We start from the raw sequence: 72,089 nt of genomic DNA, 5'->3' as shown, positions 1-72,089 counted from the left end.
CTCCCGGTGGGGCAAACTGATAGGTGCTACAAGATGGGAGGGTGAAGGTCACTTCCTAGGCAGTAGACTTCAGTGTTAGAGGCAGAGTCCTCATGTTGCTGATCTGGCACCAACGGACTGGCTCTCTGATTTCTAGAAAATTTACTTAACCTCTCTAGGCCTCAGTTCCCCTGATCAGTGAAACATAGACAGTGATGTAAGTCATATAGGGATGTTGTGAGTATTAAATGAGGTAGTACATAAAAATTGCTTAATATAGTCCCTGGCATAGAGAAAGTGAATAATAGTGCTGGCCAGCAGTATACTACTATAGTGGGAGAATAAAGAAGATAGAGCCAGATATCCAAGGATCAGGGAATAATTGAAATTAAAATGCAAGGGACGCTGTGACCAAGAGGCAAATAAAGAAATAAGGGAAATCACAAAATCTTATATAACTTTTACCCGCAGCCATGCCCATTCACAAGGCCTATTTCCCCCTCTTAATGGTAATACCAACTCTCTAACTTGGTGCCCGTAACTAAAACATCTCAGCAACCTTAGAAGAATTTCTTTCATGAATTTGCTCCTTTTTCTGACCTGCTTTAGTTCTTCCAGCTGCCATTTTAACACAGATGGACCAACTGGTGGTGTTCTAGCAAGGGCAGTGCCAAACAGATATTGTCATACACACTTGTTAAAGCAAATCAAAGCTCTGATCTCTGCAAGAGCACAGGAGAAATGGTTTACCAAATAGGATTGAGAAATCAAGAGGAAAAATATTACGTTGATCTCAATAATTAAAAGCCATTAGGTAAATACCCACTGACCAGAGACTTTTCACTTCATCTGCTTAAAATTAATACGCAATTATGTGTTGGATAACCTTAGTCTCTGGGTCCATAAAATGTATCATTTTTACCTTGAAAAGCTATTTTAAAATATTTTTATATTATTATTGAAGCCAAACCCAAAGTAGATGAGGTCATCCCCTGTGCAATTGTCAGTGTTTGAGAATATTTGCTAAACCAATGGAAAGGCATGAAATTGCAGAAGATGAGGTCCTAAACTATTGTGAATGTCTACCTATTTTAATATTGCATTTGTTTGTTAGCTTTCTTTTCATGGTTAATTCTCTAATCTGTGGGTGAGGAACCATATTGTTATAAATGTTAAGGAGCAAATATTATTGTCTTAATCATATTATTTGATATAATATTGATACTAATATTTTCTATTTTTGATTTAAAATTACACTCTATTATAATTTACCAAGCATACAAACAAAAGAACTGAAAGTCTTCTTTGAAAATTTTGGACAATTTCCTATATTTTCCATATTACTGGTCATTCTCTTTCCATATGGGATTGACCAGCATGGCCACCTCTGCCTCCCTTCCTGGAATTGAGCTTTACATCTCCTCAGGTACCACTGAGTTGAAGATTCCAGAAGTCAATATTATTTGGCAACTTTTTTATTTGTTTGTTTTTGGAGACAGGCTCTTGCTCTGTCACCCAGGTTGGAGTGCAGTGGTGTGATCATCGCTTGCTGCAATCTCATCTCCTAGGCTCAAGTCATCTTCCCGCCTCAACCTCTTGCATAGCTGGTACAAAAGGTGTATGCCACTATGCCTATTTTTTTTTAATTTTTAGTAGAGATAAAAATAAATTTTGCTATGTTGCCCAAACTGGTCTCAAACTGCTGAGCTCAAGAGATCCTCCTCGCTTGGCCTCCCAAAGTGCTAGGATTCCAGGTGTTAGCCACCACACCAAGTCTATTTGGAAAATTTTAAGATCAAGTGGATATAAATGAGACTTAGGAGAAAAATAAACTTAATTAGAAGGGGTGCCTCATTGTGATAAGCCTGTGTTAGGGTGAGTTAGACATAGTCTCTCCAAAGTAGCTACATTATTTGATAAACTGAAGTGTTTTCCACATGGAGTGATGTGTGCCACAGGTAGTCCAGCAATGAAAGGCGTTGAACCATTGAAGAAGAAAGCTATGCCTTTTAAATTATTTTTCAGTTCTTCTGATTATGTCAGTGAGATAGCCTTACGTTAGTGAAAATTGTCTTTTCTTTCTAATGCTTGCTAATTTTCTCTTTTAATACATAAGGAACAAGACTCAGGCTTATTGCTTTTTGTAGATAATACATCAAGAACATCAATCACAGCAATAATAATTGCTAATAGAGTTTAGAGCTTATCACATGCCAGGTGCAGTTCTAAGAACATCACATATGCAATCCCATTTTAGAAACTTTTTAGAGAGGTTTAATATATAAAAGATGTTTTGTACATACACACAAAAAAGTGTACAATTCATATCTTTACAGTAATAAATTTTTAAAACCTTATCCACCCTTTTAATCAGCACTCATATCAAAAAACAGAAGGTTGCAAGCACCCCTCTGTGATCCTTCCAATTCCTACCTACCCAAGGATAATAGTATCCTGACTTCTAACAACACAGATTAATTTTGCCAATTTACTCTATAAATGGACATATTGGGTACACTCTTCTTTTGATCAACATTATATTTGTGAGAAACCCATATTATTTTGTATAATTATGGTCTTTTTTATTGCTGAATAGTATTTTATTATATAAAGATAGCACCATATATTTATCCATTCCATTATTGATGAGGATTTGGATAGTTTCCAATTTGGGGCTATTACAAGTAGTGCTGCTGTGACTGTTCATGCACATCTCTTTTGATGAACACCTTTCTATGGTGTATATGCCGATGAGTGTAATTGTTGGGCATAACAATTAATTTATGTGTCAACTTGACTGGGCTAAGTGATGCCCAGGTAGATGGTAAAAACACTCTTTCTAGGTGTGTCTGTAAAGCTCTTCCAGGAGAGATTGGCATTAGAATCAGTAGACTAAGTGAAGAAGATTATCCTCACCAATGCAGGTGGGTATCCTCTAATCTGTTAATGGCCTAAACAGAACAAAAAGGTGGAGGAAGGGCAAATTTGTTCTATGCTTGAGCTGAACATCATTTTCTCCTGCCCTCAGACATGGACACTCTTGGTTCTTGAGCCTTTGGATTCAGAGCTAGACTTACACCATTGGACACAGTTCTCAGGCCTTCAAACTCAGACTGGGACCTACACCATCAGTTCTCCTGGATCAGGCCTTTGGATTTGCACTGGAACAACCCCATTGGCTTTCCTGGGTCTCCAGCTTGGAGATGGCAGACTGTGAGACTTCTCAGCCTCCATAATCACATAAGCCAATCCTTCATAATAAATATATTTTAATATATCCATCTATATCTATATCTACACCTATCCATTTGTTCTGTTTCTCTGGAGAACCCTGACTAATATATTGGGTGATAGGTTCATACATGATCAACTTTAGTAGAAGAGTTTTCTAAAGTGGTTATACCAATTTACATTTCCACTCATAGTTTATAAGCATTCTAGTTGCTCCATATCCTCCTTGATACTTGGTATTTTCCAGGTTTTTTCATTTAACAATTCCTGAAGAGCTGAAGAAACATGCAACATACTCTAGGCTGAGATTCCAAGAATGACTTCTGTAGTCACACTGGAAAACTGGATTGCCTAGGGAACTGTGTCTGTCTTGTGATCCATGTCAGAAAAATTGCTTCCCTTTTCCTATTTCTTTTTTCAGCTTTTAAAAAATTGTGAACTACAATATAGCATACACACACACACGTGTGTGTGTGTGTGTATGGTATATAGTTATATGGTATATAGTTTAATAAATAATTTCAAAGTAAATGCCATGCAGCAGCATCTAGGGTAAAAAAGAGCAATTGCCTTCAGCCCCAGAAAATACTGTCTATCCTTCTGATTTCAAATTTCTACCTCCAAGGGATAACCACCATTCTGACTTTTGTGATGACAGTTCTGTAACAATTTCCTTATTTTTCTTAAAAGTTTTACCACATATCTATAAACATGTTAGTTTATTTTCTTTTTTGTTTTTGAGGAAAATCATGTTGCTGTTTATTTCAGGCTTCTTTGTGAAGTTCTTACATGCTACACGTAGTGTAGTCCATTTGTGTTTATTGCTATATGGTATTCCATATATAAATATACTAAAAATTATTTATTTACTCTACTATCGAAGTACATTTTGGTGGTTGCCCATTGTAAGCCATCATAAACAAGCTGCTATGAAAAGTCATGAGTGTTCTGTGCACATGTGGATTGGTTTATAGTATATGCCTGGGGTACTGAGTAGTCATAGCATTACATATGAGCCAATCCCTCACCTTTAACAGATAATACCTAAATGTTTTTGGAAGCGCTTACACTAATTTACACTGTCCCTGACAATTTACCAGAATAAACAGTTTACATGTTATTCCAAATACTTACCGACATTTGCTATTATCAGACTTTGATTATGCAATCTGGACATTATGTAATAGTTTCTGACTGTTTATCTCCATAATGATTAAAGAAGTTGAACGCCTTTTTATGTTTATTAGCTTTTTGAATTTCTTCCTTTGTAAAAGACCTGTCCATATCTTCTGCCTATTTTTCTATGGGGTAGTTTGTCTTACTGATTTGATTTTCAGAAATACCCTATATAGCCTGAATATTAATTCTTTGTAATGCATTCATATTACAAACATATCATCTTCCTTGATAGGTGTTTTAATTTTCTTTTCCCTGATGGCTCATGAAGTTAAGCACCTCTTCATAAGTTTACTGACCTTTTGGACATTCTCTTTTGAGAAGGGCTCAAGTCTTTTTGGCCAGTTTTCCATTGGATTGTCAAACTTGCAAGTGATTATTTATTTGTGGGAGTTTTAAAATATGTTATGAGTACTAGTCCTTTGTCAGATAAATGTATCATGAATATTTTTCTCTGTGTGTGGCTTTTAGACTTTATTAGCAGTGTCTTTTAATAACCAGAAATTCTTAATTTTAATATAATTACATTTAAATTTAAAAATATCTACTTAGTACTTTTTGTTTTCTGACTAAGAAACCTTTTCCTATGACAAGGTCATGAAGATAGATGGTCTTCTGTCAGCTTTGTTTCCCTTTCACATTTACATCATTAATTCACCTGGAATTGAATTTTTATGTATGTGTACAGTAGGGGTCAAGATACATGTTATTTTCCAAATAGATATCCAATTGATGAAGCACTATTGAATGAGATCATTTCTTTACCACTACACTGTACTGCCATCTTCATTATATCTCAGGTAACTGAATATATGTGAGTTTGTTTCTGGAACTGCATTTTATTGCATTTATCAGTTTGTCTATCATTGCTCCAATATACCAATGTCTTATTGATATAGCATTACAGTAGTCAGTGAAAAGCTCCCAAATCTGTTCAGCTTCTTCAAAATTGCCTTGGCTAGTTTCCAAAAATTAAATTGCCTTGCCTTCCCATATAAACTTTAAAATTTGATTGTCGATTTTATCAAAAGAAGAAACCAGGCTGGGAAAGGTGGCTTATGCCTGTAATCCCAGCACTTTGGGAGGCTGAGGCGTGGATCACCTGAGGTCGGGAGTTCGAGACCAGCCTGACCAACATGGAGAAACCCTGTCTCTACTGAAAATACAAAATTAGCCGGGCTAATGCCTGTAATCTCAGCTACTCGGGAGGCTGAGGCAGGAGAATAGCGTGAACCCGGGAGGCGGAGGTTGTGGTCAGCCGAGATCACACCATTGCACTCCAGCCTGGGCAGCAAGAGTGAAACTCTGTCTCAAAAAATAAATAAATAAATACAAGAAAAGAAAAAACCTGTGGCGATTTCGGCTTAAAAAAAATAGAATCTGTAGATCAATTTGAGAAGAATTGACATCTTTATCTCATTTAATTTTCACTAAAATTCTCTGAATTATGAATTTGTTATCTACACTTTATTGATGAGATAACTAAAGAAAAGAACAGTAAAGAAACATATCTTATATCATCTCAATAATTAGTACTCACTTCTGGATCCTTATCCAGAGTGTACAGGGAAGGATGCAGCTAAAGTACAATTGACAATGTTTTGCTTTCATATTTAATTTTACAATTACTTTCTATTTATAGCTTACTTATTGCAGATATATAGTAATGGTAACTTTATATTTGAAATTAAAAACGAGACTATCTAACAAACATTGTAACAAGTAGTTTAAATCCTAGGCAGATTGTAGAAATAGCGTGTATGAAAGTTTGACTGTGTTTGAGGAAACTCTAACTAATTAAAAGTGTTTGCTTAGTGATCACTAAATTAATATTAATCTTGTTTGGAACAATAACTAGTTAAAAGTATCTAGTTAACGTCATTGACATTGATGTAGGTAGTTTCTTTGGTTTTACTCCTGCTAACTGGATGACATGTAACTTTAAAACCTATATTGCAGGCCGGGCATGGTGGCTCACGCCTGTAATCCCAGCACTTTGGGAGGCCAAGGCGGGTGGATCACAAGGTCAGGAGATCTTGACCATCCTGGCTAACACGGTGAAACCCCATCTCTACTAAAAAATACAAAATTTAGCCGGGCATGGTGGCGGGCGCCTGTAGTCCCAGCTACTCGGGAGGCTGAGGCAGGAGAATGGCGTGAACCCGGGAGGCAGAGCTTGCAGTGAGCCGAGATCGCGCCACTGCACTCCAGCCTGAGCGAGAGTGTGAGACTCTGTCTCAAAAAAAACAAAAACCTATGTTCCAAACTATTTAGGAAATAAGAAGTGAAACTAAGACACAGCTCCTTTCCAAACTGTTTAGAATGGATGTCATCAATCAAAAACCTATTTTCAATTACTCTCATTCTGGTAATAATACTAACTTTTGAAAGGCAAGATTAACCTGGGACCCACAATAACATTATTTTGCCTGGGAAACGAGACATTTAGTTACAAGGGAACTGAGCATATAATCCTAAAGTTTTCTCCAAGGTATAAAATTCTATTATTCTATGAAATCAAAGAGCTATAAAAGGTTATTGAACACTGCGAAAAAAAAAGTTATCCTATACTCCTTAATTGGCAAGAATGAAACAGGGACCATTCCATGGTAGCTGTGAGTTTCACATGAATAGTCTACAAATAGCTACTGAGCTGCTTGCTATTGTGTGTATACCATTGAGCCAAACACACACAGCTTCTGTCTATACAAAGCTTGCAGTTTAAGGAACTAGTCTCCATGGAATATTGCAATGAGAAGCAAGTCCTAAAATTTGTTAAAACGCTTAGAAAATGATTTAACCCTCTCATGCCTCATGTTCTAGTTTTTAAAAAGGGGGCAACATAGAACACTAATTTTTTTCCCTAGAATCAAACATAGCTTGTATTGGCAGTTGGTATCAAATTTTACAGATTAGTAGGTTTACAATTAGAACATACAAAGGAGTTTTTTTTCTTTTTCTTTTTTTTTGAAGAGGGAGGAGAGTTCATACCTGTATGGATAGAACTATGCTTAATGTATTAAGATATATAGTAACAATTTGCATGTACCATTAAGGATAAATTTCAAAGTACTCCTAATGTAGTAACTCCACTAGTGGATCTTTTAAACTTGTATGTTACTGATATTATCTTGGAAAATAAATATAGTTACCTGGTGCCTAATATATGCAATGTTATCATTTATGAAATGAAGAAGAAATTGGGGTAAACATCCTATGTGGTCATCAAAAGAGGTTTGTGCTTTTACAATTTCTTTTCACAGAAGTTATGCATAGGTAACAATTTTGTATTGCCTAATCTTAATTTTATATTGACCTTTATATCAGAGCGAACGTTTCCTTTGGTTTCTAATGAAGTCATTTATTAAATAATAATATATTAATTCTAATTTTATCTGAAATTATTTCTTATGTCTAGTTTCACAAATTTATTTCTGTTTTATTTTCTTTTTGGTGTTTATTTGAGCCTTTTGTTGTCTACCTATTGCTCTATTCTATTGTTACATTGATATGTATTTAGAGGGGAAAAAGCTCTCTTTGAAGAGTTCTCAGCAGTGTTAGACCTGTTTTTTAACTTCCTGAGGCAACTCATACAATTGTAAAGAGCCTCATCTTACTTTCACTGTTCCAGTTATGTGCATTATCAGATCAGATAAAATATTGAAGTCAGAGTAAATTTAAGGTAGCAATGATGACTCTTACCTGAATCCAAAGTATCTTCTTTAAGGAAGGAGAAAAACAAAGTGTTGATTATTAAATAATCAAGTATATTTCTCCCTTAATGTGAAATGTAAGTAAAATTCCCTGTAAGCTTTACCAGAAGCCTAGTTAGCACTTGAAGATTGTAATTTTACAAAAGTGTAACCAAGACGTTTTAAGAAATTATTAATGTAGTATTAATGTAGTTATAGTATTCCTATTATAGTAGCCAGTAGGAGACAATTTTTCCAAATGAGATTTTCAATGTAAAAATCCTTTTCAGAATCACTCCCAGTTCTATCATGTTGATCTCCTAATACCATGATGTCAACTAAGACTATGTTTGGTTCAGAAAATCTGTGCACATATTAGCATCAGGGCTTGTATGTATTAAAATATCTGAGGCCAGCCTTGTCAGAAAGCTTGATATCAAGGTGGAACATATTTTTGTTATAAGAATTAACTATCTCAAAAGGTGATACTTAGAAGCTTTGAAGACAAATGCCTCGAAATGATACAGACAATCTTGTCTCTATCCAAATTACTTTGTTGGAAGGCGGATTAAGAAAAGAGGCCAAAATCTCCTTTTCTAAAAGTCAGGTATTTTGTATTCATAAGAGGTAATTGAACACCAAGGAAGTATCCAGAAGGAAAGAAAAAAAATCACCAGGATAAAGGGAACATTCAACTAGTCACCTCCCCCTTTTTTTTTTTTGTCTTGTTTATGCTTTCAATGCCCAGAAGGGACAACACAGATCACAACAAGTTGGAGGTAATTCTGGTGGAAAAAGAACTGAATCTCAAGATAAGTGGGTTGCTTATAATAGCACATAATTTTGAAATGTTTGTCTCCTGACATAGTCAAATTGTAACCCAGTTTACCAAGAAACACTATAGATTATTTATACTCTGTTAGTTTTTGAATAACAACAAGTAATGAATGTGAAATCAGAAGACTGGAGGTAAAGTTAGTATCCTGATTTTTTTTTAAGAAAAAGAATATTATGGGAACCAAGTGTAGGTTTTATATGTCAGATTTCAGAAAAGGAATGGGCTACACATTATTAGATTAGCAAATGATGACCGTCTTCTTTGTTTAGACTGCCATAACAAAAATGTCATCGACTAGGTAGCTTATAAGCGACTTTTATTTGTTTCTCAGTTCTGAAGGCTGAGAAGTCCAAGATGAAGGCACCAGCAATTCCTGGGCTGGTAAAGGTCACTTCTTGGTTCACAGAAGGCAGTGTCACTGAGTTCACATTGGAGAAGGGATCCCTCTGAGAGTCTGTTTTGTAAGTGCAGTGATCCCATTCATGAAGGCAGAACCCTCATGACTAATCACTTCCCAAAGGCCCCACTTCCAAATGCCCTAACATTAGGGATTAGATTTTATTTTATTTTATTTTGAGACGGGGTCTCGCTCTGTCGCCCAGGCTGGGGTACAGTGGCGCGATCTCGGCTCACTGCAAGCTCCGCCTCCCGGGTTCACGCCATTGTCCTGCCTCAGCCTCCCGAGTAGCTGGGACTACAGGCGCCCGCCACCACACCGGGCTAATTTTTTGTATTTTTAGTAGAGACGGGGTTTCACCATGTTAGGATGGTCTCAATCTCCTGACCCTGTGATCCGCCCGCCTCGGCCTCCCAAAGTGCTGAGATTACAGGCATGAGCCACCACGCCCGGCCAGGAATTAGGTTTTAACATATGAATTTTGAGAAGACACAAACATTCAGTCTATAGCCATGATCCTAAGAGCAAACATACTCATTTTTCTTTTACATGTGTTTACTAATCTGGCAGAGGGGGAAAATACTGTGATAATCTTCATCTTATTTTCAATATGGCCATTTATTTCTTATCCAGGCAGAAATAAGTTATTCCACTCTTCAGTCCATGGCAATATAGTTGTATAGTAGATTCTGTAGAGTTCTTGATCAATAATTTATTTAACAAATCTAATTCTAACATATACTTCCATAACTTGCTCAATATAATCAAAGAATATTTCAGAACAACGTTTTAACTTTGGTTTTCACAGTAAGAGATGTATGAAAAATCAAATTACTTAATTCTCAATTAGTATTTTTCTTAGCATTTCCTCTAAATAATTTCGTTGATGTTCCCTCTGGGACATATGAGGGTCTTAGTGGCCAGATTTGGCAGGTAAGACATTCCGAGTTTCTCTCTCTTTCTACCTCTAAAGGATTGGGGAAGCATCTCAGTTTGCCCTAAAATTAAACTCAACAATCACAGCTTGAGCTTTTCATTTAGCTAATTAGTACTTATTCTTTCAATTGTATTGTCACCCATATGGGAGAAGGACAGCAGATTGCCTGTCTCCTGTCTGTTTCTTTTGATTTTCCTATTAAGCTATTGATAAAAGAAAAACTTCAGACAAATTAAATTTAAAGGAGTTTCATTGAGCAATGAACAGGCAGCCACCAGAATCACAGCAGATTCACAGAGACTCCAGGGCTGCCTAGTGGTCAGAACAAATTTATAGACAAAAAAAAGGTAAAGTGATGGCCAGGTGCGGTGGCTCACTCCTGTAATCCCAGCACTTTGGGAGGCGGAGGCGGGCAGATCAGGAGGTCAGGAGATCGAGACCATCCTGGCTAACATGGTGAAACCCCGTCTCTACTAAAAAATACAAAGAATTAGCCAGGCATGGTGGCGGACGCTTGTAGTCCCAGCTGCTTGGGAGGCTGAGGCAGGAGAATGGCGTGAACCTGGGAGGCGGAGCTTGCAGTGAGCTGAGATCCAGCCACTGCACTCCAGTCTGGGCTACAGAGGGAGACTCCATCTCAGAAAATAAAAAAAAAAAAATTAAAGTGACGTACAGGAATCGGAAGTGAAATACAGGAACAGTGAGATTGGTTACAGCTTGGCATTTGCCTTATTTGAAAGCAGTTTGAACATTCAGCAGTCTATGAGTGGCTGAAGTGTGGCCACTGGGATTGGCCAACACTCAGCTCTTGTTATAGGTGCATGCTACTAAGTTAGGTTTTCAATTTTGTCTGACTATTAAGCTAGGTTCCAGTTCATCCACAAGGACTCAAATATAGAATTAGGGAGTCCTTCTCAGGCCATATTTAGTTTGCTTTAACACTATAAAACATAATGGTTTTTTCTTTTTTTTTTTTTTTCTGGTTTCTTGTTACTATTCCATATAATCAAGAGAAATTGTGAGGCAAGGAGTAGGAGGAGTAAAGCAATCTCTTACGGAAAAAGCCTCAATTTTCCTTTGTAGATATGTCCGAGCATGCAGGGCTCACGTATACAAAACAACATGTAAGTTTAAAAAATTTCAGGGCGATAAAAGCTAGCAAGCAAATCCATTGCCTGAGAGTCACTGATGACCAAAAGCCCTATCTATAGATCCCTAGAAATGTGTATATAAATATGAATTAAAACAATAGCTAAGTAGATTCTCCTCAAGATGCTCAGTAGGAAAAGTGTACCTTTTGAAATATTAAAACTGTTTTAGGTAGTTTTTGTTGTCATTTTTGTTATATTGTTAACAAATAAATTCTTAGCTCTATAGGTGTGGTTATTTGACTATATAGCTACATGTATCTATCAGTGGATGTCCTGGCAGGAGAAAAAAGGTTCACACTGATAGTATTTTGAAGAAAATATAATAAAGAATTCTCTACAAAGGAGAGGGGAGAAGTAAGGAAACCAGTGAAAGGGGTAGAGTAGAGAGGCAGTCATGGACTATGAACAGGGGAAAGGGGTTACCACCTCTAAGCCTAAAGGAGCAAGGAGAGAAAGCGCACCTGAGCCAAGTGAGTGTAAGAAGGGGCATGATGGTCTTCCATGTAGGATGGGAGCAGAAATACCCTGGCCTCTTTGTTCCTGCCCTCCAATTTCCTACCATCACCTGGGACAGAGAAAAGCAGAGGTTGCATGGGGCCGGGAGGTGGGGTTGTGGCACAAAACAAGAAGAAATAAACTTATTAAATTTAAAAAAAATCACAAATGGAGTATTATTATTCCACACTGTAAAATTCCATTTTACTTCATTAGCCTTTTATTTTTCAGTCCAAGTCTATGACCCATTGTTGGAGATGAAGATGATGTAAATTTTAAGTACATAGAACATAGAAAGCACTAAATAAATGTCTATTGAATGAATACATGAACAAGTGAATGAGAAATTTGATTGATTATCTATATGGAATTTCTCAGGCTCAGATTAATAAATGTCTTAGTTCTATTTTTATGATATAATAATTTTTATATTTCCAAAGCTATTCTTCAAACATTCACTTTTTATTCCACTGACCCATTCTAATTCTAAAGCTTATCAATCTATTTTTCTAAATTCACTGAGATACATGAGCCTCATATTTTCTGCTCTCAATCCAGAGTCCAAAATTTACATCAGCCAGGTGTGCCTCAGTAGAGGCAAAAGGAATCCAGTCCCCAGTCCTTGAACCCTAAAATAGGAGGATGAAATGGTATTAATGGTTCTGCCTGATTCCTAAATCAAGCATTATACATTATGTCTTCTCTCTCTTCTATTCCAACAAGGGACCAAAAACTTTAAATTAGAAAACAACCTTATGTCAAGGTAAAGACAGTTATTTTCTTTGCTTGAAATATAGTTAAATGTAAGGGCAAGAGAGAATTTTAATGCAGTGAGGACGAAAGTGGCCTTATTTAATAGATTCTAAGCTGCTTCTTAGGCTGTTCTGCAAATAGCAGCATTTCAGAACAATAATAATATATTGATTAAGTGCTTTAAGTAAGTTCTTTCTGGTTGAACCTTGCAGTTATTGACCATTTTTAATGATGATAATAATATCAATAAAAATAACAGCCACCATCTATTAGGTGCCTGTTACGCACAATCCTCATTTGCATTCTCCAACTCAATTCTGCAAACAATTTTACAAAGCTGAAATGAGAGTTTAACATTTAGCTGATCAGATAACCTTGCCCAAAGCCTCACAGAGAGGGCAGTGGACACATCATGAGTAAGTGGCAGAGGTAGTTGGAGCCCAGTTTTTCTGAGCAATACCTTTGCTTTTAAACTATACAGTGACAACCCTCTTTTGACTCCCATTTGAATTAATATACTTTTGGCTGACATTGGAAAAGCTCATGTCTCCTAGTTGGATCTGCAGGGTGCTATTAAACTGCCTCTGAGAAAAGAAAGACAGAAATTTTATTTCTACCATGTGTGGTATAGGGGAGGAAAGTTTAGGTGACTTTAATGAGAGTGACTATGATGAGATAAGAAAGATAAAAAACATGTACAGTGAGAAGAGTGAGTTTTTGAAGGAAAAATGGTGCCAGTTGACTAAAGGAGAGTGCATTGTCATTCTGCTCCATGTTCTCTTTCCACTCATACATATTTTCCAAATGGAGCCACAGACATTCAACTTGACCTATGACTGCCCTTTAAATAGGCAGCTCTCCCAGACGACTCTCAGAGGCAGCCTTCACCAGAAAGCAGGGGCAGCAGCACTGACTGGTCCGCTAATTCCTCTCGACCTTGGCTGCTGCTTCCTGCTAACTACCATGACACTGGACTCTCAATTTCCATGTTAGTTTTTGATCTCCAGTCTGGTGGTCTACTAGGCTTTCCTTCTCTGCCTTAGTGGAGTGAGCCTCCCTCTTATTCTTTGGCCCCTGCCTCATCTTTGAATGCCATCACTGGCCATGGCTTTGAGGGCAAAGACTCTCTAAATCAAGTCTTGATCCATTTCCAACCCACCCCCCAGTATACCTGGCCAGAGAAGAAAAGTTGAGCCTAAATTTTTTACAAAAGAAAAAATAACCTTTACAGAATTAGACGATTAAGTATGGCAATTTCTACCTACTCTTATCAAGTAGTTTAATATTTATTTTGTGCATTTACTTCTATAATAAGTAATTCATTCCCTAAGTTTCTATCTAGGGTTCTGTCTTACATGTATAAGACAGAAAGACATTTATAGAGGGCTCTGTGCTAAAAACGCTTTTTTGAAATCAATTTTCAATGCTGCTTAAAAATGGTTTTTAAATGTTTTTAATATAAGCAAAGTGAAGCGGATCTTGAAAGAAAATCTAATCTGCATACTCATTATTCAGAAAATAAACAGATGCGGGATTTGCAATAGAGGCAGGATAGTACAATGGTTAAACATATGGGCTCTACAGGCAAATCTCTTAGGCTCAAATCTTAACTAATACCTATTAGCAGTACAAACTTAGACAAATTTCTTAACCTTTCTCTGCCTCAGTTTTCTTATCTATAAAATTGGAATTATTATGATAGCAACTGATACACAGGGTTTTATGATAATTGAATGATAAGGTAGTAAAACACGAGAAGTACTTAGAATAGTGCCTGGCATAGAAAGTGCTTGATAAATGGCAACTATTACTATAGCTAGCAACTAGCTCTATGATCAACGCAATTCACAGACTTTATCAGCAACTCACTATCTTCCTCCTTAAACAGCCTTGGCCTGGAATGTAGAAGTTCCTTCTGTCTCTGGCAATATATTCTCTCACTAGAAATAAGCTCCCCTGACCAAATGGCAATTGGTTAAATTCTGACTGTTGGCATCTCACACATATTAATATTTCTAAGCTCTAGTATAAATCCCCTCCCACACAATATGTCACACAAAAGAAGAGGACAGTAAGAACAGAAATCTCATCACTGTTATTATTCCCCATGCATGATTTAAAATGTACTACTGTTTGTCTGGTAACTGCAATAACTCCCAAGAAACCTCATTCTGCCACCAGAGTTACAGTCTTCAAGGATTTGCCTGTGCCATTTGTCAACCTTTGCAACCTTCACTTTATTCTTTCAGTGTTCTAAAGAAAGGTCATCCCAAAGACTATACTGGTAACTTATTTTCCTCTCTTCTGCACTCTCCTTTATGGCTCCCTTTCTGTTTAGGATAAGAGGCAAGAATCAGAGACAGGATTCATTCAAAACCCATTTCATGCCCTGCCCGCTCTCAGTATCAGGAGAATTTAATATTTGAGTTTACCTTTGGGGACAGACAGATTCAATATCCTGACTCCATCACTTATTAGTTGTGTGATGCAAGACAAATTTCTTGGTATCTCTGATATCAAGTAAATAAGTGTTATTGTGAGATTAGATTAAATGAGATGATCCATTTAATTGCATATAGTAACCGTTCAACAGTGGTATCAATTATTACTGTACTTCCCAAACTCTAACATCTGATGTATTATTCCATGTTTCCTCTCTGAAACCATGTCCAGATCTTGATGCTTCATATCAGTCTATCCTCCTTTCCCCTCCCTCTCCAAAATCATATTCTCTAAATTATCTCCTCTGAATCCTTATTCGCCACCTGATCAAAACACTCCTGGTTCAGTGATCTTCCATATTCCTTTCAAAACAGTTATTTTCATTCCTCTGTTTAATTATCTGCAGCATCCCACAATAGAAGCCATTACCATTCCACTCTGCCTAATGTATGAGGGTAAAGCTTAGATAATTCCCCTCACTTTCTATTAAGGGCACTTTTCTGAAACCCTAGAGCACTCTGGAGGAGAGCGCATAGGGCCACTGGTGATACTGATACTGGGACCAATTGGAAACTGGCTGCGGTTGCCTCAAGTATGTGCCTGGCACACCCGCTGTCTCCTAAGTCACTGCAAAGCCTGAGGGTTCAGAAGCTGAAAGGAATCATTGGTGCCAGTGCAGAGGGGTAGAATCTAGACTCATCCTCTGGATTAGGTGGCAAACACAAAATAATGCTGAAAGTAAGGACTTTAGAATTAAGCCAAATATAAGGTTAGGTTCCAGTAACACTACTTTCTACCTGTGTGATCTTTAGCAAGTTATTTTAACTTTTCTGATTTTTGTTTTACAGATTTAAAAACATAAGGGTAAATAAAGCTGTATCTACCACATATATATGTGTGTGTATATGCGTATAAATATTCATTCATCTCCTTCTTTACTGCCATAAGGCGTCCTTAAGCTACTGTTATATCCTCCCTGGAATAATAAAATGCTCTTAACTGGTCATCCTGTTCTGCTTTGCATCTCTCTACTCCATCATCCACAAAGCTGTCAAACTGTTTTTTAAATCATGTAGATTCAACTGTGTAACTCTTCTATTAAAAACAACTTTTCATTGCATTTAGGAAAAAAAACTCCAACTTTTAACAAGTAGTTGGATCAGGCCCCTGTCTGTCTACTTCTCTCTCTTCATATCATATCACTTCTCCCCGCTCTGCATTGAAATTTCAGCCATACTAGTCTTCTGGCAGTGGCTCAAGTGCACATATTTCTTCCCTACTCAAAGGCCTTTGCACATGCAAAGCCTGGAGGGCTCCTTGTCTATTTATTTGCCTATTATCTCATTCTATTTCTTCAGGTCTCAGCAGTAGATCCTCAGAGAGGCTATTCTACACATTTCAGCTAAATTTCATTTCCCTTTTATATTCTCCATTAGAGAATATAACTGTGAATTTTCCATTAGAGAGCTTATCCGTATTTGCATTTCTATATTTATGTTTATGTCTCAATTTAATATTCAACTGGTCCCTAAGCACAATGAACACAGGAGTCATGCCTCTTTTGTTTATTCCTTAACACAAGAAGTCTAACTCTGTGTTGGACACATGGTAGACACTTCATGAATATTGGCAGAATCATTGCTGAGTGGATATGACAAATATAGGAAGGAGGCTCTTTCTACTCTTGCCATAGCATACTTTGCACTGTCAGCAGCAGCAGCAAGAATCTTCACAACAGCAGTAGCTATGATTTATCTAATGGCTGCTGTGTGCTGGGCCCTGAGCTAAACTTTTTCTATTCTCATTTAATTCTATCATCCTAACATACTTAGCAGAAAAGGGAAAAAGAAGCATACCCAAGGTCATACAGCTTTGGTGGAGCTCAAAATTTAATACAAATCTAACTGATTTAAAATCTATGACCATGGCTTGGAACAGTGGCTCATGCCTATGATCCCAGCACTTTGGGAGACTTGAGGCAGAAGTATTGCCTGAGCCCCAGGAGTTTGAGACCAGCTGAGGCAACATGGCAAAACACCATCTCTACAAAAATGCAAAATTAGCTGGGTGTGGTGGTGCATGCCTGTAGTCCTAGTTACTTGGGAAGCTGAGCTGGGAGGATTGTTTGAGCCCAGTAGGCCAAGGCTGCAGTGAGCTGCACTCCATTGTGCCACTGCACTCCATCCAGCCTGGGCAACAGAACAAGACCCTGTCCAAAAAAAGAAAACAACAACAACAACAACAACAACAACAACAACAACAACAACAAAAAACCTATGACCTTGCCATAAAAAGAGAGAATTGAGCAGATTGCAATTTATCCAGAAAAATGGATTGGGGCTTTTCTTTTTTTTTTTTTTTCCAGTGGTGATTTTATTTTGCCAGGCCTGTCCCTTAACAGCACTCTAGAAGGAGAATGACAGCAAAGAAAAGCTAAAAATTAATTTTCAAAATCTCCTTCAAAAGGTACATTCCAGTGCTTAAACTTTTCAAATGACCAGGAAATCAGGCTTGAATCTAAATTGCCTTCTCCCAGTGTTAACTGGAGATGAATAATACATTGCCTGTGTTGTAATAGAAGCATAATGTTTCTATTCTTTTAGTCTGTTTCAAAGGTAAGAGGTAGAGAACTAGAAAGTAACATTTCTTGGACATCAGTGACTTCTACATTAATTCTGAAAAGGTCATTTTCCCTGTCACTCCAAGTGGCTACCTCATCACCAAGTGCCCTTTTAAACTAGTAAATAAAGACAATGAGTCTATCTTAATTTATATATAAAAAAGAAGCATTGAACTATAATAGGATTCTATGTATGACTTCCCACAGCAGAAGTATTCTATCACCTTAAATGATCATAGGTAATGTGTCCTAGTTATTTAATCTTTTTGGACTTGAATCAGAGACCATTGATTTCAATAGACTTGTTTAAAACAACTACAACAACAATAATAAAAGACGTTGACAAAACTGGTCATGCATGAATGTCGTCACAGGGAGATATGGATTCTTAAAAATAATTCCAGGACTTTGTGTGGGCAATATATCTAGACCACAGAGAAGAAAATCTACCTTTTTCTAGCTAGCCTTTTAGATGTCATCTTAGTTACCCCAGGGTAATAGATAGCCAACTGTATCAATATTAAACTGACTTTGAATAACAAGGTCCTCAGTACCCAGAAATTTTCTTTACAATTCTTATTCAGCTTCTATGTGATTGTCTGCAAACATTATGAATAAATTTCTAGTTTTATGCTTGTGGTATTGTATACATCTGTTCCTATTCAACCCTATACCTATACCTCTAACCAAGAAAAAAGTTCATTATTTTGATGTAACTATTATGACCTATTTCCTTAGCTTGGAGTACAAATATGGTCACTATATTAGTCTGCTTATGCTGCCATAACAAAATATCATAGACTGAATGGCTTAAGTAACAGAAATGTATTTGTTCAGAATTATCCAGGCTAGAAGTCCAAGATAAAGGTTTTGGCCAATTCAGTTTCTGGTAAGGGCCCTTTTCCTGGCTTGCAGATTGCCAATTTTTGTTGTATCCTCACTTGGTAGAGAAAGGGAGGGAGATATTAAGAAAATGAGAGAGAGAGAGCAGAGAGAATGCTTTAATGTCTAGTCTCTTCTTTCAAGGAAGGACATTAATCATATCAGATCAGGGTCCCACCCTTATGATCTCATTTAACCATAATTACTTCCTTAGAGTAATACTCCCATGAAGTCAGGGGAGATACAAACTTTCATTCCATAACAGTCACATGTATTTTATTTTTAAATTAATTAATCCAGTACCTCTATAATCAAATAGGGCTTGTTGCAAAAAGGTCAGTTCTGCTTTCCAACACTAGGCATAGAAAAATTAAAAATCAGATGGTTTCTTAGTAGAGCCCAGCTTTCTGCCTACCTTGCTTCAATCTCTGCCACAATGATGGAGTTGAACACTGGTTCTGCAGAGTCCTATGCTTCAGTGATTCCCTAATTGGTCTCAGTTCTGAACAGATTGCAGTGGCAACCATGTTCTGGATCACAAGGTGACTGTTCAACCAGTGGAACATTGAACTGAATGCAGCTCTTGCCATGAACACTTGAGTCCAGGCATTGAGCCTAGGTTACTAGGCTCTTAAATTTCCCCCTCTTGAGTGTTGACTTTTCTTTTGGGACCTTGATTTCCTTTCCAGCTATTAAAGGTGAGTGAGACCATCTCCATCTATCAGAGCAGTGCTTAAACTTTGAAGGAAAAGTGTCCTTTGTCCTTATGCACATCTGTTTATTTCTGCCCTCGCAATCAGAGCCACATTTCCAGAGCTATTATTCACAAGCACATACTTTCCCAAGCCCATAAATATCCTGTAATATCATTTCCATGGGACAATGGGTGCCCAGTACTTTTACACCTGCAAAACTGGAAAGGGTCATTAGAATAATTCTTCTGAAGAAAGAATTAGATGGACAAAGAAGTGAACATTAAATGCACCTTCATTCTTCACTCACCATCTTTATTTGCATTTTCATCTGTAAATCCTCAGAACAATCAAAAGAATCTTACTTAGGACCCAAACAACTGAGAAAGTTAGGGATTTGGGAATTATAAATATTCATAGTTTATTTTCTTCAGCCAATTAATGTTTCCTCTAATCTTGAAAGAAATAGAAATCACAGGAGAATGTAGGCAATGACACATAAAAAAGTGGGCAAATAGAAGTAATAGACAGATTTAGTGTAACCTACTTGAACAAGAGGATGAAGACATCAGGATGATGTCCCCTACAAATGTCCTCAGGTGATATGAAGGAGTTTTGTGCACAGTCAGGCTCCATGGGAGAACAGGTAAATATGCTGCACATAAACTATTATGCATGGCTGTGTATATTCAGAAATATGGATGAGTTGAAGGCGCTCTGAATAGCCAGCATATCAAGAAGGAATTTGCCAAGATTAGGAACATGGGCCTTTTATTCTGAATACACTAAAATTAGAATTAAACTTGTCTCCTGGCTCCCAAAGAGGAAGCTCTGGTTTTCAGAGCAGGAAATACTTTCTAAGTAGTACTATTGGAAACATAGATTCTTAGATATACTTAAAAATAGAGATTAAGATCTTTTATTATGTTTTCTACAATAATCAATGACATTAGGGATACTCTGTGATTGGCCTCAATAGTATTACTTTGTATTCACACAATGGTCTTGTTTTAAATTTGCACCCAAGCACTCTTGTCCATGTTTCTTTAGCTAAGGAGACTAGTTAGATAAAATATTATGAAAAAACTAGCCTCATGTGGTTAGTAATAAGAATGAGGCTAAGCCCTCCAGATTCCCCTTTGTATTAGTCCATTCTTGTACTGCTATAAAAAAAACTGAGACTGGGTAATTTATAAAGAAAAGAGGTCTAATTGGCTCACAGTGCCACAGACTTTATAGAAAGCAAGGCAGCATTTCCTTGGTTTCTGAGGAGGCCTCAGGAAACTTACAATTATGGTAGAAGGTGAAAGGGGATCTGGTACTTCACATGGCCAAAAACAGGAAGAAAAGAGAGAGAGATGCTACACAACTAAAGAAACATCTCGTAAGAACTCACTGTTACCATGACAGCACCAAAAGGGATGTTAAACCATGAGAAACCACCCCCATGATCCAATCACCTCCCACGAGGTTCCACCTACAGCATTGGGGATTACATTTCAACATGAGATTTGGGTGGAGACACAGATCCAAACCATATCATTATGCACCCGGACCCTCCCAAATCTCATGTCCTTTTTACATTTCAAAATACAATCATGCCTTCCCAAAAGTCTCCCAAAGACTTAACTCATCCAGCATTAAAAGTCCACAGTCCAAAGTCTCATCTGAGACAAAGCAAGTCCCTTTCACCTATGAGCCTATAAAATCAAAAACATGTTAGTTACTCCCAAGATGCAATGGGGGTACAGGAATTGGGTAAATACTCTCATTAGAAAAGGGATAATTCAGCCAAACGAAAGGGGCTATTGGCACCATTGGAAGTCTGAAACCGAGAAATGCAGTCATTAAACCTTAAAGTTCCAAATTAATCTCTTTTGACACTATGTCCTACATCCATGGCATGCTGGTGCAAGATGAGGGTTCCCAAAGCTTGGGCAGCTCTGCCCCTGTGACTTTGCAGGGTTCAGCCTCCACAACTGCTCTCATGGGCTGATGTTGAGGGCCTAAAGCTCCTCCAGGTTCAGGGTGCAAGCTGCCAGTGGATCTACTATTCTGGGGTCTGGAGGATGGTGACCCACTTCTCACAGCTCCACTAGGCACTGCCCCAGTGGGGCCTCCATGTAATGGCTTCAACCCCACATTTCCCCTCTGCACTGCCCTAGTAGAGGTCTCCATGAGGGCTCCACCCCTGCAGCACACTTCTGCCTGGACATCCAGGCATTTCCATACATCCTCTGAAATCTAGGCAGAGGCTTCCAAGCCTCAAGTCTTGCCCTCTGTACACCCACAGTCTTAACACTATGTGGAAGCCACCAAGGCTTATGGCTTGCACCCTCTGAAGACGTGGCCTGAGCTATACATGGGCCTGTTTGAGCTACAGCTGGAGCTGGAGCAGCTAGGATGCAGGGAGAAGTGTCTCAAGGCTGTGTAGGGCAGTAGGGCCCTGGGCCTAGCCCACAAAACCATTCTTCCCTCCAAGGCCTCTGGGCCTGTGATGGGAGGGGCTGCCACAAAGGTCTCTGAAATGCCTTGGAGGCCTTTTCCCCATTGTCTTGGCTATCAGCATTTGCCCTACTTTCAGTTGTGCAGATTTTTGCAGCTGGCTAGAGGTGCTCCCCTGAAAATGGGGTTTTCTTTTCTACCACATGGCCAGGCTGCAAATCTTCCAAACTTTTACACTGTGCTTTCCTTTTAAATGTAAGTTCCAGTTTTAGATAATTTATTTGCTCATGCATATGAGCGTAGGTTGTTAGAAGCAGGCAGGCTGCATCTTGAACACTTTGCTACTTAGAAATTTCTTCTGCCAGATACCCTAAATCACCACCCTCAAGTTCAGAGTTCCACAGGGGCACAATGCAGCCATTCTCTTTGCTTCTGCATAACAAAAGTTACTTTTGCTCCAGTTCCCAATAAGTTCCGCATCTCCATCTGAGACCTCCTCATCCTGGACTTCATTGTCCATATCACTATCAGCATTTTTGACACAACCATTTAACATGTCTCTAGGAAGTTCCAAACTTTCCCTCATCTTCCTGTCTTCTACTGAGCCCTCTATACTCTTCCAACCTCTGCCCGTTACCCAGTTCCAAAGCTGCTTTCATGTTTTCAGGTATCTTTATAGCAATGACACACTCCTCAGTACCAATTTTCTGAATTAGTTCATTCTTGCAGTATTATAAAGAAATAACTGAGACTTGGTAATTTATTAAGAAAAGAGATTTAATTTGCTCATGGTTCTGCAGGCTGTTCATAGCATGGCAGCATCTCCTCAGTTTCTGAAGAGGCCTCAGGAAACTTACAATCATGGAAGAAGGCAAAAGGGTAGCTGGAACTTCACATGGTCAAGAGCAGGAGGAAGAGAGAGAGAGGGAGGTGCTACACACTTTAAAAAAAACATATCTTGTGAGAACTCACTGTTGGCATGACAGCACCAAGGGGGATGGTGCTAAGCCATGAGAAATTGCCCCCATGATCCAATCAGCTCCCACCAATCCCCACTAGCATTGGTGGTTACATTTCAACATGAGATTTGGATGGGATTTGGATACAGATGCAAAATATATCACCCTTCATTTTGGCTGCCCTTTATAAAGGGCTGTCAGAGACTACTGTCAGCCTTTTCAGAGATTGCCTTAGTTAAAGAGAATTGCTTCACCCAAGATCATATATTTCCTAGAGGGATCCACACTTAGTGATTGATAGACACAGGAATATAAAGGCCCATCTACTTAGGCCCCAAGTGGAACATCCCTGATGAGCTATTTTAGCTCCAACCTTCCCATGGAACTGGTTTAGGCTGTCATCCAGCCTATATCACAGTGTGACTTTTCCCTCTGCCCATTCTTGATACCTTCCTGTTTCTCCCAATGAAGCTGATTATGGCAGATGTGGTAGCTGACTCTCAATACCCATTATAGGCATTGTACTTAGTAATATAATTTCAAATTTTAGATGGAAATATTTCAGTTCAGGTAAAATAACTTATTTATAAACTTCCTCACAAGTTGAGACAACCAAGGAACTATTTTGGCTAAAGAAATATAAGAAAAGTACTTTTAAAAGATGAGATTTACTTTTTTTCACCCTTTCTTCTCAATATTGGTTGGAATGAAGACATGATGGATGGAGATTGAGCAACTCTCTTGGCGCATGAGGCAACATGATAGGTATGGCAGAGAAGCAAAATAGAAGCCTAGGTGCCTGATACTTGTGAAACTACAGTACTAGCCCAAGTTATCTACTTTTTATATGATTATTTTTATATAAAAAGAAATAAACTTTCATTATTTAGTGTCTGGGGAGTTTTGCTTTTATTTACAGTTGAATCATAATTAAAATAATATACAAGAGATTCAGGGAAAGATAATCAACAAAAGATATAAATAAAGACAATTCCTGAAATAAAACTAAACAATTCCCAGAAAAAACAAGACATGTTTATCTGACATAGAGAGCAACCTGTTCAGATAAGAGCATAAAAGCTGTTTCCAGGAAAAACACTTGGAATTAATAACTGATCTCTTATGTTTGACTGTCAAAAAAATTATACTGAGAGACATTTAAAGAACTATTAGAAAACATTAAAAAATAATTAGATGTTCAAAGAAAACTAAGTGAAAAGCAAACAAATAACATGAGGGCTTCTGTAAACTACAGAGAAAATACACAACAATTTTTAAAAACCATAGCATTCTTCCTGGTTCAGCATGAACAATATTTATGTAGTCAAAATAGTGAAAATATTGAGTAATCTTTTAACTAAAATTGAGATATACTGAGAGGATGTGAAGGATCAGGAAGGAGAAGAGGAATTGTGAGTTAAATCCTTACATACCATGTGAAAAGAAAAATATTAGACATATTAAATTTGACTGACTTTATTTGAGCCAAGAGCAATTCCTAGATAGGTCAGCACTCAGGAACAGAAGAGGTTCAGAGAGCGCCACTCAGCAGCATGAGCAGGAAAACGTGAAACAAAGTAGAGGAATCACCTAATTGGCTACAGCTAGGTACCTGCCTTATTTGGGCATGCTGTGATGAGGTATTTGTCTTACATGGTATAGTCTGATGGGAGGTCCCTGGTTGCACAACTGGTTGACTTGTTGGATGTTTGAGATTTGCTGAATCTCATTTTGTTGTTGTTTTATTTTTTAAGTCAGTTACAAGAAATATTTCCAAGTTAATTCTGGTATGCATACACACAAATTCTGGATTCAGAAACTCCAGGTTAATGCCCACCTGCTTATTTTGCCTTGACAACCATAATAGAAAATATTCATTAATAAGGATAGAAAATGAAATATATGCATATTGTTTAAAATCATGCAGAAAAATACTTAGAAAACAGCTGAATGAGTTAAAACTTGTCTCTAAGGATCAGGACAAAGGGATAAAGTAAATATCATTTTTATATATTTTAATACTATTTACATTTAATTTCTTTCAAATATTTTTGTATGTAATACTTTTATTAAAACAACATTTTATTTTTAAAAATCAAGGAACAAAATTGAAAAGCATTCAGAGAGAAGGCCCAAATAAATGTAAGAACTGGATAGCAAGAAAAACTGAAGCAAAAGCCTGAGCAACTGAGAGTGCTTTAAATAGCTTTGCAATGTCATTGCTTACAACACAATATATATAAAACCTAAGCTATGACAATTACAATTATTGCCCATATTCTAAAATTTCCCCAGAGAACATTAGTTTTCTGCCGATTCACATAAGCCGAATATCCTAAACTTTCATTTTCAGAATTAATGCTCTACCCAGAAGGAAAGATCTATGCAACATTCATTCCTAGACTTTGCCATATTGTGAGCTGCTTGAAACTTCAACAGACATTTAAAAATCCAGATTGCCAAGGGAAGGATTTTTCAATATCTGTTGATTACCACAAACGTCATATTAAACTGCTATACAATTAAAAAAAACCTTCAGCCATTTTTAAGACAACTTAAAGACTTTGTAGGGCTTAAAAATATTCCTTTAGAATCTTTTTTTGATTAATTTTTTTTCTTTGTTTCTGACCATATGTTACCTAGGTTAAAATATCTATCTCAGAATTATACCTCAGCAGTGATCTTGAGGAGTCCCTGTATGATGTTACTCATATAATCTGTGCTTGATGGATAAGGTGGCATTTTTACTAAGTTTTGTCTAACATGTTACCTGCTTTATTATGCAAGATTTTTCCATTTTTCGCCTTGTTTATCCATCACACATATCTCAACTGTAACTGATATTACAAGCCATACAAATGTTTAAAGATGTTTTTGCTAGTTGAGCTAGCCAAAGATTATTCAGATTTGTTTCCTAAATCAAGAAATTCTGTGTCAAAAGCTGAACTATTTTAAATATTTTAAATGATGTAGTTATGACCACTGTTCTCCTTTATATAGCTATTCTTCCTCACTTGTAAAAAAACAATGGATTCATTTTTTTCAAAAAAAAAAATGGAGAGGGCTGATGTGCAGCTCCCACTTGGACAGACATAACAACGTGAAGACACACACTGTGGACTTTTTCTCCAGGAACCACTGCAGGAGCATATGAGGAAAGCTAAAAGAAATCACAGATCCTTTGAAAGAAGTGGCAGGCCACTGCAAATTCCACAAGACAGGTGAAAAACTCTGGTGCTCTCTTGAAAGTGCCACCTCCTAGCTGGAGGTCTACCAACTAGGAAATTACAGCATCTCATGACAGAACAACCTTGCTCTAAGGAAGGAGAAAACAAAAGCTAATTCCATTGCCTGCAACATCCTGGCTAACCAGTGGTCCTGAGTCTGTCCACGTGACAACTTCACTGCTCCCATAACCAGCATTCAAGAAAGCCAGCACCCTAAACTTATCTACAACCAATGACTTTCACTGAGTCTACTTCACTCTCCTGAAATCTCCCACAGAGCAGGTGCTGGTATCCATGGGTGGGGGACCTGAAGATGGATCACATCATAGGACTCTTTTCAGACATTCTCCAGCACCATCCCAGAGCCTGGGAGCCCCTGTGGGTGGTGAGACCCAGAAGAGCAATAACAATCACTGCAGTCTGGCTTGCAGGAAGCCCCATCTCTAGGGAAAGGGGGACGGCATCACATCAAGGGATCGCCTTATAGGACAAAAGAATAAACAGCAGCCCTTGAGATTCAGATTTTTTCACTGAAATAGCCTACCAAAATGAGAAGGAATCAGAAAAGTAATTCTGGCAATATGAAAAAAAAAAAAGGTTATATAACATCTCCAAAGGACCACAGTAGCTCCACAGCAATGGATCTAAGCCAAAAAGAAATTTCTGAGTTGCCAGATAAAGAATTCAGAAGGTTGATTATTAAGCTACTCAAGGAGATACCAGTGAGAACCAACTTAAACAAATTAAAAAACAAAACAATGTAGGATATAGATGAAAAATGCTACAGAGAAAGAGATATCATAATGAAAAATCAATCACAAATTCTGGAAATGAAAGAATGTCTTAAATACAAAATGTGCTGGAAAGTTTCAACAATGGACTAGAAGAAAGAACTGCAGAGCTTGAAAACAAGGCTTCTGAATTAACCCAATCAAACAAAGACAAAGGAAAAAGAACCAGAAAAAATGAACAAAGCCTCCAAGAAATCTGGGATTATGTTAAACAGCCAAACCTAAGAATAACTAGTGTTCCTAAAGAAGAAGAGAAACCTCAAAGTTAGGAAAACATATTTGAAGAAATAATCAAGGAAAACTTCCCTGGCCTCACTAGAGATCTAGACATCCAAAAAAAAGAAGCTCACAGAACACCTCGGAAATTCATCACAAAATTATCATCACCCAGGAACATAGTCATCAGGTTATCTAAAGTCAAGGCAAAGGAAAGAATCTTAAGAGCTGTGAGGCAAAAACATCGGTTAACCTATAAAGGAAAATCTATCAGATTAACAGCAGATTTCTCACCAGAAATTCTACAAGCCAGAAAGGATTGGTGTCCAATCTTTAGCCTCCTAAAAATAATTGCCAGTCAAGAATTTTGTATCCAGCAAAACTAAGCTTCATAAATGAAGGAAAGATAAAGTTTTGTTCAGATAAACAAATGCTGAGAGAATTCACCACTACCAAGCCAGCACTACAAGAAATACTAAAAGGTGTTCTAAATCTTAAAAAAAAAACCTTGAAATATATGAAAATAAAATCTCCTTAAAGCATAAATCTCACAGGGATTATAAAATGATAACACAATGAAAAAACCCAACATATTCAGGCAATGACTAGCATGATGAATAAAACAGCACCTTGCATCTCAATACTAACATTGAATGTAAATGGCCTAAATGCTCCACTTAAACAATACAGAATGGCAGAATGGATTAAAAAAAATCCACCAACCAAGTGTCTGCTGTCTTCATGAGACTCACCTAATGCATAACGACTCACATAAACTTAAGGTGAAAGGGTGGAAAAAGATATTCCATGCAAATGGAAACCAAAAGAAAGCAGGAGTAGCTATTCTTACATCAGACAAAACAGATTTTAAAGCAACAACAGTTAAAAACAAAAGACAAAGAGGGACATTATATATGCACCATATCTGGGAGCTCCAAAATTTATAAAACAACTATTACTAGAACTAAGAAATGAGATAGATGGCAACGCAATAATAGTGGGGGACTTCAATACTACACTGACAGCACTAGACATGTCATCAAGACAGAAAGTCAACAAAGAAAAAAATAAACAACTATACTCTAGAACAAATTGACTTAAAAGATATTTACAGGACATTCTACCCAACAACTGCAAAATATGCATTCTTTTCATTAGCATATGGAACATTCTCCAAAACAGACAAATATGATAGGCTACAAAGCAAGTCTCAATACATTTAAGAAAAATCAAAATTTTATCAAGTACCCTCTCAGACCATAGTGGAATAAAATTGGAAATTAACTCCCAAGGGAACCCTGAATACTATGGAAATTAAATAATCTCCTGAATGATCACTGGGTGGACAATGAAATCAAGATAGAAATTTTAAAATTCCTTGAACCGAATGATAATAGTGACACAACTTATCAAAACCTCTGGGATACAGCAAAAGCAGTGTTAAGAGGAAAGTTCATAGCATTAAATGCCTACATCAAAAAGTCTGAAAGAGTTCAAAAAGAGAAAATCTAAGTAACTGTAGAAACAAGAACAAATCAAACCTAAACCAAGCAGAAGAAATGAAATAAAAAAGATTGAAGAACTAAATGAAATTGAAAAAAAAATACAAATGATAAGTGAAATAAAAAGCTGGTTCTTTGAAAAGAAAAGCAAAATTGTTAGACCATTAGTGATGATTAACCAACAAAAGAAGAGAGAAGATCCAAATAAGCTCAGTTAGAAATAAAATGGGTGATATTATAACAGATACCACAAAAATACAAAAGATCATTCAAGGCTACTACGAACACCTTTATTCACACAAACTGGAAAACCTAAAGGATTTGGATGAATGCCTGGAAACATACAACCCTCCTAGATTAAATCAGGAAAAAATAGAAACTCTGAATAGGCCATTAAAAAGTAGCAAGGTTGAAACAGTAATTTTAAAAAAATGTCAACAACAAAAACATGCAAGACCAGATAGATTCACAACTGAATGCTCTCAGGCATTCAAAGAAGAATTGGCACCAATACTATTAAAACTATTCTAAAAGATAGAGAAAGAGGGAATCCTCCTTAAATCATTCTGTGAAGCCAGTATCATTCTAATGCCAAAGCCAGGAAAGGACATAACAAAAAAGGGAAACTACAGACCAATATCCCTGATGAACATAGATGCAAAAATTCTAAACAAAATACTAGCTTACTGAATCCAACAGCATATCAAAAGATAATCCCCTATGATCAAGTGGGTTTCATTTCAGGGATGCAGAGATGATTTAACATACACAAGTCAATAAATGTGATACATCAGATACACAGAATTAAAAACAAATTCATACAATCGTCTCAATAGTTGAAGAAAAAACATTTGACAAAATCCAGCACTTCATGATTAAAACCCTCAGCAAAGGCGACATAGAAGGGACATACCACAAGTTAATAAAAGCTATCTATGACAGACTCACAACCAACATTATACTGAATGAACAAAAGCTGAAAGCATTCCCCCTTGAGATCTGGAACAAAAGAAGGATGCCCACTTTCACCACTTCTATTCAACATACTATCGGAAGTCCTAGCCAGAGCAACCAGAAAAGATAAATAAAGGGCATCCAAATTGGTAAAGAGGAAGTCAAGCTGTCACTGTTCACTGATGATATGATTGTATACCTAGAAAACCCTAAAGACTCATCCAAAAAGCTCCTAGATCTGATAAATGAATTCAGTAGTTTCCGGATACAAAATCAATGTATACACATCAATAGCACTGCTATACACCAATAATGACCAAGCTGAGAATCAAATAATCAAATCAAAAACTCAATTCCTTTTACAACAACTGCAAAAAAATAAAAATACTTAGGAATATACCTAACCAAGGAGGTGAAAGATTTCTACAAGGAAAACACTGCTGAAAGAAATCATAGACAACACAAACAGAAACACATCCCATGCTCATGTATGAGTAGAATCAACATTGTGAAAATGACCATGCTGCCAAAAGCAATCTACAAATTCAATGCAATTTCCATCAAAAGACCATCATCATTTTTCACAGAACTAGAAAAACCAATCCTAAAATTCACATGAAACAACAACAAAAAAGAGACCACATAGCCATAGCAAGACTAAGCAAAAAGAACAAATATGGAGGCATCACATTATCTGACTTCAAACTATACTACAAGGCTTTATTTACCAAAACAGCATGGTACTGTTATAAAAATAGGCATGTAGACCAATGGACCAGAATAAAGAACCCAGAAATAAAGCAAAATACTTTGAGCCAACTCATCTTCAACAAAGCAAACAAAAAGATGAAATGTTTTTGATATGTGAGCCATTCAGATAGTTTACTGAAACATTCAATGTCATAACGAGAGTCATTCAAAATGCAAACTCACATGAGAAGCTGATGACTGATCTTCAACAAAGCAAACAAAACATAAAAACATAAAATGGGGAAGACACCCTATTCAACAAATGTTGTGGAGATAATTGGCAAGCCACATGTAGAAGAATGAATCTGGATCCTAATCTCTCACTTTATACAAAAATCAACTCAAGATGAATCAAAGGCTTAAATCTAAGACCTGAAACCATAAAAATAATAGAGGATAACATCAAACAAACTCTTTTAGACATTGGCTTAGGCAAAGAGTTCATGACCAAAAATCCAAAAGTAAATGCAACAAAAACACAGATAAATAGATGGGACTTAATTCAACTAAAAAGCTTCTGCACAGCAAAAGAAACAATCAGCAGAGTAAACAGACAATCCACAGAGTAGGAGAAAATTATTGCAAACTATGCATCCAACAAAGAACTAATATCCAGAATCCACAAGGAAATCAAACAAATTAGCAAGAAAAAAACAAATAATCCCATCAAAAAGTGGACTAAGGACGTGAATGGACAATTCTCAATAGAAGATATACAAGTGGCCATCGAGCATATGAAAAAATGCTCAGCATCACTAATTATCAGGGAAATACAAATGAAAACCACAATGAGATACCACATTACTCCTGCAAGAATGGCTATAATTTAAAAATAAAAAAATAATATATATTGGCATGTATGTGGTAAAAAGGGAGCAACTTTACGCTGCTGGTAGGAATGTAAACTAGTACAACCACTATGAAAAACAGTATGGATATTCCTTAAAGAACTAAAAGTAGAAGTACTGTTTGATCCAGTAATCTCACTATTGGGTATTTACCCAGAGGGAAAGAAGTCATTATATGAAAATGACACATGCACACACGTTTATAGCAGCACAATTCGCAACTGCAAAAATATAGAACCAGCCATTATGAATATTAGAAGAGTAATACCACGTGTTTGAAGTATGCCCCTTACCAAGGATCCCAATGAACCAAACCAACTAAAATTAAATGCATCAAAGAATGAGCCATATGAGGAATCTACCCATTTTAACCAAGTAGCCTGCTAATTAATTTTTTGCAACCATAATACCCAACATATTTTTCCATGTGTAATAAGAAGCATTGGCAACTGCACATATTTTTCTTTCCTGTTCAGCCAGTCGGTAGCAATACTATTATATAGTATTCCATGACTGGGTTAAATTAAAACAAAGAATGAGAACAAGTGGGTCTAGAGGTCTGACACTATAAAAGGGACCACAGTACAATTTCAACAACAGTTGCATTAGGGATGTTGCTAAAGTTACTCACTAGGTGGACTAAAGGATCTCTTAGGTCATGTAAAGATTTGGGTTCGGCATGACAAATCTCACACTTTGTCAAGTTATATCCAGAAGCTACTGACTCTGAAATTTTAATTCTAGCATTATCCTGCCAAGTGAAGGAGGTAGACATAAGCAAGGACAAAAATAAGAAGGGAAGAATCCTCATTATGATGAGGAATATTGTTCCAACATCTTGGGTAAAGCTGTCCACAGTGTGATGTCATCAGCTTCTCATGAGAGTTTGCATTTTGAATGACTCTGGTTATGACATTGAACGTTTCAGTGAACTATCCAAATGGCTCACGTATCAAGCACAAGGTTTGTCCCTTGAAATTTACATCAGATTGTCCAGTCTCAGCATATAGGGCTTCAGAAACTGAAGTCTTATTCTTAGTTGAAGAGTTGCCACCAGATATCCATGGAAACTAAAAGAATTCAGGATCCAGTCCAGTCTACAGGTAGATAATATTATCTTCAGGTAGATAATGAAAACTCAAAAACAATGAACAGGGATACAATCTAATAACAGATACACTATAGTTTTTCTTCTGAGACATAATTTTTCTCTCTATAGTCACCCCCATTTCTACCAATGATAATTAGAGTAAGACTAATTTGGTCTCATTAAACTTTGGCTGATTATTTACATAAGTGCAGCAAGAATAGCAATTAACCATATAGGCTCCTTTTAAGTTTGCTTTGCTGGCACTTTTTATAAAGAATCTCAGATTGGACTTTTAAAATAGTCTCAAGGCTATGGGTTCAAACCAAGGCAGACATCAGACTTCACCTCCAGTACATACAGATTTAGGTAAATTTCCCTCTTATTTAGGTCTCTAAAATATCTTGAGATTCTTGGGTCTGCCAGGAAGTGACATTTTTTTCTCACTCACTATAAGGCTTGGAACCTCTGAAGCGAGGCATACTATGTACATTCTCAATGATCACATTCCAGTCAAAATCTTGGTAAAATAACAGTATTTCCAATTATATCCTGTTATAAAGACAGGACATTCTTATTGAACTTGTACAAATGATATTATTGCCATAAAAATAAGAATATTTACAAAAGTTTCCAAATTTTGGAAGGATCAAGTAGGGAGAAAAAAAGTTTCCATTTTTGTTCATGAAAGCATACTTACCAAATTGCTTATAACTTATAGATGGCTTAAAAGAAAAACATAGTTTCTTTAAATCTGGAAAGCAAACAAACTAAAAGAAGCAGCAAATTCTGGAAATAAAAATTCATAAAACATTATCTTCATCAGTTTGTTTGTGTCATGCAATTAATTTTTATTCGCTTGATTTTGGAATAGTAGTTTCATAAAGTCATCACTTTCATTAGAGTTCTGGAAATTCTTACCCAGTCCAATGGTATAATCTCAAAGTTATAAGAAACCTGTACTTGTTAGAGTCCTTCCCATGAGTCCTCTTAATGCTGAAGCACTTTTGTATTATAGTTGCTTGCAAATGCTTTCAGAAAACAATTAGCTGTCTGTGGATGATAAGACAAAATGGTCACGGCTAAAAGTATGATGAGAATTCATGATAATAATGATACAAATAACAAAGAAATTTTGTTATTTCTGTGGCATACAATATTTTAACATAACCAAGGTCATGACTGATAACATATCAGCTTTCTAAAAATTTCCCATAGTTCCTGGAACATATATTAATAATATATTGATACAAATATAACTCAAAGTTAAACATCATTTCTTATTTGAAAATGCTTTCCATATAATTTAACATACAAAATAAATGTAATTACATTCACACATATTTTCAGATGTCTCAGGGGCTCTCTGAAATGTCCAAAGTTAGTTCAAGGTCAAAAAGACTTACTTATAACTTGATTTTAGGAATTTTGTCAAAAATGTCAAAGGATTTAAAACACTTAATTTAATAAGATTATCAGATATTGTGAAACAGTTTAAGACAAATATAGAAAAGTTACATATTTGCCAACAAAAATTTAGCTGTTTTAATACTGAGAAGTTTCTGTTTTCTTAAGTAATCAAAAGACTATGACAACATGAAACACAATAAATTATCTTGATAAAACATAAAGTCTTTGTTTCCTAGGCCAATTACCTAAAGGGAAAAAACACTTTACACTCTCAAATCAATAACCCCAAGAAAACTGTCATTTTAACACAGAGAAAAACCAACTTCTAGTTTCATACCAGTGTACTTTTGATTTTAAGGCTCATTTTTAAAACCCTTATAACAAATCCATTCAATGATTGAAAATTCATGAAATGGTCTCTTTCCTCTTCCTCTCCCTCTCACTCTCCCCCTACTTTCTCTATCAATTCAATTTTATCTGTATCACTTCTTTTTTCCTTCACTCATTGTGAAACAAACTTTAAATAACCTCCAAAATAGACAGATTACTCTTTTCCTCAACAATGACCAAAAAAAGTTCTCATGCCTTTCAGTAACTTTTCTTACCAAATACACATCTTTCTTTCTTTGTACACTCTGCATACAGAGTTGCCTCCCTCATTATTTCTAATAGCTTTAACTACATATATTAATTAGAATTATTTTAATTCTTAGAAATCTTAATTTCTGATGAAAACTAATAGGCATTGTGTTTTACATTAGCATTTTATAGATGAACACTATGTCATAATATGATTTTTGTTTTAATTTTGAGACAGGGTCTCACTCTGTCACCCAGGCTGGAGTGTGGTGGCATCATCACAGCTCACTGCAGCCTCAACCTCCCAGGCTCAAGCTGTCTTCCCAGCTTAGCCTCCAGAGTGATTGGGACTACAGGCACATGCCACCACAAGGAGCTGATTTTCTTTCTTTCTTTTTTTTTTTTTTTGTAGAATTGGGATTTTGCCATGCTGCTCAAGCTGATCGTGAACTTCTGGGCTCAAGCAATCTGCCTACCTCAGCCTCCCATGCCACATGGTGGCATGAGCCACCATGCCTGGCCAATTTTTTATGTTCATTAACAAAGCCAAATATATTTGAGTATAGAGATTCTCTATATTACATAAAAATAAGATGCCAAAATATATATTTAAATTTATGTTTAGCAATTAATTTTTCAGCATTTTACTTAGAAATGACTAATTTTATGAATATTTATTTAATTTAACATAAATTTAAGATTTCAAAAAGAAGATTTTTGAAAATATAAAAAGTTTATTTATAAACATTTATTCCATTTACATTCACCAAATTTTCTCATTCTTAACAAGTATGCTTGAATAGCTCATTAAACAAAGCTAGCCATTGAAGGAGTTCAGGAAACGCCACCCCAAATATGTCAGCTTGGTATATTGATTACTTCGAGCTGAAGGCACTCGAAAAACAGCAAAATGCAAGGAGAGGCTTTCTGTGAATCCCCCTCATCTGCCTGAAGACAGATCTTCTAAAAAGAACTTGATTGTCATCAATCCTCTCCCTGGGGAGTTTCATCAGCCAGGGAAGATTAACTCTTATCACAGGAGAGGTCAGACACCACACCCAGACAGACTGTCAAAAACCATCACCTCTTCTTCAAAGACCATTCATCTTTCCCCAGAATCATTAACAATAAGGATCTCTCTCTTTATCCCCTAATCATTTTACCGATTTCAGCAGAGTGGCTGAGTTATGGAACACCTGTTTTATCCTTGACTGACCTACCTGATTATTGCTTTAAGTGATTGTTAGCTGGGTTGTTTATTGTACTCTTTGCCTTCCTTTTTAGATTTTTAGATTTCTCCGAACTGGGGTAAATAGAGTGGACTGGTTTGGGGCCCTGTAATGTTGAAGGACCAGTGAGTGTTCCTCTGGCCCATCAACCTTTGATGAATTAAACCTTTGTGTCAACCTCATCACTGTCAATTTTATTTATCCCATTTTTAATGGCCATCTAAAAATTTTGGACCCTAAATTTGCATTTCCAAAAAAGATGGCTCTTAGATGAAACAAGATAGAAAACTGACATCTCAAAATCACAGAACTTAGATTTTAGACCTAAATACCATTATTTGCCAAAACAAAGAAGGGTGTAGGTAGAAAGTCCAGTGAAAACAAAAATGATAAAAAGTGAAGTTTAGACCAATGCTTTCTCCCATAATAAGCATTTCTAGTGATTTTTCTTTGTATATGTATATTTGTTACAAGAGTTTCAAAATAACCAGCTAAATTCCAGAAAGGTGGCTTTTCAACTTAGTTTCTGTTCCTTAACTAGATTAAGTATAGAGCACAGCCCATTAGTGAATAGGGCAGACAAAGCATTTTCTATGCCTGGACTCAGAATGGATAGCACTGAAGAAGAAGCAAACTGCTTAATCTGAGGGCCTAACTTTTATTAACATTTCATCTAGCTTTCCTTTTGCCTGTAAGGTAAGATAGTAAATAAATGAAAAGGTTGGCAGATTTAGTGTTCATTATCAATGAGTTGCTTATGCTTTTTATTTGCTTCTCATAAGGAGATTTTTAAAGAAAAAAATGACAACCTTTTAGAAACTTCTACACATTAATCAGTATTCTTGGGTGGGTCTAATTTGGGAGCCCTCTTTTTTTTTTTTTTTTTTTTTTAAGACAGAGTCTCACTCTGTCACCCAGGCTGGAATGCAGTGGTGCGATCTTGGCTTACTGCAACCTTCACCTCCTGGGTTCAAGTGATTCTTCTGCCTCAGTCTCCCAAGTAGTTGGGATTACAGGCACCTGCCACCATGCCTGGCTAATTTTTGTATTTTTAGTAGAGACGGGGTTTCACCATGTTGGCCAGGCTGGTCTCGAACTACTGACCTCAAGTGATCCACCCACCTCAGCCTCCCAAAGTGCTGGGATTACAGGCGTGAGCCACTGAGCCTGGCTAGGAGCACTCATTTTTAAGCGTGCTTCTCAAGGACACTTGAGAAGATGATACAACACTGTTCATCTGAACATTCCAAATAAGACCATCATAATTTTAAATTATCTTTAGGATGCCATTTTTGTAAGTATTTGTACCTTCCAGGGCCTAATACTTATACATGTAACGTCAGGTACAGCCAGAAGTTGGAATACTTGGTGTTTTAGAAATTAAGAATCCCTGTACAGTGGAATACTATGCAGCCATGAAAAGGAATGAATGAATGGCATTTGCAGTGACCTGGATGAGATTGGAGACTATTATTCTAAGTGAAGGAACTCAGGAATGGAAAACCAAACATCATATGTTCTCACTGATAGGTGGGATCTAAGCTATGAGGACACAAAGGCATAAGAACGATACAATGAAATTTGGGGACTTGGGGGGAAGAGTGAGAGAGGGGCAAGGGATAAAGGACTACAAATATGGTGCAATATATACTGCTTGGGTGATAGGTGCACCAAAATTTCACATATCACCACTAAAGAACTTACTCATGTAGCCAAATACCTCCTGTACCCCAATATCTTATGGAAAAAAAATTAGACTAGAAAAATAAATAAATAAATTTATAATTTAAGAAGGAAAAAAAAAGCATACCATTTTTACATTGATTTTGAGTCTCTTGGAGCCAAGATAAAAGCTTAAGGAGGAAAACATCATTAGGTTAAGTTGTGTAATACTTTCACAAGTTTCCTTCATTGCACAGACATCTTCTCGAGGATGACAGATAACCTAGTGTTAAAACTAACCCATTCCATAATCCAGCTCATCCCAGGATGGCAATCTTATTTTTAGGTAGTATGCACTCTAAGCAGCTTTTAGGTGCCCAATCCATGCCCACCAGTTAAATTGTGGCTTTGGCGCTGAAATTGCTCTTGATCAACTTAGTGAACTATTTTCCCCTACCTATGCATGCAGGAAGTAACAAAGAAGAATAAGCCCAAATTCCTGAGCATTTCTGAAAGCGAGAGCTGTACACCTCATGCAGTAACAGCCACCGACTGCAACCACAGTCAGATACCTGAAAAACCATAGCTCTTTCCAGTGACTCAGTCACACAAAACTCCAAAGGGTCATGTGCTCTCTCATAGCACAAACTAACCTTGGATTCAAAAGCCAAAATGATCAATGGCTCAATGCAAAAAGAGCAGAGTCCAGCTTTTGGGGTTCCATGAGGAAGACAAAGGACCTTCAAAGGGGACAGTGGTGCCTCTCACATTCCTCGAGGAGCCTCAGGAATCATATGCAGTGTTCTTTGGGTCTAGTCATGGTCACCAAAAACTGACAAAACACAAAATTACCACATCTTTAAAGATCTAATTGGCTTTTATTTGTGATTCTAGCACTGAGCAACATCTTGCTCTATAAAACAGAAAGAGTGTTTCGATGAGCTGAGCAGAAGAGTTTGGCTTTATAGACAGAAAAGGCTGAAGAAATGAGAACCTGGGAACAAAAAACAGATTGGTCATTTCAAACTTACTTTACTCATAGGGTTAAAATAGAGGAAACTCACTAGTTACATTGACCGCAGTTGACTGGAATCTCCTGTTTGGATTTTGTTTTATTTTGTTTGTTTTGAAAACTGGCCCATTTCAAAGTTCATTTTGATCACATGGCACTTAGCACAGGTAGTCTAGTCTGCTGGTGTCTAATGCAGGAGGCTAGTTCAAAACAATAGTCTCCCATAAAATTTGTGTAACACCTGAAAATCACTAAGTAGAGTGGATTTGAAGTGTTCTCATCACAGAAACTGATACGTATGTGAGGTAATACATATGTGATTAGTTTAATTTAGGCATTCCACATGTAAAGATATTTCAAAATGTCGTATTGCATACTATAAATATTTGTCATTTTCCATTTGTCAAATAAAATATAAATTAATTTGATAAATTAATTTTCAAAAAACAACTATTTTATTTTGCTTACCATTTTGTGATCATAAATTCAGGAAGGGTTCAGCTGGACAGTTTTTGCTTGGAATCCCTCACACAGGGTCGGTCATGGTGGCTCACATCTGTAATCCCAGCACTTGGGAGGCCAAGGTGGGTGGATCACCTGAGGTCAGGAGTTTGAAACCAGCCTGGCCAACATGGTGAAACCCCATCTCTACTAAAAATATAAAAATTAGCTGGGTGTGGTGGCATGCACCTGTAAGCCCAGCTACTTGGGAGGTTGAGGCAGGAGAATCACTTAAACCTGGGAGGTGAAGGTTGCAATGAGCAGAGATCGTGCTATTGCACTCCAGCCTGGGAGACAAGAGTGAGACTCTGTCTCAATTTAAAAAAAAAAAAATCTCTTATACAATTGATCCTGGCTGATATGGTTTGGCTGTGTCCCCACCCAAATCTCACCTTGCATTGTAATAATCCCCATGTATCAAGAGCAGGGCCAGGTGGAGATAATTGAATCATGGAGGCAGTGTCTCCCATACTGTTCTCATGGTAGTTTATAAGTCTCATGAGGTCTGATGGTTTTATAAATGGGAGGTCCCCTGCACAAACTCTCTTGTCTGCCACCATGTAAGATATACCTTTGCTTCTCTTTTGCCTTCTGCCATGATCGTGAGGTCTCCCCAGAAGTGTGGAACTATGAGTCCATTAAACCTCTATCCTTTATAAATTACCCAGTCTCGAGTATGTCTTTATTAGCAGTGTGAGAACAGACTAATACACCGGCCAACTGCATAACTTGGGCTACATTTATATAAAGGATCCATGGAATGAAAGTCCCAGATGGTTCACTCCTGCGGCAAACAGTTGATGGAGGGTGTTTGCTGGGAGATCATCTGGGATGTCCACTGAGCATCTCCACATACCCACTCCAGTATATTGCTTTCAGAGTAGTCAGAGTTACATGTAGGCTCAGGGCTCAAGATATTCCAGTAAACAAGATGGCAACTGCATTGCCATTTTTGACCTAGCCTTGGAAGTCACTCAGTGCCACTTCTGCTGCATTCTCTTGGTTATTAATGAGAAACAGTCTCACTCTAATTCAAGGAAAATAGGATCCAACCTCTTGGTCCAACATCTTGGTCAAGTCGAAAAACCTGTAACTATTCTTTTTAATTATTTATTGAATAGGTCTTTATTCGTCACTGCCATGTGCCAGATATTGCACTAGGGACTGAGCATTTGTGAGTGGACAAAATATTCAAACAAAATGTAGAGCAAAAGTGAAAGTTCTCTTTAAACTCAGCTCCCTCTCAAGTCTCCTATAAGGGAAACTCCTTTTTCTTATTTTTTTAAAAAAAATTATTTGGATAAGAGTACCTAACATGAGATTTACCTTCTTAACACATTCTTAAGTATACAATACAGTATTGTTAACTATAGAGACACTGTTGTGCAGCAGATCTCTTGAACTTATTTATCTTACCTAAGTGAGATTATGTCCCTTGAGTAGCAGTTCTCCCATTTTCTCCTCTCTCCAGGCCCTGTCAACTACCATTCTGCTCCCTACTTCTGTGAGTTTGATTATTTTAGACACCTCTTATTAATGAAATAATGAAGTATTTGTCCTTCTGTGACTGGCTTATTTCACCCAGCAGAATGTCCAGATTCTTTCATTATGTCTCATATTACAGTATTCCTTCTTTTGTTAAGGCTGATTAATAGTCCATTGCAGGGTGTGGTGGCACACACTTACAGTCTCAGCTACTCAGAAGGCTGAAGTGGGAGGATTGCTTGAGCCCAAGAGTTCAAGGCTGCTGTGAGCCATGATCATACCACTGCACTCCAACCTGGGTGACTGTATTAGTCCATTTTTACACTGCTATAAATAACTAGCTGAGGCTGGGTCATTTATTTAAAAAAAAGAGATTTAATTGACTCACAGTACTGCATGGCTGGGGAGGCCTCAGGAAACTTACAATCATGGTGGAAGGCAAAGGAGAAGCAAGGCATGTCTTAACATGGTGGCAGGAGACAGAGCAAAGGGGGAAGTGCCAAACTTTTAAACCATCAGATCTCATGACAACTCACTCACTGTAATGAAAACAACATGGGGGAACCACCCCCATGATCCAATTACCTCCCACCAGACCCTTCCCTCAACGCATGGGGATTACAATTTGAGATGGGATTCAGATGGGGACACAGAGCCAAACCATATCAGTGACAGAGCAAAACCCTGTCTCAAAAAAGACAAAAATAGTCTGTTGTATGTATAGACCACATTTTCCTTGTTCACCCACCCATTCATGAACATTTAGGATGTTTCCAAATTTTGGCTATTGTGAATAGTGCTACAATGAACATTGGTAATAACATTGCTAATATCTCTTTGAGATCCTGATTCCAATTTTTGGATAATTACCCAGAAGTGGAATTGCTGGATCATATGTGTGATTATTAGTTTTAGATAGCCATAGAAAGTATAAATTGTGATGTCAAGTTGTTATAATCCAAGATCATATTGTTATTTTTGAGGCTTCCTAATTGAATTAGCATTTTTGAGCTCCTATGCTTTTTAAAAGTTTACTAAAGTTAGCCCCACTCAAAGTATTATGTTTGAAGTTGTCTTCTATTCCTGAGTGTTTTCTCCTCTTTGACAAGTATATCATATTAATCTTTTAACAAACATATTGATTTTGCCAAGCAGATTTCACAATAGAGTTTCTAACCATCTCTTGCCACATTTATTAAAATAGTTTTCCACATATAGTTGTTATATTCCTTCATCTTTCCTTCCTTCCATTTCCACCACCACTCTTTCTTCCTTTCTTATCCAATATGCCTTGGCTTTTTGGTCCCACACTCTGCTAGGTACTGAAGGCATTGAGATGAATAAACCATATTCCTTGCTCTACAGTAGCTCACATTTTGATGAGGGAGATGAGAACTAAAAATGACAAATAGTGTGGTAAATGTGATTGCAGAGATATGTGCAGAGGATATGGGAGTGCTGAAGCAAGACTAAAGCTCCTCAACATCTAAGTTATTCGAGAGAGAACAGTAAAATTTCACATTCAATTTATTTTTAAGAGTGGGAGAGAAGAAATTGAAGATCTGAGATACGTAACTATAATACTCAAATATATCTGGATCATACATTTCCAAATATAAATGATTTTATAAAGGACATGTCTTGAAAATAGGATTCTTTTAAAAATAATATTACCCACATTCATACAAACATCTTTTCAGATGTTTTCTTAGGCATTTTCATAGGCATTTATTTGAAATCAACATATATCTCACATCATCAAACCACTGGAAGTCAGCTTCTTTGGGGGTAGCTGATAGCAGAAAAACCCCTTGAGATAATCAGAAGTGCTAACCCACTCCAGTAATTGGATTCTCACAACTCAATTAAAAGAGAAATAGCAAGTAAATCTGATCATGATATTTTAAATATTTATGAGAACAAAAGGCCTATAATAGTGTCTTTCACTATTAATTTATAGCTAGATGGAAGGAGAATTACTTTGGACTCTTTTTACTTTCATTATAATTTCTATGATAAAATGTGCCAACTATTTCCCCTTTGGTTTAGCTTGAGAATCAAACCAATGCTCGTATCTCTATTTATTTTAAGGTAGTTTCTTCTAATCTGGCCCCAAGAGAACTTGGCTGCTCACTGTTGTTGAGAGAAGACAGAGGAAGTAGAACTTTTCAGTTTATAGAAGACATCAGCACATTCTACTCAGGAGAATGCCAAGTATTTAAAGTGGTTCAGTCAAACAAGTAGGCTAAGTTTGGGAGATATTTAAGGGAACTTTAGGTGGGTAAATGAGCTGCAAGACATGTAATACATATAAACAATTGCTTGTAGAAGAAAACACTGGGACTTCTGTGGTACTTTTTGGAAGACAGAAGAGGTAAGGGAAATGTTCCTTCTCCAAGCTAGCTTATACTACATTGGGAAAAAACTTGAAAGTGGATAAATTAATCATATATTCCTCTGTCTTTGAATTCCCAGCATCTAACATAGTGCCTGACCAGAGTATGTGCTGAATAAAATTTACTAAATGTGTGAAGCAATAAATGTGCAGACTGCAACATCATAAAAAAATCACCAACTATAACTAGGCAAAGGGTGGACAAATCAAGTTGCCTTGCACTTGAACTTTGCAATTTCATTTTTCTTGGTATTGCTCAGACAGTGTCTGAACATGATTATCATCCTAATCATAAATCTTGAAGAAATGCATGCAATATCCTCATGTGTTATGACTATGAGGAATATGTAAGATCTTAATAGATGCATAAAAATAGAAATGAGGACTATGCTGGGTTAAGAAAATTTGGTAATGAGTTACACAGTCTACCCTCACAGTGAAGGGCAGATAGAGTAATACTTTAATGATCCACTTAATTATTTCTAAATTACTTTTGATAGAAGGATGTCATAGTTTAGTAGATATGACTTTGACATTGATTCTGCATGGTGACAGACTCTTCTATTACATATTTTATAGTTCATTATCGTGTTTTTTCCCAATAGTTAGCCTTCATTTCTATCGCTGCTTAAAGTTACTTTGTCTTGATTTTTAAAAGGAAGGGCTTTCTTCTTGCAGGTTAAGACATACGTTACTACGTTCAACTTCTCATAAGATCAAAGAAAGAAAGAATTTATACCATATAAAAGAGCTCTGGTTCTGGCTCACTGAACTAAACACTCCACATTGCTATTTGATTCTCCTTTTAGCAAAGCATCCGTTCTAGTTAATTTTCGCAACAGCCATTGCCAGATAACCAAATTCCCTTTTCCAAGGAACACTGAAATTAAAACATTAATAAGGACTTAGAGAATTAGCCTTAGCTTGCTTGTACATTTTATAAAATGAGAATGCTGTTTGGGGAACTGCCATGTTGATGATATTTGCCATGAACCTGTTCTTCAATTTTCCTGCAGTGTATTTTCCTTTTCTTAGTCTTTTATTCTAAAACTCACTATCCATTAAAAAATGATTGGATTGTCCTTTCTGGAACATTTTCTTCCTTTTGGTTAGAGGCTTTTCTTGGTCCTTGGTGTTTCTTTGTTTTTGTTTTAAACCAAAGGCATTTATTCATAGCTTTTGTTTTAGCTATGATGATAGCAAAATGGGAGAACTATATGGAATGAAAGACTTTAGGTTTAAGTTCTTCATTTATCAATTGATTTATGTATACCTTCATTCTATAAATATCACCCAAACCCTGTGAATTGGGGTGTGCTTACTGCCTTTTGTTTTTTAATTTATGAATATTGCTTCTACTTTATTTATACTGGAGGGCTATGTTACAATAGGTTTCAGATTATATAGAGTCCTTAAACACTTATAATGATAAAGGTAGTATACTGGAACTGGTAAGTAGTGTAAATTAAATCTAGTACTACCTCAAAGAGTCTAGTGAGATAAAATGAAAGTACATCACACTTGGATGCTTTCATAGTTATCACAAAAGCCAACTCAAGCTGATGATTTGTTGACTCAAGTCACCAAGAAGCTCAAAATTTAGAAGAACTTCTGCACAGCTTAACCTTGACTATCACTCTATTTCTTTGTGATTCTTTAGAGTCTTCTCTGTGTCAGCTTTGTTCTCAGGCCAACTTACCTTGTGGTTACAAGCAGAAACAGGGACTACATGCTTCCTTTGCCTTCAACCGTGGTCAACATTTTGAACTTTATTTTGATTGGACTATTTCTGAGACCACTGTGGCTAAGGAAGTCCCATATTTGATTTGGCTTAGGACTTTTTCCTTCCTTTGTGGCATGGGGAAAATGATTAGACTTATTGATTAGTGCCTTTGAGCAGAGGATAGAGTCAATCTCCTCCAAACCGCAAAGTTGCTAAATAAAAGAGGAAGACAGTTACCTCAAGGGAAATCCAAGTGCTGCTACAAAAAAGAATGAAGGGAAATTGATTTTGGTAAGGCAACCAATGACTATGTGACTGAGTCTCCATAGATAGTGTTGGTTCTCCACTCATTCCCACTTAATGTTCAAACTCAGCACTTTAATAGGACAGTAGACCGATTGAAAAAAAAATAGCCTTAATTTTTTCACATTGCTGGCAGTATGATTCTGTAGGTCATCCCATCAAAAAGTAGAGGTTATACCCCCATCCTTTGAATCTGAGCTAGAATGGCAATTTGATTTAACATCATAAAAATGTGTTGAAAATGACTGTGTGCCAGTTTTAAACCTGTCCCCCAAGAAGCTTTGTGTCCCCCACTCACTCTCCTGGACTCCTGCTGCCATCCTGCTACATAGCCTGATCTAGTTAGCTGGAGGATGAGGGGCCACAAGAAGAAAATACAAGTTGTCTCAGCTCAGGTCATTCTAGACCACTCAATGACCCAGCTTTTGACCACAGACAAACAGATAAGCCCAGTCAAGACCAGGAGTGTCTGACAGGGAGGCGAAAGCAAGGGTTATATATACCGTATAGGACCGCTGCTTTGTCATCATTCTGAAATCCAACAAACTCTTAAAAGCAAAAGGATTTCTATTAATTTATAGGAAACTCATTTCACAGCAAAACCAAATCTGAACTTATGTAAAGCTATTTGCACTCTTCATTTATCCTAACTTTTTGTGTGAATACACATATGTTTTGCTGAAAAAGATATTAATGTGTTTGGCCGTAGGATGCTGCCCCAGATTCCACTGAGGATTTTACAAAATTCATTGTGTATGCAAAGTGTTAGCTTTCTAAATTACACACACACACACGCACACACACACACACTCCCAAACCAAGCCAAAGCAAATACAAAAAAAAAACCGAAAACAACCTACCCAAATCTTGATATATATCTGACTCAAAAATTTGGAAACCTGAAAATCCATTTTGCACAGAAAAATTTTTAGCCATTTTTTTTTCTTTTTGCCTTTGTCCGTCCTACTCACAAAAGAGCTTCCCTAATCTCCTTTCACAGTGGTTTTTTTTTGTGTGTGTTTTGTTTTTGTTTGTTTGTTTTTCTTTTCCCTCCCTCCTCCTCCAAAGTCCCTCTCTTCTAGCCTGTCAGTGTCTAGTTTCAGCCTCCTTCCCACTCTGGGATTTGCCTTCCCCCACCTCTTTCCTTGTATAGTACTACTTAAACCTTTTTCAGCTCCCTAGTTTGCACTTTTAAATATCACCAGGCTCAGTAAATTGAAAGACACTCCTTTGCATTTGACTCTTTAGAAGGGAAGTGAAGGTTAGAAATCAAGGATTAAATTATGACTAAAGTTCTCCATTTTTACATAGACAAATAAAGATAATAATATATTACTGGTTCTTTGATAGGAGTGTAATAATTAGATGAGGCCGAGGTATAAAGAAAATAGTGGGGAAGGATGGGGAGGGGGCCATCAAGGAAGAGGCTTATAAAGAAAACCATAGCCTAGTAGAGTGGACTCCTACGTACGTGCTACCTGGACTTACAAATAGCTAGGGGAGTAAAATTCAGAACTAGCTCATCTAAGTAGAGGAGGAAGCTTGAGAAAAGGGATATTTTGATACAGCTGGGAAAATTATTTCAAAATCCTATAGTTTATGAGAACGGAGTCTATGTTAGGAGATTAGGAAGAGGTAGGCATAGGCCAGTCATAAACTTTCTCTTAAAAAACAAGCTACTCTCAAAAATGTAGAGGACAGCTAATGGGGATGAAATCAGGAGGAATTTCTAAAACATGAAAAGTAGATGAGATGTGACTGAATAAATATGAAGCCACTACAAGGAAGCTACCAAAACAGACAGAGGGGTAAATCCAACAGAAAATCTTTGCTATGAAAATGAGTACTATTTGGCAAAAGCCAACTATGAAAAGACATCTCATGAAAGAGAGACTAAATGGAGACCTTATGCCCAAGAAATAGTTAACAGAGTAATCAGAATGGATCCTGGTTTTACATTTGAAGATATGTAAAATTAATTTCCATGGAAAGTTAAGGGAGGACATCACATTATAAAATAAGAAATAGCACAGATGGTAATGAAAATGAAAAAAAGTAAATAGTGAAGAAGTTAAAAACAACATAATGGAAACAGCTGAAAAGCAAGAACTAAAAAATAATAATATAACACATATTGGATCATTTATTATGTGTCAGATACTGTTCTAAGTGATTTGCATATTTTAGTTAATTCTTTTTCATACTAGTCAAATAAGCAGTAATATTATCATCCCTATTCTACAGATATGGAAATTGAACTACAGCTCCTTTATAAAACTTATTCAGAGCCACATGGCTAGTAAGTGGCAGACACTGGACTTGACCCAAGACAACTGACTCCAAGCACACTTACTAAACCACTGTTCTACAGACAGAAGATTCAACCTAGAAATCTCTTAAATGCAACACAAGTAGGTAAAATAATAACAATAAAAAAGGTATGAAGAAATGAAGAGGAATAGACATAGAAGTTCTAGCATCTAAGAGAAATTCTACCTGGAAAGCTGAACAATAACAAAAGGAAGCAATATTTAAATGCATGACTGGGCCAAGCATGGTGGCTCACACCAGTAATCCCAGCACTTTGGGAGACTCAGGTGGGAGGGTTGCTTGAGGCCTGGAGTGGGAGACCAGCTTGGGTAACATAGTGAGACCTTGTCTTTGCAAAAAGTAAGTAAATAAATGATAATTGAGAGTTTCTTAGCTTGGAAGAAAGATGTTTCTTCTTTAAAAGGGCCACTGAGTGCTAAACAAGACAAATTTAAGCAATGAAAATTAGATATAGGATTTTAACAAGGGGATTTCCATGATTATATTTTTTATCAAGATCAATCTATGGGTAATGTTATGTGTGAATTAGCAGTTTAAGATTACAGGCAAGGTACTAACTGGCAATAAATGCAACAGTCCAGACAAGAGATGATGTGAACCTACACTAAGGAAGCAAAAAGAAGGAAGAAGTAGCAACCAGAGTCAGAAAACCAATGCTGAGACTAATAATAATGGTGAAATACTAAAGTCAAATCACATACCGTAAAGTCTAACAACATTAAAAAAAGAAACCCTAATGAAGTATAGCCATTACCTATGACACTTGTTAATGTCAGGCCTCCAATAACATAACACATAACACAATAACAGATAACATAATAGCATGGCAGAGTTGAACTATAAAAGTCCCTCAAAAATATGAATCAAAATATGAAATATTCTTACCTGACATGGCTATGAAAAATTATAGCAGTATATCTCAGGGTTTATTTTAAACAGCACCAGTTCTACAAGATGTTTAATGAAAAATAAAAGATCCATAATCTTGTAAGTTTGGGAAAACCTTAAAAACATCTCTTGCTGTTGGAGCTTAAAATCATATATTAGCAAATCAAAGGGTCTCAGAAGCCCTATAGTAATGAAACCTGCTGAATTTTTAAAGTGAGGAATCCTTTCTTCCAGAATTATTTAGTTATATATCTCATGAAACTAATATTTATATATAGATGATATATTTGGGGACATACTGCTCTTGAGACATATGTTTATGCATGTATAGGAATCTGACTTAATTATTCCCCTGATGTACATTTGAAAGTATAAAATATAGATATAAGGTATTATGCTTTTCTAACATGTCTATTTTATAGAAAAGGGAAAGGTGCAGATGAGAGTGGAAAAGTCAAGTAGAAAGATAGTTTAAGCACTGAATAATATTACTTAAAAAATTAGTAGTAATAATAATTACATGGAAAATCTAAACTAAAATATTTATCCCTTTTAATATTAAAGAAATCAAAATACAGTAATTGCTTAAACCACTATCTATATAGGTAGATGAACGGATCACTCATTTCCACTTTCTGAGCTCCTTTTTGACCTCCTTTTTAAGGAGAAAATGCTGTTATACCAAGTAAGCCCAAAACTTCACTGCCACAATAGAAGTTGGTTTGATGCTCACATCTATCTCTTATATGGATCTGGTGGTTCTCCTCTATATTGTGATTCAGCAACTCTGGCTACTTCCATATTGTGGTTTCAAGGTCATTTTAGCATCATATAGAAATAGAAGATGGTATGAAGAGTACAAGGGCAGAAATATCAGACACATAACTACTTCGGCCTGGAAGTTAATGTACATCATTTCCACACATGTTGCATTGGCTAGAACTGGAAAGGTGGTTGAACAGAGATTCAAGGAGTGCATTCATAGTTAAGATTGTTGTGTCTTCTTGATATACTGATGCTTTTATACTTATTGTTTCATTCTATCCCTGGTAATATTCTTTGTCCTGAAGCTCGCTTTAATATAACCATTTCAGCTTCCTTCTGATTAATGTTTGCAGGATATATCTTTTCCTTATAACTTACCTGTGTCTTTACATTTAGATCTCACTGATATTACCTCTTGCTTGGATGATTATTATTAGCTATTTGATGACACTAGACAAGCTCATCTTCCATCTATTCCCCAGAAGGATCTTTTCAAAATTTGAATATGATATTATTCTCCTGCTTGAAAACCATCCTTAGCACTTTGCCATTTTCAGAATTAAGTCCACACACCTTATCCTTACTTAGAAGACCAAAGATGATCTGTCCTCTACTAACATTTCTACTATCGTTATTTGACATTCCTCATCTCACACTTCATACTGAAGACATAATAAACGTTTTTCAGTTCCAATAATTCACTTCTGAATTGTCAGAAGTTCATCTTCATCCTGCCTTATTCTTCTAATGGCCAGTTTCTTTCTATATTTGTATCACTTGGATATTACATCATGTAGGAGCCTACTTGACCCTTCCAATTTGGAATTCGGCTCTCTTCCTGTAGGTTGCCATTGTATTATCTATTTCCCTTGTTACAACACTTATGAAATGGTGTTATACTTACCTGTTAAACTGGCATGTTCCTCACCAGACCATAAGCTCCCTGAAAGTTAGGATGTATCCATTCAGTTCATTGTTGCACCTCCAGCACCCAGCATAGAACTTGTTGATAATTAATGGCTATTGAGTGAATGGCTGAATTACTTAAAGTTGTTAATGACCTTAACACAGGCATTCAGTGCAGTGATGATCTCATAAACTGGGTTTTGTCTCTAGAAATGGATGTAATAAAAAGACAGGGAAAGACATTGAAACATTTCTTGAGATCATGGTAGAATGGTATCAGGAATGGTTCTGTTCTCTAAAAGGTCATGTGAAGAGGTGAGCAGCAAGCAGTCATTTAAATGAGCAAATGGAAGGGTACTCAGGAAATATAGAGCAGATATCAAAAATGCCAAGCCAAAAAGGGCTAAATTTAACAAAAACACATCAATCAAGAGTGAATGTGGAAGAAAAGCATTGGGCAAGAGCTGGGAAAGGAGACAGCAGAAGAGTGCACAGAAGGCTACCTGTTATTGATTTTGCCTCATGTGAAATACCTCTCTCTGGAGACTTACTGTTAAGGAACTGGTAGCAAACCCACATATCTGCAAAAGCTAAGTAGTAGGAGAACTGAGCCAGATATAAGTTAAGGGTGAGAACTATGAAAATCTGGATACTTTATGTCCCATCTACAGAGTGCAAAACCTACTAAGCTCTAGTTAATTGTTAACATATAAAAGTGAGGTCCACGTTTCAGGATTTTTCATATAATTCAAGAGAAACCAGAAATCCAAATAGCTTTCTCAAATCTTCCAAATTTCCAAATTTGATAAATACCTAAATAAATTGTAACAACTCAATGCACCAATAAAACCATGTATTTAGATCAGATTCAACCCATAGCTGTCAACTTGTGTTTTTTACTTAATTAAATTAACATGGACCCTAACAGCAATAGTAGATTAAAAAGAAAATGAAGGTACAAGATTAGGGCCAGTGAATGCAGTCTTGTTTCTAGTAAGTTTAATTATAAAGGAAATCTGTGGCCTAAAGACAACAGGGCCTTTACGCAACCAACAGACCCAAATCCTTCCACCAATGTCCAATATTCTCCCCATATTGTGCTTTCTAAAGGTGTCTTAAAGTTTATATACAAAATATTAGACATGAAATGTTTCCATATTTCTTATTTTGAGATATCAGTGCCCAGATTACTTTAAATCCTAATGTTGTAAGTGTTTCGGGAGAATCTGAATAGCATATCTTTGTACACTCCTCACCCTGCCATGCATAGCAAGATGCCAGGTGAAGGTAAGTCAGAGAAAACTATCTTCAGGTTCTTCTTAAGGTAAAACAGAACGCTTAGATTTTGATATAAACCCTTAATGCAGAGATTGCAAATTAGGTGTTTGGAACCTGAATCCACTCCAACAGCTGAATCCAATCCAACAGCTTTTTATCATGAACAACTGCATATAGAAAAGTACATGAAATAAAGAGGGTCACCTCCGATAATTTAGCTCAAAGAGAACACCCTTGTAAACACATCCGGGTCAAGAAATAAAACAGTGCCAGGTCTCAGAAGCCTCCCCTTTAGTCTTCTCAGAATCACTACTCTTTTCTTCCCTTACAAAGGCAACCTACCTCTTGCCATTTATGGTAACTGCATTCTTGCTTTTCTTTATTGTTTTGCTAACATCTCCAAATACTTCGGTATAGTTTGCCTCTTAACTAACTAAATATCAATGAAATTATGCAATAGAACTGCACATTGTGTATTTTTTAGTGGCTAGCTTCTTTTCTTCAGCTTTATTGTTGTGTTTTTAATATTCATGTTTATTAATTTTATCCTGAAGGTACACATGGTGTTGGATCAGAAACAGATGATTTACTTAAGAGCAAATAATGACCATGCGGTCCTCTGGATCCCAATTCTTACCCTTGGCACAACACAATGAAAGCCAGGTCAGATGTCCTAGGCGTACAAACTTTGAAGTCTGTATCACAGATGAGAAACAAGAGAAAAAAATAATTTAGTGTGTTTACATACAAAAGCAAGCGAAAACTATCTTTTCCACCCCTCCCCAAAAGATAGAAAAAAAATCTTTGCTCCTTGGATGCAATAATTTTGGGTTCTCTAAATGTTTCAAATATAAATACATTTCTTCAAAGCCAAATGCACCCAAGTGTCTCCAGTTTTTTTTACCTAGAAATGTCTCTAAGATCCTGGGCCTCATTCCCCATTTAATATCTACCTCCAGAGTTAGATAAATCTCTTTCCAGTTCCCTCATTAACTTTGTGTATGTTAACTAACTTGCAATGTTTGCTCTCAGCCTAGGTTTCAGGATCTCAAGTTTCAGCCAAATTTGCTCAGAAAGCCCCATAAACACAAAAATATTTTCTCTATACCCTCCATTGGTGAGATCCATCCATTTTGTTGCATGCAACTGCAGTTCCTTCATTACATATTACTCCAATGTATAAGTATTCTACAATTTATTTCTCTATCCTGTTGTTGGTGGACATTTTCTTGCACATCTTGGTGCCCATGTGTGTGCATTTCTGTTGAGTGTGCATCTAGGAGTCGAACTGCTGCATCATAGCTAACTTTTGTGGATAATGCAAAAATGTTCCAAAGTGGTTATACCAATTTACATTCCCACCACCAGTATATAAGGTTCTAGTAACTCTATGCCTTACCAAAAGCTGGCATTGCCGATTATTTTGCCACTTTATCCATTCTAGTGCATGTGATGTGCTATTTCACTGTGGTTTTAAATTACATTTCTCTTACGACTGATTATTCTGTGTCTCTTTCTATATACATATTGGTCTTCTGAATACCCCTTGTGCATTTTTTATTCAAGATACAGAACTTTTCCATCATTGCAAAAAGCTCCCTCATGGTATCCCTTTATAGCCACACCCACCCTCTCACCTCCCACCATCTCTAACCCCTGACAACCACTAATCTGCTCTCCATCTCTGTAATTTTGGCATTTTGACAATGTTATATTTACAGGGACTCATACAATATGTGACATTTATAGATTGGCTTTTTTCATGGTTATTTTTTATTGTATCAGTGTATTTGTAAAATTGTTGGTAAAATTGGTTTGAGTTGATGCTGTATTTTTTCAGAGACTGAGTCTACTTTCTTCAGCCAGGTACCCGGGATCTTAGCACTCTGAAGTCACCTTGGTTAAATATTAGAAATTGAGATTTTCACAAACTGAGATGCATGCCCTGTGAGGGCCTGTATAACACACTGCTGAGATGCGACCTTCCAGGATTCCAACCCAAAGTTCAGGGAATGGAGCAGATTCACTATGGCTTCCTCCCTTGGTGAGCTCAGGATCCTAATCCCCACTCTTCTTAGCCTTTTGCCGCTAAACTGTCCTCTCTGGATCATGTTACATCCCCAACTAAAAAGAAGTTCCAAGCTCCTGACTTGTCTTTCTGAGATTTTCTCCTTCTCTGCATCCTAATCCAGTAATTTTTCTCTATCTTGTTAACTTTTTATGCCTTCAATCAAGTGACTTTTATATATTTTGTTAAGATTTTCTACTTATCCTCAGCAGTGGGTAGGTCTAAATTACCTAGTCTATTACTACTGGAAACAAATGTTCCCAATAATTTTTTTTTCTCTGACTCATTAAGGGTTTAAAATACATTGAATTTTGAATAACAAATTGTGATATCTGACTTTCATTAATGTCTAAATTCACTTAAGACAAAACTCAGGTAGAACAGTTAGGGGATACTGCCCCTTTTGGGAAAGGCACTTGCTCTTAACTTGGGTAATCTTCCCCATCCCTATTGTCTGTATTCAGCCACTTTATTTAAGTAACATGCCTACTTGGCCACTGTAAGCATTCTTATTAAATAGAAACCTTTCTAATTTAATGCTTTTTTTTGTTCCTAGAATCTTGTTCATTAACAAGATCTTCATTCTCTAAATTATGGTCACCTTCATTCTTAGCACCAGTATGGGGTATAGGACCATATTCCTCATGCTATCCCTATTCAATGACTGATCCTCCCTCCAGCCTATTCCAAAAATGTCTTTCTTACTTCTCTAGGAACCAGCCTCTCATAATAATAACTCTAAGTCCACTAATCAGCCCTTATTATTATTACTGAAGAAAAAGAAACTGGAACACATCCTCAGTAATTATTACAAGAGGCTGGTTGTTAAAAGTCCCAGCACTACCCTTGATTTACATGGTAAATTTACTTCTCAGAATTTTTCTTATTTTTCAACTAGTTAACTTAGTGTAGTAATGATTGCTCCTCTCACATGAAACAGAGTATAAGTAAACAGGAAAATGTGAGACATTAAAATTAGCGTAAGACCAAAATCATTATGTAGATTTCTAGATAACATTTTACAACTGTGAATTGTTTTATCAGCATATATTGAGGAACTACTGTTGCCTATGTGTCGCACTATTTCATGCCCACATACAGCTTCAAAGAAATAGAAAGAATATGTTGGTTCTCAAGGAGCTTAAATTTTATCTGGAGAGATCACATAGAAAGCACTATAAAATATACATGAAATACTTTTCTATATCTAAAATAACAGCATAAAAGAAAGCATATTATGCTACTAGAAAGCCAGTTAGAAAGGTAACGATAAGTTGAGGACGTTGAACAAGAAAGGCTTTTGAAAAAGGTTCTTGGGTCAATTTTCAGGAAAGTTTTAGACATAGACTTATGAGAGAGGGGGAAAGTATTCCAGCAAGTGGCAACTTTTGCAGAGCTTTTATTTTCAAGTGCTCAATTGGTTCATCTCTATTTTTTGTCAGCAGACTTTTAAAGGGGATTTTGTGGTGTTGGTTGGAATTGATATACTTTTAATGCTCAAGAATATGTAGACAGTCAAGTATTATTATAGGTAATCATCTCGAGTCTTCAGTTCAGTCTTGACATCTTCCCTCTCAACAGAAATACTGCACTTTCTGTAGGAGGTAAGGTGTTCAGCATGTAGATGCTGACCTTAAGGAGTTTATTATTGATTACCTTAGAGATTTAGGCACCTAAGTGAGAAGTTAAACCACATGCAGTGGCTACCTAGCCATTCAAGAAATGTCGTAAAGCAGTGGATGATAAATATCAAAAACACAAGTACTGACAAGTCCCAGCAAAGTTCACAGGAGGTGTAATCCTTGGAAGAAAAAGGCTTCAGGGAAAAAAAAAAAAAGTAACTTAAAATCAGTTCAGCATGGGAATCACAGAGGTCCTCTAATCCAACTACATGAATCCCTTCTATGAAATCACTAATAAATGGCTCTCCTTTTTTTTTTTAATCCTCACCAGTACCAGAGAATTTGCTTTCATGAGACATCAATTTAAAAGTTTTAGAAATAATGTCCTTCCTTATACAAAGTCTCAAATCAGCCTCCTTCTTAAATTTAATAGTGCTATCCAGAGCTTCTCAGATCGGTGCTTTGGCATCCTCCAGCACGCCAGTGTGTCACAGGTGTGCTGACTTATTTATTTCCTTAGCCCTCCAAGCTGTCCTCCAGAGACTGAAGTACCCACAGCCCCAGAACTATGGCCATGAGAAACCTTCTGTGTTTATTACATTGCCATAAATAGTATCACCTCTTATGTGTACTCTGCTGTAAAAAAGATTGTGAAGCATTGCTCAGTATAATGTGTTGGCAAAGAGATGAAGTCTCTGGAATCACAAAGACCCAAGTTAGAACCTTAGCTCTGCCAGATATTAGTTTTCAGGCCTTGGAAAAGAAACTACATCTTTTCAAGCCTCAATTTCTACATTGCAAAATGGGTGCAATAATACTGCCTCCCTTGTGAAGTTGGTGTAAAAATTAAAGATGATAACATAATAGCACTAACAAAAAAGTATTATTGTTATTTGTTCTGCTTTTACCCTTTTAAATATACTATAGAATTCTTCTATTTTTAGAAACTTCAGAATATTTGAAGCTAGTTTATTGTTTCCTCTCAGTATTCTCCTATGGCTAAATAGCCTAAGTTCCTAAGTTTTTCCTCGTCAACATAAATTCAAGTTCCTTCTACATCTTAGTTTCTCTCTTTATTTCTTTTTGCATATGTAGTACTAAGAACTGGATGCATCCCTGTAGATTTGGCTTGACAAACTAGTCCTTGAAGTGTGGATGGAATAGGGCAGTGGAGGAAAGATATTCATGCTGGAGAACCGTGTAGTAAGCAAAGGAGAAGTCATAATACATCTGTCATGTTTATCAACAAATGGGCCTCACTGGCTACAAATATAATCATATGGGGGAAAAAGAATTTTAAAGAGGGAGCATTGTGAACTCCTGTAATCATGTGACTATAGATTCTATCCAATGTAATGAAATACCAACATAATTGTCATTAAAGGAGATAGATCTCTCTTTTGAAAGCAAGCAACCACAGTATTTATGTGAGCTACAAGCAAAATGTCGTAATACATACTATAATCCCTAATCCCTTTTTTCTTTTTTTTTTTTTGGGACAGAGTCTTGCTTTGTCGCCAGGCTGGAGTGGTGCAGTGGCACGATCTCTGCTCACTGCAACCTCCGCCTCCGGCTTCAAGCGATTCCCCTGCCTCAGCCTCCTGAGTAGCTGGGAGTACAGGCACGCGCCACCACGCCCGGCTAATTTTTTCTATTTTAGTAGAGACAGGGTTTCACTATGTTGGCCAGGATGGTCTCGATTTTCTGACCTCGTGATCTGCCCGCCTCGGCCTCCCAAATTGCTGGCATTACTGGCGTGAGCCATCGTGCCCAGCCCATCCATACTATAATCCTTTTTTGCTCCCCTAGAATTGTCCCAACAGGATGCTGGAAAACTGGAGATTATCTACAAGCTACACATATCCTGGGCTTTCAGTGGCTGTTGGCTATTGCAGTCCACTCTGGTTGAAAGAGGCTGGTGACACAGTTACCTTGTCCTATCCTAAGAGTCACAACTCAGAAGATTCAACCTTCAGATTTCCTTTATTCCTGACCCCTTTTATTCTGGCCTTCTGGTCTTTCTTCCATTCATTCCATATAGTATAACGCTTAGAATCTGTTGGTGTTCATCCCCCCGCCCCCCCACCTCTGCTAAGTATTAGTTGTGTGACATTGGGCAAATTATTCTACTTTGTAACTCAGTTTCGCCTTCTGTTAAAATGAGGATTTTTTTTTTTTTACAGTACTTTAACAATAAATTGTGACCATTAAATGAGATAATGTATCTACAGTGCTTAGAAGAGAGCCTGGCAATAATAAGCGCTATTTATGTTAACTGTTATTTTGAGTCATTATTATTCATACATTCAACGAATACCACTGTGCTAAATACAGGGGATGTGTTGGTACATGGGACAATCTCTTACCCCTTATGGTCATATTTCTTCTGATTTTGTGAGACACGCAATGACTTTCGAATCTGACTCCTGGATGCAATTTCAGAAGCTGCTGTTGGTAACTGTGGATGAGGCACTTGCCCTCTCTGAGCCTGTTTCCACATCTGTAAAATGAGGATTAATAAAATCTACTTGGAAGATTTGTTTTGACTATTAAAAAGACAAAATATGCAAATTATCTGGCACATTTGAAGTCGAATATACTTTCCTTTTCACAGTCTTGTGGCCACACCTGAGGCTAGGGAACTCCACTCTAGGCTTAGAAAACAGTGCTGTCTTCTTAAGTGCTGGGGAGGAGTAAGAGGGTATGGCGGGAACTCATCTGCAGGAAGGGTAAAACCCAGAAGGCGTGGGAGGAGACAGAGACAGGAGGGATGCAGGGACCGCCCCTGGCCTACAACTCCCGGGATGCTCCGGGAGCGCCCCGCCCCGCCCCACCCCGCCCGCCGTGGCGGGCGCTGCCCACCCGGCGGAGCCGAGCGGCGTGCAGAGGCTACAAGTGCCGTAGCTGGTGATTGGGGGACTTTCTCCGGGAACCGTGCCGGGAGAGCGCGCGGTGCTGGAGCCGCACCGGGTGGCCGAAGCAGAAGGTGAGTGGCGGGGAGTGGGATGGGGTGGAGGCTTTGAATGCAAGGGTGAGAGCCCTGGAGCCTAGCAGAGCTGGAGCGCATATCCCCGCTCTCTCTCCTTCGTCTGCGAGTACTAGGCGGACACATCCGTACCTCGAATGCCTCAGTGGGCGCAGAGTTCACCAGAAATGGAAAGCCGGATCTCTCGGCGCCTGCTGGGAGCACCGCTGCCAGGTGCTTGGGGCTCGCTTTCCCGGCTTTGCTCGCACAGGGCGCATCCAGAGGTCGCCTCCCCGAGATCAGCCTTGCCTGTGTCAGTTTAAAGCAAATATTAATGCTTTTAATTGATGACAGATGGACGAGGGAAAGTGCGTGTCCCCTCGCTTTAAGGTGCAATGTCGTTAACTGGGCTTTTAAGCAGATCAGAGGAAAAAGAGGGAGAGGACGCAAGAAAAGAGTCTTTAGCTGGTCCCCTGGGATTATCCATTCTCCACTGAGAATGGAAGCCCCGGATTAGGGAGCTGCAAAGGAAATCGACTGTGCTGCTAGCATACCTCCGGTAGAACAAGCGAACAAGCGGGAGTAGCTTTTCTTTAAAGAGAGGTAGAGGCGGCCGTAGGGAATTAAGTGGGGATTTCTCTCTTCTTTTGTTATAAACTGAAAGTCTCAAAGAACCCTGCTGATTTTATCCAAGGTAGGCTAGTGTGATGAGTTAATGGTACCAAAGGTTAATCCGAGCCCCTAATGCCTGAGAAAACTGGAATAAGAGTTATCGGTAATTGATGAAGCCTGTTACCATCACTTCTTTCATTGAGGAATCCTTTAGTGGGGGTTTGTTCTAGTTTAGTAGTGATTCTTTTGCCCTGTTGTTTTTTGCTGTTTTCACTGTAGAGAAACTCCGATAACAGGAGAAAAACGTTTTCTGTTTTGCTTTGTTTTTTTGTTTTGTTTTAAACAAACTCTTATGTGTAGCAGAAAACATGTCAATTCCCTCTCCCATATTTTGAGTTGCCAGGTTGACCTTAGGTGACCCTTGCCTGTGTTTCTGTTACCAGCTTTGGAGCTGTGGATTTTGAATTATAAGAAGCCTCAAGCCGTTGGGTTAAATCAATTATCACCCTGGATTTGGAAGCAAAATAAAAGGAGCCTTTGGTTAAAATCTCTAGTGATAGTGGAAAGTGAATTTTTATTCCTTAGAAACATGGCAGAGGCAGAGAAAAGCAGATGGTTTTCTGCTCAAACCAAAGTTCTCTCCCAGAAATGCCCCTTGCTGCAGCCGGGGGTGAGGAGTGACATGTTTATAAAATTACAGAGGTAACCTTGGAAATAGCTTCTCACCTATTCGCCTCCACAGAACTCTTACTCTGTGGGTTTATAGTTTGTCTTTTATTATCAGTTCACTTCTAGATTGGGTTTGTAAAACTATCCAGATGGTCAATTTCTTGTGCATTGTGTGATAGCAAAGCATGCAGAGAGGGAGGAACACAGACCCAGGGAACGGGAGTAGCAGATCCTGCAGCTGGAGCAGGCAGGTGTGTGTGTGGAGGAGTGGGTTGGCCCATTGTATTTTGCAGGGATTGCCGTAAGGTCTGTTGCCTGTACGCTTTGGGGTCCAGAACATGCTTCCCCCATGGAGCACTGAGAGAATAGGGCTGAGTGGAAGCACAGTGAATAAGCAGCATATGGTCTTGTAAATACAGGGCTGTGTCACTAGGGTCATTGGATGTATGAGGTGTAAGGTTAGCAGAGGTGGCTGATTAAGCTGGCCTTTTTCATCTACTTCAGAGCTATGGAATCAAAATGCTGAGTTCCTGCCCAGCTGATAGGGGTGTATAGTCATTCACTGATGGTGATGCTCCAAAGCTAATCTGTATTAGAATTTGCTCTGAACTAGGGAGAGTGTAAACACTTACAGTCTTACTGAATTAACAAGTCTATGCTTCCCCAAGTCCTCCAGAAAATCGGCAGCTCTGCTAAAAAGGGCTCTTGCCTTTCTCATTTGTCTTTTTACAGGAAACTTGCCTTCTCGTTTGAGGGATCCTTTTGCAGGAATGCGCGAGTCCTTGAATAAATTTGGCTTGGTGACGGCAGTATTCTTTCTCAGTAGACACTGCCACTTCCTCCACGCGCCTTTCTACCCTGACTTAAGTTTCTCAGTGTTAATCACTATGACAAGTGAGAGCATTTGTCCTTTCCACACTTTCCTGCCACTAGGTATCCCCTCCCTTCTTTTGCCTGTTTGAGGTGGAAAAGGGGCTAAACAGGTGCAGCTGTGAAGGAAATGGGGACCCCAGGAGCAACACTCCTGGAAGTACAACCTTAGCTTCTGTTGGGTTCTTATCTAACTCTGTTGCTATTGGCAGACTTTCCGGAAGCTGCTGGGGGATGTCTGACTAGCTCTCATGGAGCTCCACTACCTTGCAAAGAAGAGCAACCAGGCAGACCTCTGTGATGCCAGGGACTGGAGTTCAAGAGGGTTGCCTGGTGACCAGGCAGATACAGCAGCCACAAGAGCTGCTCTCTGCTGTCAGAAACAGTGTGCATCCACCCCAAGAGCAACGGAGATGGAAGGGTCTAAACTTAGTTCTTCTCCAGCATCCCCCTCCTCCTCTCTGCAAAACAGTACTCTTCAGCCAGATGCCTTTCCACCAGGACTTCTCCACTCAGGGAACAACCAAATAACAGCGGAACGGAAAGTCTGTAACTGCTGCAGCCAGGAATTAGAAACTTCTTTTACCTATGTGGACAAAAACATCAACTTGGAGCAGCGGAACCGGAGCTCGCCATCAGCAAAAGGGCATAATCACCCTGGGGAGCTTGGCTGGGAAAATCCAAATGAGTGGTCCCAAGAGGCTGCCATATCTTTGATATCTGAAGAGGAGGATGATACAAGTTCAGAAGCCACGTCTTCAGGGAAGTCTATAGACTATGGTTTCATCAGCGCCATCTTGTTCTTGGTCACTGGGATCCTGCTGGTGATCATCTCTTACATCGTCCCACGGGAAGTGACTGTGGACCCCAACACTGTGGCAGCCCGGGAGATGGAGCGCCTGGAGAAGGAGAGTGCGAGGCTGGGGGCTCACCTGGACCGCTGTGTGATTGCGGGGCTCTGCCTCCTCACGCTGGGGGGCGTCATCCTGTCCAGCTTGTTAATGATGTCCATGTGGAAGGGGGAGCTCTATCGTCGAAACAGATTTGCCTCTTCCAAAGAGTCTGCAAAACTCTATGGTTCTTTCAACTTCAGGATGAAAACCAGCACGAATGAAAACACTCTGGAACTGTCCTTGGTAGAGGAAGATGCGCTTGCTGTACAGAGTTAATTCTGGTTGTGAATATCTTGAGAGTCTGCCTTGGCATTTTGTAATATGAAAAAAGTTAATTTATAAAAATTCACAGTGCAATTTATTTGCCTGGCAAGAAAAGTTTATTTCACAAACCAACAGCCAGTAAGTGTTTTTGTTCTCCATGTGTCTTCTATTTAGAAGAAAAGCCATGTAAGATGTATAAGAAACCACAACCAGCCACACCTATCCTTCTGAAGAGCTGAAGGCTAATTAATCTGTAATGGCCAAGAACTTCTACTTCGATAGAAAAATATTTCTAATGACCCAGTCTACAAATTATTTCTTTTACACAAATATATGATGTTATTCTTTGGACACTAGGTGGTCCTACACACAGTAGGATCAATTGCTAATCTACTTTGTGAAAAAGAACTAAGCACTAATCAATAATAAGGCTTACATCTAATTCTCAAAGGTGCTTATCCATTTTCTTGCTAAATTATCCTTCTTGTAATTTGGCTAAACACTAAAACATGGAATTTTTAGTTTGAATATTTTGAAGTTTGAGGATGTTGGGCTTTTCTTATTGTAAAAAATGTTATGTTTGAAATTATTCCTGTATTCAAAAATTGTAATTAAGTCATTAGGATAAACTTTCTAATAAAAGAAAATTATGTAAATCATTGTAAGACCAATGTGAATTTAAACCACAGTGTTGGTGCCAGATATTAGCCAGGGTCACAGTCTCTTTTTTAAAATGAAGTCAAATTAGTTAGTGATATAAGTTTTATATTTTGTGATTTTGCCATCATACTGGTTATCTGTGCTCTTGAAGTCTGCTGGTTCTCACACCAGCAGCAAGAGGCAAGGCATGAGACATTTTAAATATATTTCCAGACATCTAAACACCTAGACAGGCCTGAGTCATGATTGGCTCTGGTGTGTTTCCAGGTAACATCTTGTTATTGCTGTTTGGGGAAAACCACCAATAGAATTGCAGCTAGACTTTTGGGGACTGTGCCTCGCAGGCTGTATCACTTGCTGTAGGCCAAGCAACGAGCACTTCCCTCATGGTAGCAGCAGTCCTTAAGCCCAAAGCCAAAAAAAATAAAATGGAAAGAGAGAGAGATTCAATACACTGATTTAATGGGGACTGTAGTCATCGTCAGAACTCACCTCCCACTCACAGTGGTCTAGATGTCATTCAGCAACTGTGAACTCTTGCCTCATGCAGCACAAACTCTTCTCTAAGAGCAGCATGATGAGCAAGGTGCTCACTTTGCAAGACACACACTGGGTGTTCACAGTGACAGACCGCCTCATTATGGTGACGGTTCAGAAAAGGGATGGGAAATGCAGCCTCAGAAATACCTTACATTTTGCAACTCTGCCTGGAGGTTTTTCCAACCTGTGCTGTAAGAGTTGTTGTAACTTCCATGATTGTGTTACCAGGATCAGGGGGTCATTCTTAAAAAGAGGGCAGGAGCTGGGAATTGGTATGAGATAGCAGGAATGAGGAAGTAAGAAAGTGATTTCTTTGCAGATTTTTAAAGGCTATTTCAAATGTCTGAAGTTTGTGGTGTTGTGGACAACCGTGGAATACATGGGTGACTTTGGCAAAATGTGTGAATCAGGATATTTATGTGGATGAGCTCTCATGGGTGTCAGATTGATATGATGAGTGAGGTATGCTGCATATGACTTAAGGGTTGAAGTGAAATACAAAAAGGGAGGCTCAGAAGATAGTAAAAAGAGAGGATGGGCATATGAAAGAATTATTAGGTAAAAATGAGAAATTATATGGCCATCAGAGGAAGCTAGATGTAGTTAATTGCCTTATGTTATAGAGCAATACTGATTACTGAAAAGAAAGAATTGAGATGACATAAACATGATTTTTGCTTTCCGTTGCTGTATTTTTGTGCTTTTTGAACAAACTTTGTTTTACTGTGACTCTCATTTCATGATTTTTGTTGAGGCTGCCTTACCAGTGGTATAAGTTTTATATTCTGAAGGTTTCTAAGTCCAGCTCTAGCCTGCTTAAGGATCCACTTTGGATGATGTTGAAACAAGAAGGAAACGATCTGCTGAGTGAGTAGGTCTGAGCTGTGTGTTAAAAAAAGAAGGCATTAAAAAAAAGAAGGCATTAAAGAAAAAACTAATGTTTATTCATAGAAGCTAAATGAGATCAACTGAGTTTTTATTTATTGGTGAAACAGGATTAATTAGCCAAATGGCAGACTAAACTGAATTAATGTGGAATCAATTTTCAGTTTATGAAGGAAGAGGAGTTTGGGAATCAAGTGTTAGGAGGTCTTTTCACTTGATAATAAAGCTTTTCATGTGGAAGCATTTAATGAATCTTGCAGGGCTACCAAATAATATAGATTTGATCTAGAGGTAACATTTTGAAAAATGCCATTTTGGAAAAAAAATATTCAACGGGGGAGAAAAAGACCTAACACATCAAAATACATTTCCTTTCTTTTCCCTAGAATGCTATAATTTCCTTTAAAATTTAAAATCGAAATGTGGTAAGTAAACGCACACTTCAACATTATTTAAATCTGCTAACATATAGAGCACCTCTCTTTTAAGGTTCTACTTATCTGAGGGCAAACCATTACACATTACATGATTTTGAAAATCATCTGAATTACTTCTTTTGGGCTGTGGTGACATTATTCAGATACTTGCCTTAATCGACTTTTCCCTGGGTATTTGGTTTATGTAGCCCTTATCCATCCTGCCTGAATTCAATATGAAGATTACTTGAATTTAAAATGATGGTAACACAGGCAAAGAAAAGCCATGTGCTTTATTTCCTGTTGTTCCCAATCTGACAAAGAGTGTTTTTGGCTCTAGAGGTACTTTGGCAAGACCAGGTGATGCATTCTATAGACATTGGGCATACAATACCTATGGTTTTGGTCTTGCATCCTTCATGGAGATTTGTGACCTTCCGTCTGTCTCTTCAATATGGTGCTGGTTGTTACCTGTGAAAGTTTTTATTGCTAGTCCTAGAGAAGAAAAACATATTTCAGTGGTTCTAGGTCTTTAGCTTATTTACATGGTTTTAGAAATCTTAACTCAAGAGTCATCTTCCTAGTCTCAATGAGAAGACAGCTCGTCTTTCAGCAGTGTGGCCCAATGGGGTGAGTTACAGAAGGAAAGCTGTCTTTCTCCTTTATTACTGGGATCTACACGCTGCTGGTGGATGATTTAAGGCTCCTAATATCTTTATAAGCCAGTTCTTTTTAGGGCACCTTAAACTGTTAGTAGTAGAGTTTGCAAAGAGTTTTCTTTGCAGCGCTGTGTGTCCTTCCCACCCATTGGGAGCTCTTAAAGCAGATCACATAATAAGATGTACTGGCCCCTCATATAAAGAACAGCTTTTCGTCATGCTCCCCACTGTGTAGGTGATTTATAGTTTAGAGGAAGACAAGACTGCTTGGAACCATGAAGTTCTTGGAGGCCATGGTTGCTTTTACCCACATGACTGCTATAACGCTTGATTCTGTTCTATCAAGTTACTTGCCTTGATATCATCACATGCTTTGCTGTCTGCTTAAAATATGAGTTCATCCCCCTCATACTTATTTGTTTTAGGGACCCAATTGGACCAGTGCTGGCACATGCCCTTCAAGGTACAATTTCTGAAAAGAGACTGCGCTGCCAAACTTATGTGTGCCTTTACCTCAGTCCCCCCAGTATAAGGGGTGACTTAATCTTGATAAATGAGTGACTGAGCACCATGCTAGTTAAATATTGAGAATTAAAAGCCTGAACCCAATGGCTCTACTTTTTTTTACCACCTTCTGACAAGCAAAAATTCTAGGCAGGAGCATGTGAACATTTTGGTCTTCATCTTTCACGTGTGCAATGATAGGTGTATGCAAAATTTTACTTGGATTAATTGTCAAGTTAAAAAAAGTGTGCTATATGTATATCTCTTAGGAGAAGGTTTTTCAACCTGAAGGTCAGATTTCATTGCAGCAATTAATGCCATCAAAAAAACGTGGTCTGACAAAAAAGATTCACAACCTTTGCCAGTGGTTCACCTATTACAGCAAGATGTAATACTATCAATACTTACTGTTCTCTGTAATGGGTTTAACCTTTCCCAGAATTGGACATAAAGAATGACTACGATGAGAAGATTATAATGAACTCTTACTGGCTTTTCCTAGTCTAAAAAGAGTACTTAAGAAAGAGAATTAACATATCATTTCCTTTTGGCTGATTTTTAGCTATATCTGTTTTTGGTTCATAATATTCTATATTATCTTCTCCCAAATTTTATAAGTCTTGGGAAATAATTTGCCTGCCTAGTGCATTGACACTGTAAAAAGCAAGACGTTATTTTAAACACATAAAACTGATTTCAAGAATCTGTGGCTTACACTCGAGTGTACTCGTGGTTTATGTTTGTGTGCAGATTTATGTGCACTCAAGTCTATGTGCATTTGGACTATATTTTATAGTTATACAGCTTTAATATCCAAAGTTATTGTTAGAATAATTTTATTATAGGAATTTGGCATGCCTTACTGTTGACATTAAGAAGAAGAGAAGTCTTTCACAAGTCATGAATGAAGAATTTGGAATCAGCCTCAGAATGAGATGTCATAATTATTATAAACCTGTTTTGGTTGTTCAGCCTCCCACAAATATCTATTGATTTGTTTTTTAACCTCTCAATTTCAGGCTCATGAGAGTGTGAGATATTTGGAAATTATTTTACCGTGAATTGTTATTTTATTTCAGGGGACTATGGGGAGTATATTCCTTTGTTTCAAATTTGGGTAACTCTCCTGTGTTTCAGGAACAGCTCTCCCTATTTTTTCACTGCCATCTTCAGGCTTCCTAGCCAGGCTCCAAACAAATGTCATATAAGAAAGAAAGATTAATTATTACATATTGTGTATTGAGAGTTTGTACCCTGTGGTTCTCATCATGCTGTTAATTTTACTTTTCTTGCCAAACAAAAATAATTTGACATTGATTATGTGCTTTTTGATATTTTCAAGGGCAATTATTAAGGTTATGAGCTCTTTCTTAGGGCACTTGATGCCTTATATGTTAATAGCAAGTGTGTCATATCATTTTAAAATAAAACTATTCAAAGGCTTTATTGTGTTTATTAAGCTTAATTTGAATTGGAATCTGTAATGCTGATTTGGTCTTTTAAAATTATATTTGAAATTATTTGTCCAAAAAAATTAAAATGAATATTTACCCCTAATTTAGGTTTGTCATTCTTCTTGCTACCATTTCACTATATAATGTAGACTGTGCCTTATTTTTTGTTGTTTTATAGGAAATAGTCCAAGTTATTTGGGTTTCTCTAAATTACTCAGTATTAGAGTACACGTTTTATGATATGGAAAAATACATGAATAAATATTTTTTTAAAACACTTATCTGAGTGTCTAGAAAGCTTTTAGGTGAGAAACAAGTATCAAATTAACTTATGCACCTGCTTTTAATCTAATTTTGATCTCCATTTTCATTTGAAGAATGTATCACAATTTATATTATTAGCTGGAATTTTATCCTTATTATATATAAGTGCTGTCAAGGTCAAAAACTCTAAAGAGACATTTGGAAGTGAGGCCCCATATCTTGCTCCATCTATTTTGAATAAAAATTGGATCAAGATTCTTATCTACATCCTTTATGGGAAGAAAGTCTACTTCTTTCGATATCTGTTTTTTTCTAGAAGTTCTTTTGGCTTTTGTTAATCACCTCTGATCATTCGGAATAAGCTAAGTGATGCTGTTACATTTCCACAGTCTCTTGCTATATGACCCTTGCAGGTCAGCAGTCAAGGGGACCCAGTCTGATGCAGCCACCTTTTTACATGTCCCTGTTTGCCAAGCTAGAGGGGAAAAGAGTCTGAAAGTTCTCAAAGAGACACTGCACCAGGTCAACATGTATTTAGTCAGGACTAGTCATATAGTCCCACTTAAGCCAGGAAATGCAGTTCCATCATGAGCCCTGAAATGAGGAGAATTGGGACTGTTTGGCAAATGACACTAATGACTACCAGAATTTCTAAGGTCTTTGTTTTGTTCAAGCAGAGTATGTATCAATGAACATAAATATTCTCATCTTCTCTAATGATCACTTGATCAATTTAATATTAATACATTTATACTGGGGGCCAAAAATGCTAAAGGTCTCCAGAGAAGGCAAATTTAGTAGATCTTTATTAAATGCTTAAAAAGAAATTGTCACAATTATACTTTAATATATTACCTATATGATTTTATTGTATTATTTAATCATAAAAAGGAGATTAAGCCAACATTTGTCCTTTCAACTCATGGACAGGAGGAAGTGCTTACTTTCTTGGGTTCTTACTATGCATTATTTAATTTATACCTCACCTCATTTAATTCTCACAGCATCTCTGCAAGGCAAGTGTTATCTGCATTTTACAAATGAAATACTAAAGCTGGAGAATGTCAAATAACTGGCCAAAGTTATATAACTAATAAGCGGTAGGAAAAGAATTAAAATCTGGGACTCCTTCACTAAAATTATATATTTACTTAAGTTTAGAAGGAATATGACCCTTATAAAAACATCAATTTATACTGGCTGTTTTATTTTGTGCTTATTATTTTATAAACTAAAGAAAATAGCAGGCTTGTGAGCTGAGAAATAAGGAACCCTTCCTATAAAGAAATCATATCACTATTTTGCTTTTAGGTAATATAGTGATTTATCAAAATATATGTCAAAACTATCAACTCACAGCCATCCTACTTCTTACCCCTAATGAGATTCAAGTAAGCTTATGCTGACACTTTTCCTTGGAATTGAAAAGAAAATGTAGTTACTCTTTCTATGTGCACAACAGTGAACATAGAGTTTATGTAGTCTCCAGTAAGGGATCCAGGGACGGAGAGAAAGTCACATTTGAGTGCTTACTATGTGCCAGGCATTCTGCGTTCATGTGCAGTATCTTGCATAATCTCCACAACACGTCAAATAATAAAGGCTTCAGAACCATGGAGACAGATGACCTGAAGTTTGAATGCCTGCTCCTCTACTCTTGTAATGACATCTGATCCAAGTTTCTTCATCTGTAAAATGAAAATAATACTGTTTGACTTGCAAGACTCTGATAGAACGTAAATAAGAAAAGTTAGAGAAAAATGAAAACAAATCCTTTTCTGGTATACCATCATAACAGCTACCATTATCTTGAGTGAGGTTCTTTGTAACTACAGAATATGAATTTTTGTAGGTACTTGGGATCCTATATGTTCATGTTGATTATCGGCTGATGAAAAACTGAATTGGGCACAATTGTCAGATGATTACTGATCATCATGATAAAACATAATATTTTTTTACTTATGCTCCTTTCTCCTCCTCATCCTCCTTTTCCTTCTTAATTTCCTCTTCCTCCTTTTCCCCACTCCCTCTTTCTCTCCTCCCTTCCTTCATCATCATCATCATCATCATCATCATCATGTAGAAACTGCTTATTTGTATGTCTCTTACTTCCACCATCATAAATACATCCCTCCAAGAAAGACATTTACATCTCCCTTCATGAACGGAAAAACAATTTGGAAAACAGTCTTTTGTTTAATTGTGGAGTATGGTATGTAAATATCTTGTACTACAATCTTCTAGACCTTGAATAGTCGTAACTCCAATCAGCATGCCATGTGGCAAAATATTAATATTTAATTACCTTTTGTTTTAAGACAGAATCTCACTCTGTTGCCCAGGCTGGAGTGCACTGGCGTGATCTTGGCTCACTGCAACCTCAGCCTCTTAGGTTCAAACAATTTTCCTGCCTCAGCCTCCCCAGTAGCTGGGATTACAGGCACCTGCCACTGCACTTGGCTAATTTTTGTATTTTTAGTAGAGACAGAGTTTCACCATGTTAGCCAGGCTGGTCTCAACTTCCTTACCTCAAGTGATCTGCCTGCCTCGGCTGCCCACAGTGTTGGGATTACAGGTGTGAGCCATGGTGCCCAGCGTAATTATCTTTTAAACAAAATAGCTTTTACCATACCAAAACCCAACAAAATCCTGTCATTTGGTTGAATTGTCTTTAACATTCATACAGCTAAAACTTAAAAGATTCTATCAATAAGCACTCTGACAAAAGACTGTTCTTCATTGCCATTTATCCAGACCACAGAGTTCATGTGTTTATATTTATCTTTGAATTTTATTGAACCTTGTTCACATTCTGCCAAATTAGCAAAAGTAACTGTTCTGGAATACAAATGACATTAAGAACAGTTGCTAAAAATTGAACTTATTTTCTCCTGATACTGAAATGGCATAATCAGTGATGCCCCCTGCTGCTGAGTAGATCCATAGGAGGGAAACCAGGGTACCAGAGCCGGAAGAGGGTAGAACCCCCAGCCTTCGGCCACACCTTATACAAATGATGAGCTCAGGAAAGAATTTCTTGATTGCGAACAGAATATAAGGGGGCTAGGAGAGACAGAGGCTGACCCTAAACAGTAAAATATGAAGCTGAAAGAGACTTTGAGTGATAAAAGTTCAGTAGTGATGCTGCCTTATGTCAAAGAGCATTATAAGGTCAAAGCTGTTTTTTATAATCTCAAAAGAGCATCGTTGAGCTGAAAAAGAGAAGCCATGGGTCAGGAAACAAAGAAACAACTCAGGCTGGAGGCAGGAAAATTTTAATATGGTTATTGGCACACGGAACTGATGGGAAGCAAGTAACACAAAAGCCTAAGTTTGTAAGGGAAATACATTGCCAAAGAACCCATGAGCCTTAGACTGTTTGAGCCTTAATAAACAACATTTGAGTCCCCAAACTTGTAGCAGTAGGAAACAGGCTAGAAAATGTGTTAGAACAGCCCCCAAAGAGGGCATGTTTCAGAATATTTATTTTAGATGTGGCCACAGATAAAACAAAAGGAAGAAACTCCTAGGGCCTTGAATGAGGGGCCTTGGAAACAATGGACAAGTGATTCCTTCCAGAAAGAAGGACAGGGCATATCCAAGGAATTTACCCCACCCACAGGGCAGAAATACAGCACAATGCCTGACTGACAGAGTTTCAGCATTCTGATGAACCAATGATTATGTCAGATTGTTTCTTATGGTTATCATGTCCCTGTTCCATTAGTATATGTTTTATGTGAGGTGTAACATATCTTCTGTTTATAGTTTGCCAGATCACAACATCTGGCAACTTTATGAGAATACTATGTACATTTTGGAGGTCTTGGATTTGGAGCTGGAGGCATGTTCTGGATGGGTCCTTTAGTCTTCCTCCTTGGGAGTTGAGTCTTTGTGTGTAAGAAAGGATAGACTAGCCAAGTGTTGTGGCTCACACCTGTAATCACAACACTTTGGGAGGCTGAGGCAGGAGGATCGCTTAAGGCCAGGAGTTGGAGACCTGCCTGGACAACAAAGTGAGACCTGGTCTCTACAGAAAAAAAAAAAAAAAAAAAAAAAAAAAAAAAAAAAAAAAAAAAAAAATTAAAGGAAGGGAGAGACTATGGCACATCTGCCAAAGATCCATGCCCATTTACTTTGTGTAGAGTTTTTGCTAGAGAACAGCAGCCTAAACAAGGGTTGCATTTCCCAGTTCTCTTTCCACTTAGGTAGGTCCAAATGGCTAATTTGCACCAAAGGAATGTGAGCAAAGTGACGTGAGTTACCTCCTGGCTCTAGTGGTTAAGAAACCAGCATGCCTTTATGCACTTAACTTCTCAATCTGGTGGCTGGATGAAGCTGCCTAAGAACTTACAGAAGCCACATTGAAGCCATAAATCCTCCAGCAGCCTGGTTTGGGGGGCTGTCTGCTTCACTATTATTGAGAACCTTAGGCTGTTAAAGGCTCTGTCATCTTCCAAGATTACTCTGGTTGTTAATATCTAGCTGGCAGACAGAAAAAGGGACAGCATTGGAGATTTTGTGGGAGGTTTTCAGTCCAGTTGGTTAGCATTTGGTATTATTGCCACATCCAGCTGCAAGGGAGGCTGGGAAATGTAGTCCAGCAGTATATCTGGGAGAAAAAAGAAATAGGTTTGAACAGCTAGCCAGTCTGTTCCACAAGGTATGACCTGCTTATAGTTAATTTCCTATTTAATGTTTGCTTTTCTACTATTTTCTTCATTTCTACATATCAAAATCTCCCTCTAGTTCACTGAGCTTTGCCTTCTTTTTTCCTCAAGTGAATTAGGTTAAGTATCTCATGGTAAAATCTTAGTTTAGATCACATTTCGTGTATAAGTCATATATGGCTGCATAATACATTACCCCAAAGTGTAGCTTAAAAAATTTAACTTTTATTATCACACAGTTTTCTGTTGGTCAGGAATTTGGGACCAGCTTAGCTGGGTGGTTTTGGCTCAGGGTTCTCTCATAAGGTTTCAGTCACGCTGTTGGCTAGGGTTACGGGCATTTTAAGGCTTGCCTGCGACTGAGGATTCTATTCCAAAATTACTCACTCACATGGCTGACAAGTTTGTGCCGGCTGTTGGCAGGAGGTCTTGATTTGATTACTTACTACTTGGACCTCTCCATAGAGCTTCTTGAGTTTCCTCCAAACAAGGCTGCTGGGTCCCCTGAGGAAAGGGACCCAAGACAGAAAGAAAGCTGCAAAGGATTTTATGGCCCAGTTTTGGACGTCAAACACTGTCACTTCCACCTCATCCTATACATTAAAATAGTCAATAACTCCAGCCCACAGTCCAGGATAGTGAAACTAGGCTCTACCGTTTTAGGGGAGGAGCGTCAAGAAGGAATGCGTACATATTTTAAAACCTTCACTCTCAGTATTTTGATTTTTCTAAATCCTTCTATTTTCTTTAGTGTTGCTAATATAGTACCTCTTTACTTAATTAGTATTTTAATTATATGTCTATTTTAATTCCTATTTTAGGAATGTTAACCGTATCTTTTTTTAGGATATATTGATGAGAGTGTTGAATTTGATCTTTAAAAAATCAGAGCTGACTTTGAGCCTTGCAGAGAAAAATCAGGCTCTCAAGCTAAATGGAAGGAAACAGGTCTGTGGGTGTGTGCTCCAGTGAATAATAACTGACCTGAGTGCAGAGCTGAGCACTGCACTTCCAAATTTAGTATGTATATCATGATTTCGAGGAAAACTTCCAGTTCTAGTCTCTTCCTCTCCTTTTCAGTGCCAAATTTGCCCAATTCTCAATCAAAATACCCATAGTTTTCTAATGTAGTGGAGAATCATTACTATATCATATTAATAAGTAACTTACTTATTGATGCTTATGTAGTTAATAATAAAAGCTAACACTATTGAGTGCTTATAATGTGCCAGGCCCCAGTTCTCATATTTACTCATCGAATCCCCATGACAATCCTGTGAGGTAGGTCCTTTTATTATCCTTATGTTATACATGAGCAAAGTTAGACTTATCATAGAAATTATTAGCTTCCCCAAGGTCACACAGCTCATAAGTGGCAGAATTGGGATTCAAATCACTTAGTACACTTGCTTAAGGTTAAAGTTACCAAGTGGTGTAGCTGAGGCTTCCCACCCAGATCTAACACAAAAATTCATGCTCTTTTCATCTATAATAAATAGGCTGCCATTTACTTCTGTAGTTCTTTTCACCCAAACTGTTT

General features: G+C 37.5%; 1 protein-coding gene across 1 annotated transcript; it reads left to right on the top strand.

The window, feature by feature from the left end:
- Positions 1-57,050: 57,050 nt before the first annotated feature.
- TMEM74 (transmembrane protein 74) lies at positions 57,051-65,602 on the top strand. The gene is made up of 2 exons (XM_001135992.8): positions 57,051-57,207; positions 59,550-65,602. The coding sequence occupies exon 2, from the start codon at positions 59,589-59,591 to the stop codon at positions 60,504-60,506; it is 918 nt and encodes a 305-aa protein (XP_001135992.2). The 5' UTR covers positions 57,051-57,207; positions 59,550-59,588; the 3' UTR covers positions 60,507-65,602.
- The last annotated feature ends 6,487 nt before the right edge of the window (positions 65,603-72,089 follow it).

The sequence above is a fragment of the Pan troglodytes genome, chromosome 7, assembly GCF_028858775.2.
Source record: "Pan troglodytes isolate AG18354 chromosome 7, NHGRI_mPanTro3-v2.0_pri, whole genome shotgun sequence".
Lineage (NCBI taxonomy): Eukaryota > Metazoa > Chordata > Mammalia > Primates > Hominidae > Pan > Pan troglodytes.
The sequence above is the reverse complement of the archived record's forward strand: the minus strand, read 5'-3'. Positions and strand labels throughout refer to the sequence as shown.

Coding starts and splice junctions, on each gene's coding strand:
- TMEM74 (XM_001135992.8), top strand. CDS start 59,589: ATGGAGCTCCACTACCTTGCAAAGAAGAGCAACCAGGCAGACCTCTGT.